Source organism: Heteronotia binoei, chromosome 9 (assembly GCF_032191835.1).
Source record: "Heteronotia binoei isolate CCM8104 ecotype False Entrance Well chromosome 9, APGP_CSIRO_Hbin_v1, whole genome shotgun sequence".
In the NCBI taxonomy this organism is placed as follows: domain Eukaryota; kingdom Metazoa; phylum Chordata; class Lepidosauria; order Squamata; family Gekkonidae; genus Heteronotia; species Heteronotia binoei.
The window spans coordinates 105243975-105316063 of NC_083231.1; the positions used below are offsets into that span (position 1 = coordinate 105243975).

At 46.7% G+C, this 72089-nt stretch overlaps 1 protein-coding gene across 1 annotated transcript; it reads left to right on the plus strand.

The window, feature by feature from the left end:
- The first annotated feature begins 4585 nt into the window (after positions 1 to 4585).
- LOC132577614 (C-type lectin domain family 4 member F-like) lies at positions 4586 to 40304 on the plus strand. Its single transcript, XM_060247403.1, has 7 exons — positions 4586 to 4640; positions 12064 to 12177; positions 25679 to 25777; positions 30637 to 30723; positions 33198 to 33349; positions 39002 to 39111; positions 40128 to 40304. Exons 1-7 carry the CDS (start codon positions 4586 to 4588, stop codon positions 40288 to 40290), a joined length of 780 nt encoding a protein of 259 aa, XP_060103386.1. The 3' UTR covers positions 40291 to 40304.
- The last annotated feature ends 31785 nt before the right edge of the window (positions 40305 to 72089 follow it).

Consider the following 72089-nt stretch of genomic DNA (forward strand, 5'->3'; position numbering starts at 1 on the left):
GTATAAAAAGCCCAGCAGGAACTGAATAGCATATTAGAACACATCCCCTAATATTTGCATATTAGGTCACACCATCTGGGATAATCAAGTGCAAATTGAACCCAGGGAGGTTGGCGCACAGTACATCTGGGCCCTGTGAACCCTGCCTGGCCCTGGGGAGGCTGCTGCACAGTGCAGCTGGGCCCCACGATCCTCGCTGGCCAGCCAGGCCCCAGGAATGCTGCCACACGGCTCGGTTCGGTCCAGCAATCCCCAAGAGCCACACCAAGTGACCTAGAGGCCCATATACAGCCCTCAAGACAAAGGTTCCCCATCTTTGCTCTAAGTCTTTGTCCGTCATTTCCCATGATTCCACTCAGGCTTTAATATACAGTTAATACGTGGTGACACTAGAATTGTATGAATCTTGGACTGACTCTTTATCCTCCAGCAGTACCTCCACTACCAAGAGAAAAGAGGAAGAGTTGAATAGCACCTTAAAGACCAACAAAATACAGCTCTCTGAAGAAGTGAGGAATGACTCAAGAAAGCTCATACCCTGCTACAAATTTTCTTAACCCTTGAAGGTGCTAGTGGACTCTTGCTCTTTTCTTCTGCTCCAGACAGACTAAAAGGACTACGCATCTAGATCTATTTCCAATACTAAGAGAGACTTTTTATGGTCTTCACACCATTATGAATTATTTTGGGTCTTTAAAAATGCAATTATTTTATTTTACATCCTTGATAAGGAGTTTGACACTGCCTTAGGTCATAATCTTGACCAAATACTTAGCGATAATCAACACTGCCCTAGACTTATGCTCTCTCTGGAAAGCTGGCCATGTGTTAGAAGTAGCCAGTGAGGGGACAGCATGCAATAAAGGCTGAAGTTCTAGAATGTGTAAAATGGGAAGGGCAGTAACTGTAGGAAAAAACAGGGACAGGAAAGCTGAGAAGCATAGTGAGGTACCAAATTTCCCAGTCAAGGAAGTCCCTGAGAGGGGATCAAGCCAAGGAACTGTAGAGTCACTGAGGAAAGAGCAGTGACTCTCAGTCTTTTGATTTGATAAATAGGCTAGAACATTATTAATTCTTAAAATCTTTGGTCGGCTAGAAATATGTCCATTAACTTCTCTGTTGCCCAACCCTAAATACAATAGCCTGTCTACAGGTTAGAGTGTATTCAAGCCTATTCCGTGTGTAGGATGCCCCAGAGATCACCCCTCCTACACTACTCCTGTCACCTGGGATGCCTCCTTCCCCATTTCGGAAGATCCATTTCTGTCTTAAGCATCAGCTTCTGCTGTGTGCATAAAGTGCCTTCAAATTGCAGGTGACATGGGACTCAAGGCAAGATCATTCAAAAGCGGTCTTCCATTGCTTGCCTTTGCCTAGCTATCCCCCCCCCCCCTTGGCTGGTCTCCCAATACTAACCACAGCTGACCCTGCTTAGCTTCCAAGATCTGACAAGAGCAGATTAGCCTGGGCCATTCAGGCCCCTGCTTCTTAGGCCATTAGGATGTTCTTTATGCAGAGAACCCAGTGGGGACTGCTCTTTAAAAGTGATGTTCCTCTGAAGGTCTATTATTTGAACAGTGTTTGCTGTGGTCCCACAGAAAGAATACAGGAGACTGTGAGTTACTGATCTGACCAAAGAAAGAGAATGCCAGCCAAAGCAGGTGGTAAGTGACTTCCATTTGATTTCTCTTGACAGGAATACGACATCCCACCCTCTGTCTCTCCCTCACCTCTTGCATCTGTTAAAGAAGAGTTTCAGAACTGACTTGCTTCTAAATTAAACAAGTGTTTAAAAAAAGAGAGAGGATTTTGCCAGCAAAAGAGCATTTTGTCACCTCAATTCAGAAGGTTTTTGCATCTGGTTAGAGAAGAGGTTCAGGACTGGCTTGCTCCATATACATTTTAAAAAGTGACACAGAGATAATGCGAATTTTGAAGGAAATAAAGAGGTTGCAGGGAGCATTTTGCCAGCTTGGATGAGAATATAATCAAGTAGTCTTAGCTGATGTCAAATGGATGTATAGCAGATTGGCTCTATGAGAAAGCATTTCATGCAAAACGTGATCCAAAAGTCGACAGGCACGTAAGAAAAATTACCCTTGGAGCCTGATCTTTTAGGGAAATTACAGAGAATTACATTTTAAGGAAATACTACCGAGAATTGAACAAAAGGATAAAAGGACTAAGAACTGAGGACTTTGTATCTTCAGTTCCAGGTAGATCCTGTTCCTGTGTGATTTTTTTTTTTGTATGCTGTGTATTTGGTATCGACTTTACACTTACTGAAATAACAAAGAGAGACATTATATTATTGATTTGTATTGGGTGTTTTGTACACAGTGTTGGTTGTTTTTCTGCTGTTATATACTGTGTTGCCACTTTAATTAGGATCTCTCAATCGCACAACAGAGCTACTGAGCCAAGCCTCTCTTCCTTTCCCCTCCTGGTCCCCTGGGGAAGAAGGATGGAAGGATGGAAAGAAGGAGCCAGAGCTTCCTTTGCCCAGTTCCCTGGATCCCATGGGAGAGATACAAAGAAAGCACCTTTAATACCAACAAGTGCTAATGTTTTAAGCATGCGTTAAGGGTTTGTTTGTTTTTGGTTTTTTGAAAAAAATTATTTTTGTTTGTGTCCTTTATAAAGTTTATCTCTCTGCTACCTAAGCTTAAATAGGTATACACATGGCCTGGCCTGATAAAACTCAGTACCACAGCAGATACCAGAGCAAGTTCAAAAGCAATCAGTATGGATCTTGAAGACAACTCAGTGGTTCGTACAAGCAACGATGGGTTTGTCAATTCATGATTCCGATTAATGTTCGTCATGATAATATATTGATTTTTTTTTAATTTTGCAGATAAACTGAAAAATCGCAAGAAGCCTGAAGAACCAGGGAAGAGTGATAAAGACAAGCCAAAAAATGGTGAGAATTGGAAAGGTCTGTTCACTGAGCCATGCCTAGATATGTATCACACACAGGAATACATCCCCTCCATACCATGACCAAGGCGCTGGCTCAGTGAACACACCAACCAAGTGCTGCTGCCGGACGGTATAGTCTAATATTTGGCACTGCCAAACCTCTTCTCTTTTTCTCATCTTGCATTATTTTAAACCTTACTCTTGGCTTTTTTCCATTCCATATGAAGTTATGTATAGTTCTCCGCCATTTTTTTTTTTTAAAAAAAACCTTCCCTTCTATATCAATTGGCAGCATTTGAAACAAAAAAGTCAGTTTTGGTAAGGTATTTATTTTGACGTCACAGATTCTGCCCAGCCACAAGATTTTCATTTTATCCCAACTGAAACTGTAATTACTCATTGAGTGAATTCTGGCTCTGGGCGAGTGCCCCTCGACCCCTGGTGTCTTCCCTCCCACCATCCACCCAAGTGAAGTTATTTACTCCCTCCTCCCGCCCTTGGTGTCTTCCCAGTCTCCAGCTTCCCACTCACCTCCAACTACCACCCATACCGAATCACCTCTTCCTCTCAACTACCCCCACACCAATGATATTCACTCATTCCCCCACCTTTCTGTCTCCTCCCACAACTCTTGGCCTTCATTCACCCCCCCCCTTCCTATCTTTCTACCTACCCAGCAGCTGAAATAGATTCCACTGCCCCTTTACATGTGTGTGTGCCCCTGTGTCTGTGATAGCTTAAAGCCCTAAAGGAGGTCCAGAATGGAAATAAGGAAGAATAATTATGGGGGGGGGGGGGTGCATAATGATAGTCATACAGAGACTGTGGGGACCAAAGCAGCTTACATCATTCTTCTCTCCCCCTTTTGATCTGCACAACAACCCTGTGAGGTAGGTTAGGCCGAAAGTCTGTGAATGACCCAAAATCACCAAGTCAGCTCCCACAGCAAGAATCTGGGTCTGGCAGACCCTGCTCTGAAGTGCTAACTGTTATGTCACAGTGGCTGTCATGGGATGCTGCTGCTCCCTCAAACGCCAAAACAGGCCTGGAAAGGGCTGTCTCCCCCCACCTTTTACTGACAGAACTAAGCTTGGAATACTATGGCTGCCTAGCAACAGCCACTGAGGGAAAATGGAGGACTCAGAGGGACGGGGCCAGTAGAACGTGAAGGCAGCTTCCCCAGACCAATTGCCCAGGTGGCAACAGTAACCTCTTTGTGCTGCCCAGACCTCCTCCAAATGGCTGCTGCTTATTGTAGACTTGCCACCACCTGAGGAGAGACAGGTGTTTTTTTCCAGCCAGGGATGACGTGGCTGAGCTGGCAGCGGGTGGAGGAGAGGAGTGGACCCAGCCAATGCAACATAAATACAGTTGAGTGGTGGTTAATGGTCCAATGGGGGAGGAGATGAGCATCATGGGCCAATAGGGGAATCGGAAAGCACCAATATGCCTGGGCTTTTATGTATATAGGATTTCCAACAACTCTATCAGAGATAATACAGGAGTGGGAGAAAAAGCTATCTTCTTTCTCTATGCATCATTTATGTGCTTCTATCATGCCCTTTCTTTGGCCATCTATTTTCTGTACCAAAAAGTTCCAGTTTTTCCATTCACAAAGCCAAAAGCAGGTCCTTGGTACAGCACAATGAAAAATATTCCTGGGATGGCCTTAAAGATTGTGGAGCCCTTAGACAAAGTTGAGGATGAGGCCTTAGAGGGTGAGGTCAGATGTTCAGAAAATCCCACTACAGGCATGAGTGGAGTCCGGAAGCATGTCAGATTTTAAACGGTTGTCCAAATGTCAGCATCCGCGAATGGTGGTTAGCTCGTTCGAGTCCCGCGTTTAGACGACTGGGGCGCGGACTTATTTGATACTGCTTTAAATCCGGAACAAAATTCTTCTGACGGTTCTTGAGCAGAATTTATCTGTTTGAACACTCCATCGTTGGGAACTCATTGGAAGCGAACCATCGCTTCCCTCCCAAAGCCCCCTGCAAGTGATATAACTGTGCCAGTGAATGAGCAAACGAATGTTGGCTCGATAAATTGTTTTCCCGCCCCTATGTCCAGAAACAAAACTCACTTTTGAAACTAGATGTGAACTAGATGTGAACTGATTTGAATTCCTGGGTTTTTTTCTGCACGCGTAGTGCTGGTGCTGGAAAAGTAGTGCCAACGGACTAGCAAAACTGTTAGTGATCCGACCCATTAAAAAGCGACGCACATCCCCGCCCTCGAGAACGAGGTCATGGTGGGTGTGCGAGGTCTCTCAAGGAGAAGGGAGGAGATGATGGATCTGCTCGACAGTGCAGATAGTGGGCATCACTGCACCTGCGCTAATACAGATTGACGTCTCATGAAACGAGGTCCGGTAGAGCACTCTGATCGACTAGCGACGGGACCCACGTGGGATAGAATGGGAGCCTGGCTGTTGTCTGATCGAAAAATTGGTTGTGTGGATTATAATAGAGGCGTGTTGCAGATGGATTTAATGGTGAGTGTGACCTCACCCAGAATCAGGTCCAAGGAAGCCGTGCCTCTCACTCTGTGTAAGGTGCGTAGGAGTACGGTTGCCAGCCCTGAGTTGGGAAATTCCAGGAGATTTTGTGGGTGGAGCCAGGGGAGGGCAGGGTTTGAGGAGACAGGTTTCAACAAGATATATAGCGCCAAAGATTCCACCCTCCAAAGCGCCATAGCTTCCACCCTCCAGGGGACCTGATCTCTGCGGACTGGAGATGAGTTGTAATTCCTTACCTGGAGGCTGGCAGCATTATTGGGATGCACAGTTGCTACCAGAACTCAGCTGACCAAGCCCCAGAAGGCGGAGGTGTAAGCGGTGTCAGAAGCTTTCTATTCTTCTTTCCCCCCTCCTTAGGGTGAGGCAGTGGGCAGTCACATCCCCCCTCAATGGGGCCTGGCGTAACAGCCCCTGTTGCCCACCCTGAGTCTTCACATGAGCATATGAAGATGCCTTATACTGAGTCAGACCGTATGTCCATCAAGATCACCTTTGTCTACTCAGACTCCACTCTCCAGGGTCTCAGGTGGAGGTCACCTATTGCGTGACAGTTTTTAATAGGATTCTGGGGACTGAACCAGGGACCTTCTGCATGCCAAGCAGATATTCTACCACTAAGCCATGGTTCCTCTGTGAGTCAGTGTAAGGAAGTTATGCTTCCTGGAAGGAAAAAGGGAGCAGTCCCCTTGGCTTGTACTAAGGAAAGGATGCAGAGTGAGGAAACTCCATAAAACCTATGCTTAACTGGTTTCCATAACACTAAAAAACATGATAAGCCATGATGGATCAGGCAGCAGGCCAGTGCCCCCATCCAGTTCAACACTCTGTTTCATACAGTAGCCAAATCCCAAGTGATAACAGGAAGTCCCCCAGCAGGACTAGAACCCCAGATGTCCTCCCACAGTTGCCCTCCAAGCGCCATGATACAGAGCATCACTGCCCCAGACTGAGTGTTTCATGTATACCTTGTGACTAATAGCCACTGATGGGCCTCTACTCCATCTCCAGGGTCATCTTGAAACTGTCTGTGCTTGTAGCCACCACCACTTCCTGCAGTAGTGAATTGAATTAATGGACCTTTTGGTAAAGAAGTACTTCCTTTTATCTGTTCTAAGCCTACTGCTCATTAATTTCATTGAGTGCCCATGAGTTTTAGTATTGTGAGAAAAGTAGACAAGTACTTCTTTCTTTAACTTCTCTATCCCATACATAATTTTGTAAATCTCTTTTATGTCGCCTCCAACCATTGTTTCTCCAGCCTAAAGAGCCTTAACCTCTTTAACCTTTCTTTGTAGAAAAAGTATTCCATTCCCTTAATCATTTGAGTTGCCCTTTCCTGCACCTTTTCCAATGCTATAATACCTTTTTTTGAGGTGCAGTGGCTAGAATTGTATTCCAAAAGATGCTGCACCATAGATTTCTATAGGGGTATTATGAGAGTAAATGTGTTGGTGTAACCATAAAATGTACGGAATGGAGTCCAGCTCTGGGAAGTTACTGCATTTGCCGGTAGTCCTGAAGTTTGACAAGGAGTGACTGGTAAACACTATAGTGCTAGGCAGGGGTTGTTTTGTAAAAAATAGGTGGTGGCGCTAGGCTTCCCAACCCTCTCGCCCTGGCGGGGGACCCCACGATTTCCACCCTTTTCCCCCGCTCCCCAAAAAAACGGAAGCGGGGGGAGGGGGAAACGGCGCCGGGGAGCATGGCGAGCTGCCCCATTCCGGAGCGGGCGAGGCTGCCGCACCGCTGCCGCCCCCTCCCCACCCATGGCAGCTGCTCCTCCGAGATGGGCCCAGGCTGAGCCCATCTCGAAGGAGCAGCCAAGAGGCGGCAGCAGCGCAGGCAAAACCAGAGAAGGGGAGGGTAGAGGCAGGCCAGGAGCATGGTGAGCCGCGAATCCGGGCCCTTCTAGGACCCGGACTCGCGGCTCCCCACGCCCCCGGCCCGCCTCCACCCCCCTCCTATTCCACCCCAGAGGCGGAACGGAGCCGGCGAGGCCGCCGCATCGTTGCCGCCCTCCCTGCCCCACCTCAGCTGCTCCTCCGAGATGGGCTCAGCCTGAGCCCATCTCGGAGGAGCAGCCACGGCGAGCGGAGAAGAGGTGGCAGCTGCGCAGCGGCATCGCCCGCTCCGAGACGGGGCGGCTCACCACGCTCCCTGGCGCCATTTCCCCCCCTCCCCCCTAGCTCCACCCCAGTGTCTCCTGGCTCCACCCCCAAAGTCTCCTGGCTCCACCTCCAAAGTCCCCAGATATTTCTAGGATTGGACTTGGCAACCCTAGGTGGCGCTCATCCAGGGATTGTTATGCAGCTGCAATACTATTCAATGGACAAGGAGATGGAACACTCAGGAGGAGGAGGAGGAACTCTCAGAAAGGTTCAAGAGCTGTGCTCCTGTGAGCTCCCACTGAATCTGAGGCCTGGTGCTAGGAAAAGTTGAAGGCAGCAGGAAAAGAGGAAGACCAAACATGAGATGGGTTGACTCAGTCAAGGAAGCCATGGTCTTTAGTTCGCAAGACCCGAGCAAGGCTGTCATTGATAGGATGTTTCAGAGGTCATTCATTCATAAGGACGCCATAAATGACTTGACAGCACTTCACACACACACACACACACACACACAAACCTATTTGATCCAGAAGGCCAGGCCAAAACTCCAGAAGGTAATGTAAGACAGGGAACAGTGGCAATTGAGTGCCTTGAATCTGTTATCCATTTTTATTAATCCCCTCGCTTCTGAAGGCCCTGAGCAGTTGGCAACGGACAGATCAGGAAGCTGGCAATTGTTGGCCTCAGTACGTTTTTGGGCAGAGCAGATGACAGTGGAACCTTTGCAAGTTTAGATCTCTTTCTCAATGGAGCCTGGCTCCTGGAAATCCAGGCAGCAGCTGTGGGCAGGTGTATCTTTGAACAGCTGATTGGGCTGCCAGGTCGCTCTGGGCAGCCCGTGAGGGATGGCGGGTGTTCTAAGTGGGAATAAGGAGTTTCATCCCATGTTTCAGCAACATGGCCACATGACTTTCAATGTGACCCAGAAATTGTTTAGGCAAAACAAGGATGTTGGGAGATGTCTGGGTTTTGGGGAAAAAAACTCTATGATAGAATTAGCTTCTACTATTTGAGTTTTTTGTCCCAAAACTCGAACTTTGCCCCAGTGTCCCCATCATGCCTACATATGATGGGTCAGCCAAGGCCCAGTGATATTGAGGTCTCCTCGTAAGAAGAGGAGTCCAGTGTAGTCAGCTCTTAATGAGCAGAAGTCAGCAAGTTGGAAGATGAGTTGAAGGCTTGGCAGAGTTCACAGCCAATTGCTGGTGCATAACCCCTGACAGTCTTTAGCCCCAATTCAACAGGTGAAACTCAGGTGACCACTTCCAGCCCTCCAGTATCACCTACACCCTTAGAGCACCTGCAACAGAGGCTAAGAATGCAGCTACAGGAGAGAAGACAAAGTACACGCCTCCCGGTTCGACGGCAGAAGCTTGCTGATAGCGATGAGTAGCCGCAGGATTACTCTCAAGAAGCTGGCTGCAAACCTGACCTTTCAGCATACACCTATAAAAACCAACCAAGAGAAGCTGTTAGGCATGGAAGCAACAGGTCACAATACCTCTGACCACTGCATTGGACTCTGCCTTATTCCTGTGACCTTTGGACTGGCTCTTGACTTTGATTTTTGGACTTGCCTTGACCTTATTCGTGAATTTATTTATTTTATTTATTTATTACTTTACATTTATATCCCGCCCTCTCCGCAAGCGGACTCAGGGCGGCTTTGGACTGCTAGATCTTTGGACTGCTAGATCTTGCTTCTCGGACAACCCTTTCAGCTTTTTGCCATTCTGGAAACCAACATCTGGACAGAACTCTAAATTTTGATGTTCTGACTAGTGCCTCTGTTCTCAGATTACATGGAAGTCATGTAGAAATATAGCTCAAATGTAAGGTATTCCTTGTTTGGGGGGGGGTTGGGGCCTGGCAGCGGGGGATTTCCACTCCCCTATCATTTCAGCTTTAAACCAATTTCAGTAGCTTCCAGTTTGTTGCTGGGTCCAATTCAAAACCCCGAATTGCACTTTGGGGCCTGCTGTCTTCAGGTGTTTGGATGGCCAATATGCATGGTGGGGTCTCTTCAGTGGTGGCGCCAAGGGCTTTGAAAAATTCTTCCATGTCTGGCCTTTTCGTTTCTCAGCTCCATCAAGGTAGGGGAGGGGGAGGAAGAGCAGAAATAACCCTCTTCTATTGGGAAATTGGACAAGATTTATTTTATTTTTATTTTATTTATTTAATTTATATCCCGCCCTCCCCGCCAAGGCAGGCTCAGGGCGGCTGACAACACGAGGGTCAGCAACAGCATGCCCAGCCATTTAACAGTAAATACAAACAACATTAAATATAAAAACGTTAAAACATTTAAATGGTACCTGGTACCTGGATTTTCTTCTTAATTTCAGATTGTTTACTGTGGATCCTGACCGTGGCTACTGTTTTTAAACTTTGCCTTTCCTGATTGTTGGCTTGTTGTCACTCTTATTTTATTTGATGGCTTTATTCAAGGCTTTCTTTGTAGCAGGAACTCCTTTGCATGTTATGCCTTACTCCTCTGATATAGCCAATCCTTGTAGAGCTTACAGGAGGCCCTGTAAAAAGAGCCCTGTAAGCTCTTGGAGGATTGGCTACATCAGGGGTGTGTGGCCTAATATGCAAAGGAATTCCTGCTACAAAAAAGCCCTGACTTTATTAGATATGATTGATGGTGGGAAGTACCATCAAGGAATAACCCCTCATGGGTTTTGAAGGCAAGAAACGAAGAGAGATGGTTTGCCATTGCCTGCCTCTGCGTTTCAACCCTGCACTTCCTTGGTGGTTTCCCATCCAGGTACCAACCAGGGGCAACCCTGCTTAGCTTCTGAGATCTGATGAGATCAGATTAGCTTGGACCATCCCAGTCAGGCATCACTGGATATAGAGTGATATACAGAGAGAGGTATATAGATTGATAGAGAGACAGATAACTATAGATAATATACAGATGATATAATCATGCAAAGAGCCCTGTGTGGTCAGACTAACAGTCCATCTACTCCAGCATCTTATCATAAGGTGGTTGACCAGTTCATTTGGAGGGCCAACAACAGGGTATAGAGGCTGAGGCCTTCCCCTCATGTCACCTCCTGGCTCGGATCCAGAAGATTAGTGCCTCTGAATGTGGGGTCCCCCTCAGTCACCATGACTAGTAGCCATTGATGGACCTCCCCTCCATGAATCTATCTCATTCCCTTCTCAAGCTGTTTATTTCTATCTCCATCAGGACATCCTTTGGCAGCAAATTCCACTCTCTATGTAGGGTTGCCAGGTCTGGGTTGGGAAATACCAGGAAACTTTGTGGAGTTTATCCAGGAGAGGGTGGGGTTTGCGGAAAGGAGGAGAAGGGCCTCAGTATGGTACAATGCCATAGAGTTCACCCTTCAAAAGCAGCCATTTTCTCCAGGGGTATAACAAATAAATGACTAAACAGTGTTTTTAAAAGGTAGTCTGCTGTGCAAGCACCAGTTGTTTTCGATTCTAGGGTGATGTTGCTTTCACAACGTTTTCACGGCAGACTTTTTACGGGGTGGTTTGCCATTGCCTTCCCCAGTCATCTACACTTTCCCCCCAGCAAGCTGGGTACTCATTTTACTGACCTCGGAAGGATGGAAGGCTGAATCCTGAAGGCTGAGACCTGAACCAACTTCCGCTGGGATCGAACTCAGGTCATGAGCAGAGGGCTCCGACTGCTGTACTGCAGCTTTACTATTCTGTGCCATGGGGCTCTTAACAAACAGTGTTAACTGCTATGTAAATTCTGAAAAGCACTGTAGTAATGGAATGTACACACACACACACAAAAGATCCACTAATAATTACAAAGAACCTTGCTGTTATTAATTATTCTTAAAGGGTGCAGTGCATGCATATACAATGTTGAATCACAGAATTTAGATTTACACACACAGCAATAACTACGGCAACAGATGTCCCAGGTAAATCTCCGTTTTGACCCTTCCTCGGGCCGTAATTCTATGGTAAAGCTGCAACAAAAATTATAAGAAATTGAGCATTTTCCACACATACATTAAATACAATTATTCAAATTCTTTAGGGAAGCTGATCTTTGCCAGCTGGAGATCAGTTGTAAAAGTGGGAGATCTCCAGGTCCCACCTGGAGACTGGCAATCCAATCTGTATGTGAAGTACTAGTTCTTTTTGTCCATCCTGAATCTACCACCCATCAGCTTCATTGGATGCCATCGACTTTGAGTCTTCTGGGAGAGAGAGAAAAATTTCTCTTTGTCAACTCTCTTTCCCCCTCATGAATAATTTCATAAATTTCTATCATGTCCCCCCTTTAATCATATCTTTTCTAAACTGAAAAGTACCAGACTCTATAGAGATATATACAGAAAGTGATATAAAGATAGCTGGACATAAATATATATATGTGTGTGTGTGTGTGTTTAATGTACAGTATTTCTACTTTATTGGAAGCTCATATGGAAAGGGAAATGTGCATTCTTATACTAAATAAATAAGATCAAAATGTGATGATTACTGCAGATTTTTCTTCTCTCTTTTTCTTTCAAGGGGATGATATTTGGGAGAAAATAAAAGTGAAGTTAGCAAATCCCTACATTGAAAAGGCTATCTATTGTGCAGTCTTGCTTCTGGTTATCATCGCTGTGCTGCTTATCATTCTGTGTAAGTTATTAGTAAGATTTTAGTTTTCTCTAAATCTTGGAAGCAACAATTATGGTCAGTCTAGGGAAACCCTATTGAACAGGTCAAAACTACCAAATATTGGTTATTGCCCGTTTTTTTTATCTGAAAGGGAACCGATATGTCCCTATGGCCCTAAGAGCTTTCAATGCGAAATCTAGCCCCCAACTCTTATATGGTGCCCCCATATGGATCAGTTCCTTCGACTACACCACTGAAGGCCTACAATCCTTCTTTTTGAGGAAAATACTGGGATTACCCAACTGTGTTCCTTATGCTGCAATTTGCATGGAAACTGGACTGTTGCTGCTGGAAACTCGCGCCTGGCTTTTGACCTTTAAGTTTTGGCTGTGCCTTTTATTTAACTCTGATCAGAATTCTTTCACTTTTTGATGCTGATGGACCATCATGCATCCAAATGGTTGACCCTGATCCAAGAGAAAATCACATCCATAGGAATTTCCTTGGATGCATTTTATCTTTCCTCTGCTCCTGCGGTATTTCAATCCATCAAATGCAGACTACTAGATATCCAGTTGCAACGTCTAACTGAGGCAGCTCAGAAAACTTGCTCCCCAAGCTATCTGGGTTTATCCCAAACTCCTGGGCTTTTAGCTCCCTATTTCCTCTTTTTAACTGATCCTCACCAAAGAAGAGCACTTATGCTGGCTAGATTTAATGCATTACCATCGGCCATCCTCTCCGGAAGATACCACAGAATCCCCCGCAATCTTAGACAATGCCCTTGTAGCCAAGGAGTCATCGAAACGGTCCCTCATGTTCTTCTGGATTGCCCTTTCTATAGCAGTCCACGAGCAAGATACCTAGATGCTCTGCTCTCTGACCATCAAGGCCTTTCTGACAATGCCAAGGTTCACTTTTTACTCCACGGGAAACACAACTTTGTCACTACTCACGTTGCTTGCTTTTTACAGGTTGCGATCCAAATCAGAGAGGCTTTTACTCATGCAGAGCCCACAGCTATTTTATGACATTTAACTTTTGCTGGGTTTTTTTAAGGTTTTATTATATTCTATAGTGTTACTGTTGGTTTTAAAGTATACTGTATTCTTATATCAATGCCAATAAAGGTCTATGGTATGACTATGAGTTATTTATTATTAGATTTGAACTGTTCCAGCAAAGCAAAGGCTTTGGGGTAGCGCTAGTTGGCTTTACCGCAATGTGTACCCAAAAGGACTTAGCAGAGAATAAGGCTGTGATTACATACACACAACAATGCACTTTCAAACCACTTTCCAAATAGATTTTGGCAGTTCCCATAGGAAAATCCAGCTGGAAAGTGTACTGAAAGTAGATTGAAAGTGCATTATTTAATATGTCTGATCACAGCCCATGTCCCATTTGTTGGAATTATGTATCTGTTCTGTATGTCCTTTGCAATGTTCTTTTTCCCCAAAAAAGGTTTTATTGAACTTAATAAAAGCATATACAAGGCAATCAATAACTGTATCTCCATTCATTCTTCGTGAATAAGCAAAAACAATAAAATGATAATATACACAAAACAAAACAAACAAGAACAAAAAACCCCAAACACATAATTGGCAGCTAAATTAATGAATAACTATTGACCATATCTAGGTTACATCAGATTGATAATATCATAGTATCTACAGGGAATGTATGAACGCACTTGATCCACAGGACCAAAAGAGAATTCAAGAAATGGAAGCCACTTGTACATTGGAGATTTGTTGCCCTCTGAATCGCTTATATGACTCAAGCTATCTGCTATCTTGTTCATTGCATAAACCTTCCAGATTTTTGCATACCAGATTTTAACCGAAGGAATATTGGGAGATTTCCAAAATTGAGCCAACACCATTTTAGCGGCTGCAAGTAAAAAGGATATCATGGATTTGTTGAGTGATGTGATAGGTATATCTTTCCAACAGTCCAGCAGTATGAGTTCCAATCTTAAGGGTAAACTATAGCCCGTGATATCCTTGATTTTTGCCACCGGGCATGACCACCAACAGTGTATAATTGTGCCCTCTTTTCTGCAATCTTTGCAACATTTGGAGGGTTGATTTAATACCATATGAGTCAGTCTCTTAGGTGTCAAATACCACCTAAACAAAATTTTTGGGGTTTGCAATTGAATATTCAGTGAATTTGATGTACACGAAGGGGAGGACCAGATTTGTTGTCAAACCTCCTTCTTAAGATTGATAGAGCCATCCCGTTGACAAATTTCCAGGGAAGATAATGGTTCTCTGGTATCTATGTCCAGCAGTCCTTTATAAATAAATGAAATCAGTCCCTTCCACTTTAAAGAAGGTGAATATAGCAAATGTTCAAAAAAAGTAAGAGAATTATTGAAGTTATATTTCTTTGAAGGTGATGTCAGCAAGTTATCCGTTTCAACAACATGTTGGATTGTTTCCAGATTGGAAAAGACTTGTATAAAAACCCAGGTTGAAACCATGAAATATCGAGAAAATGAGAAAGGGGAGACATTGGAGGGGCCGAATGGAGGCAACGTTTGTCCCAAATCTGAAAAATATCTTTAAGAAAAAAATTGGATGAGATATTTGGTGGTCTGTTCTTCGGAGATTCCCATATTGTGGAATGAAATGATTTATTGCCTAGATAAAAGTCTTCCAGAACCTTCCAATCCGGATCAAAGGCTGAATCATAATATCTGATAAGCCCACCTAAAATAGCAGCTTCATAAAATTTGTGCAGCTCTAGAAGAGCCAGCCCACCTAAAGATTTAGAACGAATGAGGGTTGAATACCCTATTCTAGATAAACCTTTATCCCAAATATAGCTTAAAAATGAGCGTCTCCATCCTATAAATAAATCCTCAGGAATAAGGAGAGGAATGGCTCGAAATAAAACAGAAATTTAAGGAATATAAAAGTTTTAATAATCTGGATTTTTTTTGTTCCAGGGAATGAAGACTTCTTATTCTTTTGCAAGTTAAGGATTTCATTATTCAAGAGATGGTGATTAACCTTAAAAATATCTCCCAATTTTAAAGTAATATTAATCCCCAGATATGTCCAAAACCTATCAATTTTTTTTAAAGTGATACTTAGAACAGATGGAATCTTGGAGAGCATCTGAGATTGTGATAGGATAAAGAATAGTTTTGTATGGATTGGCTCGAAGACCAGAAATAGAAGAAAAAGTAGATATTAAATCAAAGATAGCAGGTCAGGTCATCAGCAAACAAAGACAATTTACTTGATTGCTTTTTAATAGGGATGCCTGCAATTGTAGTAGCATTACAGATAGCATTTGCAAGAGGTTCAATAGCAATTGCAAAAAGCAGAGGAGACAAGGGGCAACCTTGCCTAGTCCCTCTGGAAAGATGGAATTCTTCAGAATCCAAATTATTGATATTTAGAATAGCAGAAGGCGAATCACATAGAGAATGGATAATCTTAAGAAAATTCAGGCCAAATTCCATTTTCTCCAATAAGGTGGTAAGGTAAGGGACTTCAACTGAGTCAAAGGCTTTTTCAAAATCTGTGGATAAAATGGAAGAAGACTCAATATTAAATTTCTTGCAGTATTGAATGATATTAAGGACCTTTCTAGTGTTGTTCGTCAACTCATGATGTGGGATAAATCCCAATTGGTCGGGGTGGATATATTTCCACATGAAGGTATTAAGCCTGGACACCAAAGCTGCCATGAAAATCTTATAGTCACATTTAAGGAGCGATATTGGTCTGTAAAAACTAGGTTCCAACAAGTCTTTACATTTCTTTGGAAGGACTATAATCTTTGCCTGTGAGCAAGTGTCTGGAAAAAAACCAGACTGTACAAATTGATTACATGAGTCAGCCAAAATGGGAGCTAGTAAAACATTTAAAAAATTATAAAATTCTGCGATAAAACCATCTCGGCCTGGGAACTTGTTAGATTTCAAAGACTTAATAGTCTCCTGCATTTCAAGTGCTGTAAATGGCTGGTGCAAAAAGGATTTAACCATAGGGGAGATAGGTTTAAAATTTGAGTGGGAATCTAAGAAAGATGATATAAAGTCTGATGATGGATGCTGAGAAGTATAAAAAGTTGAATACTACTTTTTAAAGACTCCTACTATATCCTTAGTAGAGTATTTCAATGAACCATATTTGGAATGAATAGAAGATAGAGCCATTGAGGATAGTCTTTTTTTAACCTTCCACGAGAGGAGTTTAAGAGATTGAGGAGTTCGAAACCAGTACTTTTGCTTGACAAATGCCATTTGCTTTTGAATATTGGAGACTTCAATGGAATCGAATTTTTTCCTTTCTGTAAGGAGTTTTGAGTATATTTTTTTACTACCGAATTTCTTAAATTTTTCTTCCATCGTAGCAATATTGGCAACCAGATCAGATCTAATTCGTTCCTTTTCTTTTTTATACGAAGAGGCAATAGCCAAAAATCTGCCACAAATGACAGCCTTAAAAGAGTTCCAAACTATGTGTTGGGGAACTCCACACTCCGAATTGAATTGAAAAAATTCTTTAATGTCTTTTTCAATAGCGTCAGTAACTGACTTCATAGAAACAAGTTTACTATCCAGTCTCCAATTAAAGGAAAATGTCCTGTCAATATTCTCTGTCATATAACCTTCCATCCATGCATGATCAGACCAAATCATTGGGCCAATTTCTACTTTAGAAAAAAGATTAGAGATGGAATCCAAAACTAAAAGAAAGTCAATTCTGGAATAGGTTTGATGATGAGACAAAAAAAAGTGTAGTCCCTTTCAGTTGGGTGCCTGATTCTCCAGATGTCTAACAAATTGAAAGGATGAAAAACTTGAGATAAGTCCTTATGAACATTCAAACCTTTTAGTTGAGAACCTTTTTTGGCAAAGAGGGGTAAAAGACTTGTTTGAGACCTGTCTAAAGAAGGATTGACAACATAACTAAGATCCCCTCCCAAAATAATGGGACCTGTGTGAAAAGTTTGAAGTTTTGACAGCCTATCTTCGAGAAATGCAATTTGCCCTTCATTCGGTGCATACACCAATGCCAGAGTATAAGAACTGCCGTTAAAGACCCCATTAATAAAAATATACCGACCACTAGGGTTGATTGAAGAACTTTCCAAAGTGAAACGGACTGATTTACTTATTAAAATGGCCACTCCTCTTGCTTTGAAGGACCCATAAGCCTGAAATTGATAAGCAAAGAATTTTGATTGGAAGACCTTGGGCTGCTTACCCTTAAGATGGGTTTCCTGCAGAAAAATTATATCTGGTTTCTGACGAGAAATAGCAGAGGCGACCCGTTTTTTCTTAATTTAATTATTTAGCCCATTACAATTTAAAGATAAGAATTTCAGATGACACTCTGCCATATTTGAAAGGGGGAAAAAACAGGATTCTCAGAATTCTTACAATCCATAGCTTTTATCGAAAATGCCAAAGAGTTAGCTGGAGACAAACCCTGTAGGTCATACTTCGAAGTCATAAGGGCAAGTTTCATTTCAAAGAGTTTAAACAACACCCAATAAAAAAGCAAAATAACATCGAACAATTACGCTGCCCAAAACAAAAACAAAACCCAACCATAACCAACTCCAGTGGTCTCTCATTTACAGTCCATATAATTATCTAACCCCCTCTTGAAGATGGCCATGCTTGTGGCCGCCACCACCTCTTGTGGCAGTGAATTCCACATGTTAATCACCCTTTGGGTGAAGAAGTACTTCCTTTTATCCGTTTTAACCTGTCTGCTCAGCGATTTCAAAGAATGCCCACGAGTTATAAACATTTCCCCCTTACTTGTAGCATTATGATCCCCCCCCCCCCCCAAAAAAAATCACGTTCTCACATAAGCATACTAAATATCAAACGTGAGACAGGCGACAGCATGTTTCTAAGGCATAACAAGATTACACTCAGGCAAGTTTTGTATATCAGCAGTTCAGCCATTGTCTGGAAAAAAGAACCAACCCGCCCCCCCCCCCCCACATAGACAGTTTTCAGCATAGCAACAGTTTCAACCGCTTAACTTCTAGGGGATACAGGGCTGTCGGGACGATTCATCAGCACATAACGCCATCTAGTGTCAGAAGATAATGAGTGGACTTGGGAGGCTGCTTCCAAAAGATTGTTGGGAATAGGAGGGTTCAAGTCTCGTAGCATGAATATTCCTGAGTCTAGATCCCCAGCCAAAAATGACTGATCTTGCGCTGTAACTTGCAGCTTGTACGAAGCAAACCATCGATATCTGACGTTTTCCTTGTTCAGAATTTCTATGATTGGTTTCAGATTATTCCACCTTTGTAAGGTTTCGGATGACAAATCTTGTAAAATTTGCACATTGTGGTCCCCCAGCATAAGTGGATTTACAGCCCGGGCTTTCTGTAAAAATCTAGCTTTAACAGAACTGGACGAAAAGCGAACTAGAATGTCCCTAGGCACTGACGATTTCTGTCTGCGCACGGGACCAATTCTATATGCGTCCTCCAAAGCACAAAGTTCAGTTTCAGAAAAACCCATTACTTTTGATAGCCAGGGGGATAGAAGGGTTTTTCTGTTTTGGATAATTTTATTGATAACAATGGTAATAATTTCCATTAATAACTTATTTTCATGTATCCCATATGCTTTTTTCTAATCACCCCTCCCCCCGTTACTTGACCCTTGCCAGTGTTATTTACTCAAAATACTAACATTAAAAGGTACCCTTAATTCCTAAGAACTAAAATTAATATTCTTCTTTCTTCTAAAGTTTAATCATTATCAAAAAATGTCCAATGTCCTTTTACTTTCCACTTGTCTTCTACATAACTTCTAAATTTTTTCCACTCCCTTTTAAAATCTTCTAAATCATAGTCTCTTAAAGTTCTTGTTAGTTTGTCCATCTCACTCCATGTCATAACTTTTATGATCCAATCCCATTTTTCTGATATTTTTTCTTGCTTCCATAACTGCACATATAGTGTCCTAGCAGCTGAAAGCAAGTACCAAATTATAGTTCTATCTTCTTTTGGAAATTTTTCCATTTGTAATCCCAACAGAAAAGTCTCTGCAGCTTTCTTGAATTTATATCCCAAGATCCTAGAATTTTTTTGTTGGATCATCTGCCAATACTTTTTCACTCTTTCACAAGTCCACCACATATGGTAGAAAGAACCTTCATGTTTTTTACATTTCCAACATCTATCTGGCATCTTGTTATTCATCTTTGCCAATTTTTAGGAGTCATATACCATCTATACAACATTTTAAAACAGTTCTCATTAATACTCTGACTTGAAAGTAGGGTGGCCAGACTGTCCCGGGCACCCGGGAAAGTCCCGGTTCTGGCCCCCAATTCCCGGCTCCCGGGCTAGCTATACTGGGACCATGAGAGGTCCCGGTTTAGCCAGCCAGAGAGCCGGTGGGCCGCGCGCGCGGGTGGGGAAGGCGGCGAAGGAGGGAGCGTCCCTGCGCGTGCGCAGGGAAATTGTGGCGGGCTCTGCGCATGCGCGGGGACGCTCCCTCCCTCACTCGCCGCCCTCCCCGCGCGCGGGGCCCGGCAGCAGTGGCGGAGGCCGGGGAGGCGGCGGAGAGGCTGGCGCTGGTCGCTGGAGGGCCTCCAGCGACCAGCGCCGGCCTCTCTGCCGCCTCCCCGGCCTCCGCCACCGCCGCCGGGCCCCGTGCGCGGGCCCTACACTGCAGAAGGAGGCCGGGGAGGCGGCGGTGAGGCCGGCGCTGGTCGCTGGAGGCCCTCCAGCGACCAGCGCCGGCCTCTCCGCCGCCTCCCCGGCCTCCGCCACCGCCGCCGGGCCCCGTGCGCGGGCCTCCACTGCAGGCGGAGGCCGGGGAGGCAGCGGAGAGGCCAGCGCTGGTCGCTGGAGGGCCTCCAGCGACCAGCGCCGGCCTCTCTGCCGCTTCCCCGGCCTCCGCCACTGCCGCCGGGCCCCGTGCGCGGGCCCTACACTGCAGGAGGAGGAGGCGGAGAGGCCGGCGCTGGTCGCTGGAGGCATCGGTCCCATCATTGTAGGGCCCAGGGGGCCGGCGCAGCGGCCCGCTGAAGCAGCCTGTCGGTCACTTCTGGGTTCCTGTCCTGCATCTCGACCTGTGTTATTAGTGACAGGCTGCTTCGGCGTGCCGCTGCGCCAGCCCCCTGGGTCCCACAATGATGGGACCGATGCCACAGGGACGGGCTCGAAACACTCTATAACCCCTCAAAAGAACAGCAGTCTAGCTCACTTCCCCCGAGCCCTGCCGCCATAAGCCTCAAGGGGGCTCATTTTGCGGCATCTCCCGGCGGGAGGGTGGCACCCGCACGGGACACATATCAAATGAAAGAGGGGGTGCAGGGCTATCAGAAACAGCTGGCGGAGGGAGTCGGGAGCCCACCCCACTGGGGGATCCACACCCCGAAAGTGATGAAGGTGGCGCAGATAGAGCCAACAGAGCAAACAGGACAAAATAAATAGGCTGCATTATGCAGCACAGTTGAGAAAGTGCCTTATCCCATATACTGATGAAGTATATACAGGATTTGAGAACAAAATTGTTTCCGGCGGTGATATTTGGGGGATTTTTGGGGACGTCACAGGAAGTGCTGTGAAGTCACTTCCTGTTTCCGGCAGTGGCATTTGGGGGAAATGATGTCATTTGGGGGAAATGATGTCACAGGAAGTGATGTCACTTCCTGCTTCCGGCAGGTGGCATGGGGAAATGATGTCACAGGAAGTGATGTCACTTCCCGGTTCCGGCAGGTGGCGCGGGGGAAATGATGTCACAGGAAGTGATGTCACTTCCTGTTTCTGGCGGTGGCATGACGTCACCGGAAGTGACGTCACTTCCTGTTTCTGGCGGCAGGCACGCTTCGCGCGCACGCACCCCTACCTTCCCCCCCAAAAAAAGGTGTCCCTGGCTGGCCTTCAGACATTATGGCCACTCTACTTGAAAGTTTCATAGAGTTCTTCCATAAATATTCCCATGTATCCATCTGTATTTCTTTATTTACATTTATTGCCCATTTAATCATTTGAGATTTCACTACTTCATCTTCTGTAGACCATTTTCACTACTTCATCTTCTGTAGACCTGTCTTTTTCTTCAGTTGCCAGGCCAAATACTTTCCAGGTTTATTCGCTCCCTCAAAGGACTTCTGTTGTAATTTTTTTTTAAATTCCATTCCAAGTCCATATTTAAAAATGTCTCATTTGTGCTTGTAATATTGTAATCTCCCTTATAATTTTCTTTTTTCCCCTGGCCTTTTCCTCAGTTCCCCTTCTTTTTTCTTTATTTCATTTTGAATGTCCAACATCTTTTTTTTCTTTTGCCCTTTTGTCCTTATTGTTTAATGTAATCAATATTCCTCTCATTACGGATTTATAAGCATCCCACACCATCTGAAATCCTATATCATCTTTATCATTTATACTCATATTCTTTGAAGCAGAAAAGGGAAAACATGTGATGTACATGCAAGATGCCACCCAGGATGTGACAAGCAGGTGTCTTGGGGAGCGAAGCAATGAAAAAGGGTAGTTTGGGAGCGGGAAAGAAGACGTGTTTCTCATCACGTGCAGAGAGAACCAGGGAAAGTGGTTCCCTCTAAGCTGCAGCAAAAATTTGTGAGCAAAAATTCTACCTTGTGAGCTTGTGGCATTAAAGTTGTGAGCTACTGCATAAATTACTGTCCTCTCGAGTCATCCTTCCTGAGCTAAGACAAAAATGTGTGAGCTGGAGGTTAAAAATCTGTGAGCTAGCTCATGCTAACTCAGCTTAGAGGGAACACTGGAAGTGGTTTAGTTAGTCATCCTAAACCCAAATCCTTGCATGGTGGAAGGCTTTCAAAGCCTACCTCAGGAATCTGAGCTAGTTTGCAGAGCAAGTATGCTAGTTAAAGGCTTCCCCCTCCCACCAAATATTGCTCTTTTCTCTTGTTTGTTTTGTAAAAGTAATAGAAGGCTGCCCTGCTAGAGGTCGGGGGGGGGGGGAACCAGTCTCAACATGTCCTGTGGGAATGGGGGTTATGCCTCTGTACCAAGGCACAAGTACTTCTTTTCTCCTTGAGTCTTTTATGGGATGGTCTCACAAAGTTATACTTAGTTACAACTAACCGGAAAAGGAGTATTGTCCAGAAAAGGGCAACTTGCCCAGCAAAAGCCATTCAACTTCCTGTGCCCATCCCTGCATAATTTTTTTTTTTTAAAAAATAGGTTTAAGTTCTTTGAGACACATTATGCATTTGCTAAAGAGCTCAGCCACTTTATCACAAACTCTGTTGGCTGTGTTTTGGGGGGTTTTTTTTGCATTGTCTTACTTTATTAAAGGAAGAATTTAAAAATGAACAACTCCAACCAAATCTTTTACACTATACAAACTTAATATCACTTAAACATTATATCTTCATGTTTTCTTCATCTTCATCTTCTTCCTTCATTCTTCTCTGAAAGATTAAATAATAAGATTTATAAAATTCATTAATTAATCTTAGCTCATTATATTAGCTTTACATTATATATTTTAAATCAAGTTTGAGCTAAGTTATTCTACAAATAATATAATATAGTCCAACCCTGGGAGACCATAAAAATTAAGGACTGGAGGAGAACAAAACTCCACCTTCCATGGGCTGATTATACCTTGGGGGAACATACCCAGACACTTACAACAGTCCCACCACTATCTAATATCAGAGAGTTATGCTTCCAGTATAAATTGTACCCAAAACCTCATTTTTTAAAAGGAGTCAACACTCTCCTCAAAATCTCCATGTTCTTCAGAAGTGCATACACGACCTGCTTTAACTGGAGTAGGAGGAGAGCGCTCCTTCCTCTTGTTTGCTCTCGATGCAGGGGGAAGGGTTTCAAAGCAGCCAGCAATAATTCACCAGAGTTAGAGTCATGGGCAGTATAATAAATTGAACCTTGTTGCACACAAAGTTTGCCTGTTTGGAGCCAACAATATCTTATTCCTAAATCCTGCAGTATAGCTATCATGCCTTTAAGATCTCTTCTGATCTTTAAGAACTCAGGAGGGAGATGAGGATACACCTGGATCTTTAACCACGGTAGTCCAAACCGCACCTCTCTCTGGCCTCTGCAAGAATCTTGTGTTGTGTTCGAAAATCCTTGAATTCTGCAAATATATCTCTGGGATATGATGATGAAGTGGATTCTTCACATACCTTGCCAATGTGATAAGCTCACTGTAATTCCAGCTTCAAGATATAGTGTAGCTGCAAGCCAGTTTGCCATAAATTAGGGTCGTTTTCGCACTTACCTTTTCCCGGAGCGACGTCACTCTTCACCGCGCAGTGTCTGCGTGGATTTCGCACTACTTGCTCCGCAGAACCCGGAAGTCCCATGGCTTTTGTGTCGCAAATCTATACCGCCAAAAACCAGTTTACATTTGCGACGCAAAAGCCGTGGGAGTTCCGGGTTCTGCGGAGCAAGTAGTGCGAAATCCGCGCAGACGCTGCGCGGTGAAGAGGGACGTCACTCCGGAATAAGGTAAGTGCGAAAACAACCATGGTCAGCTCTGTTCGAGCTTCAGTGTTTGATGTGAACCTTCTGAACTTTAGGCACAATTCACGGCTTTGATAGTCCAAAGTCAGAATATGTTGCCTCGCCCAAGTATCTGAAGTCTCAGATATTTTTTTCTTGAGCTCAGTAACTTTCTGAAAAGCTGTCTCTGCTTTTTGGCATGTCTATTTATGAAGCTCTTCTAATTCATCCAGACATTGGGTCACTAGCTGTAGCATTTCTATTATATCATTTCTCAGTTCTTGTCTCTATTTGGCTAGTGCCTGCATTAAAAAAATTGCCATGAGAGGAGTCTCTTCAGCCGTTGACTCACCCCTCCCCAGCATCGTGGGGGAGGTGGATGGTATGTCTGGTGCTGGAAAAAAGTCTGCATTCTTTCTTCTTTATATTTGCCTTTCTTTTCCCCCCTTTGGAGCCATCTTTTAAACTTTAAATTTTGATGTTGTAGGATAAAAAAATATTTACTTTTTAAGCAGGCTGAGTAAGAGCTGGGCAAAAGCTTCCAACCTGGAAATGGGACAAAGCCACTCCCTCCTGTTGGCTGTGTTTGTGGGGGAATAAGCATTCTGTAGCTGCTGAAGAAGAAGACATTGGATTTGTATTCCGCCCTCCACTGTGAATCAGAGACTCATAGCGGCTCACAATCTCCTTTAACTTCCTCCCCCAAAACAAACACCCTGTGAGGTGGGTAGGGCTGAGAGAGCTTTCCCAGAAGCTGCCCTTTCAAGGACAGTTCTGAGGTAGCTATGGCTGACCCAAGGCCATTCTAGCAGGTGCAAGTGGAGGAGTGGGGAATCAAACCTGGTTCTCCCAGATAAGAGTCAGCACAGTTAACCACTACATCAAATTGCCTCAAGGACGTCCAACAGACACACTCTCATTTCATGCCATAATCACAAATGAATTTATTGCTGTAAGGGTTTTGCGCAGAGAAAATATGAATTTTTGATAGTAAATGTGTTGGCTGTGAAGACCTTCCAAGGATCCTCTTCCCACAGACTCCAAAGAAACCTCTCTTCCTGAGCAATAAGAGTTTCCTGCTTTAGAGCGATTTATCTTGGACACCCAGGTTTGAATGCCCACTTGGACCAGTTATTCTCTCTGACCCTACCCTACCCTACCCTACCCTACCCTACCCTACCCTACAGAGATGTTGTTATGATAAAATAGAAGAGAAAGACTAATACTGTAACCTGCTTTGCGACCCTGTTGGGCAGAAACAAGGGAAACCAAAAATAAAGAGATGCAAGATCTTTGATCTAAACTCAGGTTTTTATGCTGTTAGAGGAGGTTTTTGGTCTAGAAAATTGATTTTTTTATATTTTACTATTTGTAAATTGTGTGCTACACATCCTTTATATCACCACAATTTAAAATGAAGTTATATGTGTGTGTGTGTATCTGTCCTAAGCTCAAATGTAATGATCTGTGTCTGTGCATCTGTCTGTTCATCCTGTGCTCAGATCTTTCTGTATGTATGCCCTATGCTATCTTAGGAGAGATTGGATTTATAACCCTGCCTTTCCTAGTCAAAGGAGCCTCAGAGCAGCCAACAATCTCTTTCCCCTCCCCACAACAGACACCCTGTGGGGTAGGTGGAGCTGAAAGAGCTCTCCCAGAACAGCTCTTGAGCAGAACAGCCTTGAGAGAACTTGTGGCTGACCCAAGGTCACATCAGCAGGTGTATATGGAGGAGTGGGGAATCAAACCCAGTTCTCCCAGATAAAAGTCTGTGCACTTAACCACTGCACCAAACTACACTACTCTGTCTGTCTCTGTCTATCCTATGCTTCTTTCTGTCCAATCTGTCTATCATTTACCTATGTATCTATCAGTCATCTGTTCCTCAGTTCTATCTCTCCATCCATATATATATTCTTTGAAAAGAAGCTCCAGAATAGACCTAGCGAGTCCTCATTCAAATGTAGCCCCAGCACCATTCCCACAACCCCACCTGACAAAGGAACACTATTGCTGAACCATTTTGCTTTTCTTCCTCTCTGATATTTAGATATGAAGAAAATGGAAGGCATCACGGAAAAATATAGAGCAGCAACAAGAATTCATCAATTTATGCAAGATTACAATGCCACCTTCAAAGGGAAGACCCGTAAGTTGGCTTGTTACAATGTCTGAAGACCCCCTTCCCCAACCCATGGTTTCTCTTTTGTCCACTGTTGTCAAAGACAAGTCAACACCCAAGAAACGTGTTTATTTGATTTATAAAGTTTTCATGTCACTATTCCCCTCCCAATAGAGACCCCAAGGCAGAAGACATAAAAACAGCATTGGAAATAAGTACATATAAAATATTTAAACAATTCAATAGGAGCATATAGGCATACAGAAACTTATAACACTACAACCAGAGAATAGATTCAGGTGGGTAGCTGTATTGGTCTGAAGCAACAGAACAAAGTTTAGTCCAGTGACACCTTTAAGACCAACAAAGTTTAATTCTGGGTAGAAGGTTTTAAATTTGCATCTGAAGAAGTGTGCATGCACATGAAACTTATACCCAGAATTAAACTTTGTTGGTCTTAAAGGTGCCACTGGACTCAAACTTTGTTCTACAACCAGAGAAGAAAGCTAACAGTTATTGGGCAGGGGGCAGGGGGGGGGCGGCAGAAGACCATGATAGATGAGTCTCCCTGAGGAAAGAGTACCCAAGTTGCAGCACCACGATCAAAAAAGGCCCTTTCTCAAATTTCCATCCATCTACCCTCACATGGCCATGACACCCTGAAGGTGACTGGAGCACACAGGTAGGTTTATATGGGAAAAGATGGTCCTTCAGATACACAGTGGTTGCCCTTTTACTACCTCGCTCAGTTCCAGTGACCAGTTCCCAAGGTGAACAGTCATCCTATCGGCCTGGCTGTTTTGCTTTTTATCACTTCCACTTGCCTTCACCCAGGTTCTAGGTCTGCTTTCTCATCTAAGGTTCTGTGCTTAGTTTTTGGTAACTCCTAGCTCTAACAACCACTCAGGAATCTGCCTTGTACTGAATCAGACCCTCGGCCCATCAAAGTCAGTATGATCTACTCAGACTGACAGTGGCTTTCCAGGGTCTCAGGCGGAGGTCTTTCACATCACGTCTTGCTGGTCGTTTTTAACTGGAGATGCTGGGAATTGAACCTGGGACCTTCTGCATGCCACACAGATGCTCTACCACTGAGCCACAGTCCCACTACCCTTTCTTCCAGGGTTAGCACATGAAGTAGCTCAGCCACTCAGACCTGGGGTAGTGCTACCTCAATGCCAGGAATGCCATCTTTCTGGTCTGGTGGAGTTCTGCACCTCTACCAACAGCAGACAACTCCAGCCTGGCACCTCCAGCCTGCTCCTCTCTCACCCCAACCCACTGCTTCTTCTCCACCTCCTTTAGCTGGGACCTTTTTATCCTCTCTCTCCTGCAGGATTCCCACAGTATTCCCCCTTATTATATATGGGTGTGAAAGCTGGATAAAGTAGAAAGCTGATTTCTTTGTAATGTGGTGTTGGAGGAGAGTATTATGGATACCGTGGACCACCAAAGAGACAAGTAAGGGGGTTCTAGACCAAATCAAGGCAGAACTCTTCCTAGAAGCTAGAACGACTAAACAGAGGCAGTTGTACTTTGGTCACAACTGCCAAGACAAGTCTCCCTCATCCTATAACCATGCATGGGATTTTTTCTGCCTAAATGCAGAACTTTACATTAATCTCTGTTAAAATTCATTTTATTGGTTTCAGCCCAGTTTTCCAGCCTGTCAAAATCATCCTGTTTCCTATTTCTGTCTTCTATTGTATTTGCGACCCCTCCCAATTTAGTATCATCTGCAAATTTAATAAGCATTCCCTCTATTTCTTCATCCAAATCATTTATAAAGATGTTGAACAAAACAGGTCCAGGACAGCTCCTTCAGGCACTCCACTTGTCACTCCTCTCCAAGAGGATAAAGAACCATTCTCAAAAACAATTTGGGTGAAACCTTTGAACTAGTTATAGATCCACCTCACAGTAACAGGATACAAACCACATTTAACCAACTTGTCAACAAGAGTAATATGTGGAACGTTATCAAAAGCCTTACTGAAATCAAGATAAGCTATGTTTACAGCATTCCCCTAATCCAGCAAGGTAATAACTTTCTTTATAAAAAAGAGAGATAAGGTGTGTCTGACATGACTTGTTCTTGAGAAACCCATGATGGCTTTTAGTAATCACAGGCATCCTTTCTAAATGTTCCAGGACTGACTGATGATTTGTTCTAAAACTTTTCCAGGCATAGACGTCAAACTGACAGACCGATAGTTACCTGGATCATCCTTTTTTCCCCTTCTTGAGAATGGGGACAACATTTGTCCACCTCCAATCTTCCAGCACATCACCTGTTCTCCAAATATTTTTTTTAAATACTGACGAGAGACTCGGAAATTACATCCGCTAGCTCATTTAGAACCCTCAGATGCAGTTCATCTGGCCCTGAGGACTTTGTTTCATTTAAAGAAACTAGGTGCTTATGTACTACCCCTATGTTGATCCTAGGTTGGAACTCCATACCCTCATTTTATGTTCTGTTTATGCCATATTTACCACAGTTTCCCTTGGAAGAGAAGACTGAGGAAAGGTAGTAATTGAGCAGTTCTGCGCTCTCTTTATCACCTGTTACAGTTTCACTTTCTTGCCCTCACAATGGACCTACCACGTCCTTGCTCTTTTTCTTTCTCTGAACATAAGAAAATAACCCTTTGTGTTTGTTGTTTTTAGCATCTTTGGCTAGCCTAAGCTCATATTGAACTTTAGCTTTCCTAACACTTTCTCTACAAGCACTGCTTATTTGTTTATATTCATCCTTGGTTGTAAGACCCTCTTTCCAGTTCCTAAATGAGTCTTTTTTATTTCTCAAATCGTTATGGAGCCACCTCGACTACTTTAGGCTTCTCCCATTTTTCCTTCTCATAGGAATCATCTGTGATTATGTTTTCAATATTTCACTTTTAAGAAACTCTCACTCCTTTTGAACCCTCTTCTTCTTAAGTATTCCTGACCATGGGATTTTACCCAGCATAGTTCTAAGTTTGTCAAAGTTTGCCTTTCTGAAGTCTAATCTATACATCTGACTATGTACAGCTTTCCCCTTCCCTAAAACTGTAAATTCCAAAATCATATGGTCACTACTGCCCATAGTGCCCACTATTTCCACCTCATCAATCAATTCTTCCTTGTTGGTGAGAATCAAGTCCAAGATAGCAGATCCCCTTGTTTCCTCCTCCACTTTCGGGAAAAGGACGTTGTCAGCAAGACAGGTCAGGAATTTATTTGACATTTCGTTTTTAGCTGCTGAGCCATCCAACAGTAGCTCAGCAGCAAGATCAACAGTAGAAGGCAGGGCCAACAACTACTCCCAGGCAAACAGGCCCTCCTCTCAGAGCAGGCACAGAGAAACAATCAGAAACTCCAACAGGCTCCAACCACTCACAAAGTTCTCTCACACAGCAACCCTAGGTAATGATCCCAAGCGGTTTTGGAAAAGCAAAATTAACACTCACGTCACCAGCATTTCTATCCCAGCTCCAAGCACCTTCCTCTAACTCAGCTGAGTCACTTCTTTTAGCTATTGTTGAGTATACAACACATTGCTTAAGGGATTTCATTTCGAAAGGATAGATGGAGGGCTTTTTAAAAAAAGAATAAGCCCAGCAGGAACTCATTTCCATATTAGGCCACACACCTTTGACACCAAGCCAGCTGGAACTGCATTCCTGTGCATTCCTGCTCAAAAAAAGCCCTGGATAGATGTTGTTCTCTGATCACCCATAAAAAGCACAGGGATTCTCCTAGGAACACCCACTGGGTGAGAACTTAGCATCTTTCCTCTCACTTGGATTCAAAGCCCTAAACTGAAGACTGTGACTTTCTGTGTAGCCCTCTGATGAGTTTCAATGCATGGTCACAATACAAGAGTAAGAGAAGCCCTTTACAGATGACATGTCAATGAGAATAAAGCAAGTCATATCAAAGGAAAACCTGCGATTCATGAAGCGCTATTGAATAACCACTACTATTAGTGCAATTGAATGGGGACAGTCCTCCAGAATGATATGAATTCCAACAATGTAATAAAATGTGCAATATCTACACATATTCCGGATATCAGACGTGTTCCGGAACAATATTCTCGAGGACTGTCTTCATTCAATTGTACTAATAGTAGTGGTTGTTCAATAGTGCTTCATTTTTTTTTGCATTTTCTTTCTTTATTAAAGGAAGAATTTAAAAATTAACAACTCCAACAACATCTTTTACACTATACAAGCTTAATATCACTTAAACATTATATCTTCATGTTTTCTTCATCTTCATCTTCTTCCTTCGTTCTTCTCTCAAAGATTAAATAATAGGATTTATAAAACTCGCTAGTTAATTTTAGCTCATTATATTAGCTTTACATTATACATTTCAAATCAAATTAGAGCTAAGTTATTCTGCAAATAATATAATATAGCTCAGCCCTTGGAGACCTTAAAAATTAAGGACTGGAGGAGAGCAAGACTCCACCTTCCATGGGCTGATTATACCTTGGAGGAACATACCCAGACACTTACAACAGTCCCACTACTATCTAATAGCAGATCGTTATGCTTCCATTATAAATTGGAATCATTCTGGAGAACTGTCTTCATTCAATTGTATTAATAATAGTGGTTGTTCAATAGTGCTTCATGATCACAGGTTTTGCTATGATATTACTGATTTTTTACTGTGATTATTCTCTGTCGTATTTGGCATTGTAATGGGAAAAAACCAACATGCATAGAAGGGAAATTGCACCACCACCTGCTTATAGTCTCCCCCAGCCCCCCATGCATGTTCACTCATATATAGACCTAGTGCACAAACTGTCATTTGTCCCAGTTAGGAAGCTGAGAACTTTCTGTGTCTGTATGTGAATCCCCTTGACTTGGATTGTTGCAACCTTTTAGCAACTGAAACATTTAAGGGGGTTGAAGAAATCATAAAAGAGCTGAAAAATCGGTACGCAAGAATCGCTGAGGTGCAAAAGTCAATCGGTAAGTGACACAGAAAAAGCTGCTGGCAAGAAACTATGGTTGACAGCTCTGGGTTGGGAAGTAATTGGAGATCTGGTGATGGAGCCTTGGGGAGGGGAGGGTTTGGGGATGAAGGGAGATCAGCAGGGTATAATGCCATCAAGACCGCCGTCCAGAGCAGCCATTTTCTCCCAGGGAATTTGTCTCTGTTGTCTGGAGATCAGTTGTAATTCAGGAGGTCATCAGGTCCTACCTGGAGCTGGTCAGTCCTACAATAAACCCACCCTGAAATCCCACCAGCTGTGAAAATCCTTTCTCTAAATGACTCTTCTGCAACACAGAGCATCCTGTCCTGGTCTGTGGCCAACAGAAGGGGGCTGGAAGACATGGCTGTAGAGCTAGCCAAGCTGAGTGGTCACTGCAGCTGTACAAGCCAACTCTGCAGGGATCTGTCCCAGTCATCAGTGCAAAGAGTGGCATGAGCTCACCCATTGCTTCCTCCTGAAAACTCACAGCAGTGCAGGAAAAGACAAGTGGCAAACTGACACCCGTGACCATTACCAATAGCAATGAAGGTCTGAGCAATGAAGGCCTCAGAGGCTCTGGCTAGAACTTGGTTTTGCTCATTCCTGGTCACCAGGGGTCCTCTAGGGTAGTGGCCCACTGGAATAAGTGGCAACCAAGGTGGGACATGATAGAGGTTTATAAAATTATTCATCGGGTGGTGAGAGTTTACAATGAGACAATTTTCTCCCTCTCCCAGAATATTAGAATTTGAGGGCAATAAGTGAAGCTGATGGACAGTAGATTCAGGATGGACAAAAGGAAATACTTTACAAAGAGGGTGATTAAAATGTGGAATTTGTTGCCAGAGGATGTCGTGATGGCCATGGGAATAAACAGCCTGAAAGGAGGATAAGTGTACCGATGGCAACTAGCCATGGTGACTGAGGGGAACGTCCATGTTCAGAGGCACAAAGCCTCTGAATCCCAGAGCCAGGAGGCAACATCAGGGAAGGTCTTGACCTCTCTGCCTTGTCATTGGTCCTCCAGAGGAACTGGTTGGCTGCTGTATAAAACAGGATGCTGGACTACATGAACCACTAGTTTGATCCAGCAGAGCTCTTCTTATGTTCTTAACATTTCCCTGTAAGTTAAATTGCCAGTCTGCCGTTGATGGTCACCCTGTTTGAACCCTAGGTTAAGCAATGTTTGCATTTTGGGGAATAACATACTTTCAAAATATTTCATTAGTTTTCATTTCCTCGGGTTTTGCACTTGATTTCCCCGCAAAAAATTGCATTCATGTTTGTGTTTCTTTTCAGTGGCAGATATTTACATTAGGACCATAATATCTTTGTTTCCTATCCTTGTGGGGTGACATTATCACACTCATACTCGACCCCAAGGAAATCTGCTTGGCAAACTACAGGCATACAGGATAACGAGTGCTTGAAAGACCCAGGAAAACGAGCTCTATCACCCCTTCCCACTTCCAGCTGGTCTGAATCTGCACTAGATAGTGGCCCTCCCCAAACTGACACATCATCCCAGAAGCTGCACAAATTTAAGAGAAAATATACATTTTATGGGTTATCATTATTCTCACTCAGCAGTGGGAGATATCTGGCACATCAGGAAGGAAGCCAGTATGACACTGAGTTGCTCTCCCACCCAGGACAGGCAGCCAGAGGGAGGCAGACCAAACACTGACATTTTGTTTGCACCCATGAAAGGCAGGCACCAAAGCAGAGAGGGCACTGAGCCTGGCTCCTCCCCCTTTCACATACAGACCTCCTTGCCTCTTGCTTGGTGTTCACTCAAGACACTCTAAGTGAATCCAAGTCAAAATCACGAGAATAAATATAGCTGTATTTCGAGTATACCATTGTTATGGAGAATGGAACTCCTTTCCCCCCCAAGATAGATTCATGTGGGTATCCCTGGTGGTCTGAAGCAAGCAAGAGAACAGCGTTTGAGTCCAGTGGCACCTTTAAGACCAAGTTTAATTCTGGATATAAGCTTCCATGTGCAGAAGCATGTGCCTACGCACAAAAGCTTATACTCAGAATAAAACTCAGTTGGTCTTAAAGATGCCCCTGGAATCAAATTTTGTTCTTTCCCCCGAAATTCACTTTTTAGCAATAGAGCCACTGATTCCTCTTACTGTTTTTCAGTAATGGCATCCTTAAGACCAACAACATTTTATTCTAGGTTCAGGTGGCTACCCGTTTTGGTCTGAAGCAGCAGAACAAAGTTAAATTCTGGTGGCGCCTTTAAGGCCAACAAAATTTTATTCAAGGTATAAGCTTTCATCTTAAAGGTGCCACTGGACTCAAACTTTGTTCAAGCTCCAAATAAATTTGCCTTCATAACTCTTATCTAGTGAAATACTGGCAGGTAATTTCCTCAGGATTTCCCCCCTGGACATTCAAGCTGGCTTCTACTCAACCTTTTTCCGTGTTCTCTTTTCTCCCTTTCCCTTTTCCTAATAGATGATATCACTGACAAGCTTGAAGACAGTTGGATACCATTCAGAGGCTACATCTATAGGTTTTTTAAGGAAAGGGGGAATTTTTATCATGCCAAGGACTTCTGCACAAAAAACAATTGGGAGATGGTTGAAGTTCACTCTAAAGAGGAGGAGGTGAGAAGAAGAAAATGAACTCATTAAAAGACAGCGGTTTCCTCCCCCCACCCCCCCAAAAAAAACATGGCTTGCTTTTAGATGTCCTACAGGTGCCTCTTTCTGTTTTGCCTGAATTTCAAGAGTTAAATGTAAGGTTGTCCACAATGCAGTCTTACAACAACCTCCCCTCCTCTACTGCATCCTCCCAACATCTCTGTGAAGTAGGTTAGGCTGAGAAAACCAAGACTGACCCAAGATCACCCAGTAGGGAGATCTGAACCTGACTTGCTCAGGTCTGAGTCAGACAGCCTCGCCAGGACACTCATCAACATCTCCTGGAGGTGGAAATGGCTTTTTGAAACACATCTCAAGAAAAACGTTTTCGATGGATTTTAAAAAGAGAGATGTTACACTTGATATTAAAAATGGAAAAAACCTCCATGAAATAATACCATTTCAGGCCAGAAGGATATTTTGCCTGTTTTGATACCTCTGCTCTTATTTGAAACACAGAACTGGAATCCCAAGGGTCATCCAGTCCAACCACCTGCATAGTGTTCAGAGTAAGACCAAAAAGTTGAATCCAGCGAAGACAGAGGTTCTCCACGTGGGTCGTGGCACTCTGGGGAAGGAAATATCTCTCCCGGCCTTTGACGGGGCGCCACTGAAGACGGCGCAACGGGTAAAGAGCCTGGGTGTTTTACTGGAGCCTTCATTATCAATGGAGGCCCAGATAACAGCCACTGCCAAGTCAGCTTTCTTTCATCTGAGGCGGGCGAGGCAGTTGGCCCCTTTCCTAGAGCGGCAGGACCTAGCAATGGTGATCCATGCGACGGTCACCTCAAGACTGGACTACTGTAACGCTCTCTACATGGGGCTGCCTCTGTACCGGACCCGGGAGCTGCAGCTAGTGCAGAATGCGGCAGCCAGGCTGTTACTTGGTCTTCCAAGATGGGAGCATATACGGCCGGGGCTGCGCGGACTGCACTGGCTGCCGATTGTATACCGGATCCGGTACAAAGTGCTGGTCATAACCTTTAAAGCCCTATATGGCCAAGGACCGACCTACCTGAGGGACCGTCTCTCCCTATATGAGCCCCAGAGAGCACTGAGGTCAGTAGGCAAAAACAGACTGAATATCCCTGGGCCAAAAGAAGTAAAACTGCAAAGCACCCGCACTCGGGCCTTTTCCGCCACAGCCCCACAACTCTGGAACCAGCTCCCAGAGGAGGTGCGGGCCCTGCGGAACTTAGACCAGTTCCGCAGGGCCTGCAAGACCGCCCCCTTCAGACAGGCGTTTACTAATGATTGTACTAATGTTTACAGCTAGATTAATAATGCTTACCGCCACTGTTAGTTTAGGAATGTTTTAATTACTGATTGGTTTTAATGTGATTTTAATGTTTTATTATTGTATTGTTCATTTTAAATGTTGTAAGCCGCCCTGAGCCTGCTTCGGCGGGGGAGGGCGGGATATAAATAAAATTTTACATTACTACATTACATTACAAAAAAAGCCCCACAAACACAAAAACCAGCATTACAGGGCCGATCTGGTCTGCAGGAAAATTATGTCCTGTTCCAAAGTGGTGATCAGCATTGCCCTGGGCGTGCAAGAAAGGGCCATGAGAGCCAAGCACTGGCTCATCCCTTCCTGCCCTCAGGGCTGGGTTAACAAACAGGCAGAGTTGACAACTGCCTAGGGACCCCCATGCTCTTCGGGGCCACAGGTGGCCTCCCAGGGGCACTGAATTGGCCCCCACCCACAAACGCAGTCTCGCAGGCGGCTTGCTGCGGCAGATCCCTGGGACCTCGAGCGTGGATCTGGCCACTTTTCCCTCTGCTGCTCTGCCAGAGAGGGCGCTGGTAAGGAGAGGGAAGGGGGTGTGGCTGGGCTGAACTCAGGAAGAGCCCTGTGGGAGCGGAAGAGCCTTCTACTCAGCCAGCCAGCACAGACTGAACTTTCGCTGAGTGTGTGCCATGGGGATGCTTCACTGCCCATTGCAGTCTCCCCATCCAGCCATGCTCAGTTGAAAGGATGCCCTTCCCTGATTCTGCTGCAGTGCTTGCAAAGACAAACCAATAAAGGCTTCCCTGGAACCCCCCCCCCCCTTAGCCCCACCTCTGTCTTTGGCACCTGACTTGTGTAATGGGGCTTCAGTTGAAACTCCCACCACCTATTTTTTATGTTTCAGTTATAAACTGCCTATTTGCAATGAAAATTCATTGTGTTTTGACACTGGCTAGAGGATTTGGAAACAACATCTTGCCCTCAGTTTTGGCAGAGGTATAAACTTTTTAAAGGACGCAGACAAACACAAAGCTTTTTTGCAAAATAAAATAAAACATGCTTAAAACATTAGCACTTGTTGGTCTTAAATATGCTTTCTTTGTATTTCTCCCATGGAATCCAGGGAACTCGGCAAAGGAAGCTATGGCTCTTTCCCTCGCTCCCCAGGGGATCAGGAGGGGGAGAAGCCTCAACCAATGGAGAAAATCAAGCTTTTGCTCTGTAGCTCTGCTGTGCGATTGAGCAAGCCTTGCAAAGCAAGCTGAGATGCAGAAGGAAGCAGACAGAGGGAGAAGGAAGCAGATAAGAGCTAGTTGCTCAAGGGCCTGATAGCAGCCTGATTCGGCCCCTGGGTCACATGTTCGACACCCCTGCTCTGCTGGGCACACAGAGAATCTCAGTTTTTTTTCCGTGGCACCTTCCAGTTAAAAGGACAAGTCTTTGGCTTATGAGAAAGATTTCAGCCTGAGACCCTGGAGAGCCACTGGCACTCTTAGTAAACCTTGGGGGGCGGGGGAGAAGTTTGCAATGTCCCAGTTCAGAGTATTGACTATGAGAGCGGGCTGGGGAAAGGGTTTCCTCTCCACCTCAAGCAGCATGGGCGCATCAACCCAGTGATGCACTGCTTGCTCTGTGTCCTTTATAAAGTTTTTATCTCTGCTAAAATGGCCGCTTTGGAGGGTGGCATTACATTTTATGGCACACATGGTCCGGCTTGCCAAAGTCCCATTTCTGTAAGACACCCCTGTTTTAAACAATTCCCTTGGAGCTAATTTTTTTTTGTTATTAATATTTTTGGGTGCTTGTCAACTCATTCACATCCTATCTTTCTCCCCTATTGGGGCTCAAAGCAATGTTATTAATTCTCCTGTATCTTACGCTCACAACAACCTAGTGAGGTAGGTTAGTCTGAGAGCATGCGTCTAGTCCAAAGTCCCCCAAAAAGCTTCCGTGGAAAAGTGGAAAATTGAACTCTTGGTCTCTGAGATCCTAGTGTGATTCTCTGATGTTAATTCCACATCACACTGGCTCTTTACTATTTAAGTTGAATCTTCTGCTAGATAAAATCTGTTGTTTATATTACTGCATTTTGTTACCACTGATTAATTTTTAGTTGCTCTGCGGTCTGGGAAGAGGGAGAATCGGCTGGTCACAAATGAAGGCATATTAAGTCTCAAATTATAACCTTTACCTGGGGGATATAACAAAATGGCCAAGATTTTGTGAAATTATTCAATCCCATGGAGAGAATCAAGACAAGACATAACTGATGTTTCTCTGTGAATTTTGATTAATCTTCTCAGTTGCCAGATTATTCAAAGTGATTTGTGTTCTAAAATTGCTTTCTGTTTGAGAAAGAAAATGAAGGATTTTTGTATTACTTGTTCTCACGGTTATTTTAAAAAATAGCAATTTCAAGTTGGTTTCTTTGGGGTTTTTTCTTTGTTTTGTGTGTATATATGTCTGCAGACCTGGAGGTCATATCCAGCTCTGGTGACTGACCTCTACTGGGGGCCTGGAGGATATTCAGAGAGGGGGCTGAATAGAGCCTGCTCTCCCAACTTTGTTATTTCAAGGGGGTCCCCCATCCAAGTACTTCCAGAGTCAGCCCTGCTCAGTTTCCGAGATCTGACAACAACAGGCTTACCTGGGCTTACCTGGGCTATCCGGGTCAGGGAGCAATTTCAAGTTTTGTGCTTTTCATTTTACCCACAATTCATCTGTTTTTGGAAACTGAGGAAAGAATAGCTTGCTTTGCCAGGCTCTCTCAATTGCACAGCAGAGCTACTGAGCCAAGCCTCTCTTCCTTCTATTGGCTGAGGCTCCTCCCCCCAGCCAGAGCTTCCTTTGCCCAATTTCCTGGATCTAATGGGAGAAATACAAAGAAAGCATCTTTAAAATCAATGCGTGATAACGTTTTAATCATGTTTTAAGCTTTTAAAAATATGTGTGTATGTTTGCCTGTGTCCTTTATAAAGTTTATATCTCTGCTACCTAATCTTAAATAGGTACACACATGGCCCAGCCCGGCATGGCTCAGCCCAACCCAACATGGCCCGGCCCAACAAGGTCTCATGTATGTCAGATCCAGCCCTTGTAACAAATGAGTTCAACACCCCTCATCTAGGGCCACCCCCTGCCTGGGCTGGTTCGCCTCTCTCTGTCTCTCCCCCACAGCATTGTCAAAGGCTTTCGAGAAGGTGCCTGCAGGAGAGAGTAGGAGATAATTTGCGAGCCCCTCCCCCCCAGATTTTGACTGCCTAAGGGCTGAGAGTTCAACTGCCTAGGGTTCGATCCCTCCCTCTTATACACTACCTAAATTAAACAGAAATTCGTCAACATGGACCATGAGTACAGCTTGTTTGCATGCTCCCCAATTCCCCTCTTGTGTGTCGTTACTTAATAAACTTTTCACAGTTTCAGCAAACCCTAATTGTCTATTATGTCCAAATGCAGAGCCTTGGAAACTGGAGTCCATTTCATCTCTAAAGCAGAACTACAAACTGATGTAGCCAAGGTTCAGAATTCCACCTTGCACAGAGAAACACATTAAAGTTACCTGAGCTGCCTGCATTTGGATAGCATGAGAACCTGCAGCTTGATCCAACTGTGAAGTATTCACAACCTCAGTGCACAGAGAGAGGAGGGAGGGAGTAGGATGAGAAGAGCACACGATCCCAGCAAATAAGCTGTGTTTGTACCAGATGCCAAGAAACCTGTTTCAGTAGAGTTGGACATGTTTCAGTCTGCATTCAGACCAGCAACTCCATGCACACAGGAGGCATCGCAGATCCTGCCATCCAAAAATGGAGTAGACAGATCCCGATCATGAACTCTTGTGCGAGGTGCCTGAATATCACGTGGGAGACACGTCTGCACAGTCACATGACTTTTGTGTGCCATCCCCTAAGTGCAATTTGGGATGTTTTTTTCCTCTTACATTATTAGTAGCCATCCAAATATGCACATGTGCCCTTATGCACTAATCTGCTATGTGGCAGTGATTTTTTTTTTTTAAAATACCGGTTAGCTCCTAAGTGGGTTGGCAAATTCACACTGCCATCTGCCTTCCTTGCACGTTCCCGCTGTCAAGACACAAGGAAATGCAGAAGGAGTGTGGCAAAAGACTTTGCTACAACTTCTCAACTGGTAGCTATTTGATGCATCTCAGAGACATTGGAGAATGGGGTGAGTGCGAAGGCAGAACGGGCAGCAGCTGTGTGTGTGTGACCTTGACTTTTGATCTGCCTGGGGGATGTGTCTATGTCAACCCAAACTGCCTGTCAGAATCCAGCCTCAGAGCAGCCTTTATACACTATGGAAAACACTTTGAGAAGAATGTAAACCTCACCCTATGTGTGGCAATTGTGTTTCTGCAGAGCTTTGTTTTCGATGAAATCTTCAGATTTCAGCATTCCGTCTTTTTTGGAATTCAGAAAATGAATCATAAGTGGACGTGGTTGAGTGGCCGTGAACTTGGAATACAAATGTGAGTTTCTTGACAAAATTTCCTTATACCCGCATTGTAGGAATTTCTTAGAAATGTCTTTTGGTTTGATTTCCCAAAGTTAGAGTTTTGTGTTGTTTTTTAAAACTGAGAATGCTTCACATTTGTATGCAGTGAAGCCAAAATACAGATCAGGATGTGCAGGGGACATTTTGTAGAAAAAGAGGTGCCAGAGCATATAAGCACAACTCATTTGCATATGCCGCACACCCCGGACATCGTCAGAAGGTGGAACGTGCTCCTCCTTGAGAGCAGGGCACTGCCAGACCTTTTACCATTTTGCAGGGCCTGTAAAGTGGAGCTGTTCCACCCAGCCTTTGGTTGAGACTACAGGCATCTAATTAAGTTGGCCTCCCTATTGCAGCCCTCTCTGTAGGGGCCCAGTTCTTACAAGTTCTGTACTCAGTGGGAAACATCCACAGCCTCTAACGGGAATGCTTCAGCCTGTATTACCGTTTCCGCAATGGTAGCAGATCCCAGGACAAGCTACCATATTTAGATAAAATGAACAGATCTTACATTAATATTTTCTGACTTCACCATTGCGCCCCTATAACTTTCATTGTCTATTTCAGTGCCTGTTTTAGTTCATTTACTTAGATTGATCTGTTTTATCAATAATGACAATGAAAAGGGGAGGAGAGAACGAGCAGAGAAAATGATTTGTCTCTTTCTTGAAAAAAAACCCTCTAGCACTGATTTAACCCTTCCTGCCTGCCCTCTCGTGATCTGTCCAAGTTCACAGAATCAGCATTGCTGTGGTCATCTAGCCTCTACTTTAAAATCTCCAAAGGAGAGCCCACCACCTCCCAAAGAAACCTCTTCCACTGAGCAACCACTCTGCCAGGAAGTTCTTCTTAATGTTAAGCCAAAAAGGCTTTTGATTTAATTTATAGCTATGCTTGCATTGCTTTTAATCAGTGTTTGGTTTTGCTTTCACATTGAATGCTCTTTTGTTGGATGTGGTTTCACTTTACCATTCTCACTTCACTTTTCAGCAATTGGGCTAATAATTTTCAAAAGCATACCGACAATCCTGGACCAGTCTGCTTAGATGCTGAAGTATGCATTAGCAGGCCAAATTGCTGGAATGCTGTTGACTGCGATTATTATAAATCAGTTTTTTGTAGGATGAGACCTGATGCACGATGGCTTCAATAAAATTGTAAAAGTGACTTGAATTCACTGTGACTTGTAATCTCAGTCACACAACCACACCCTTGGTACTGACTGAAGGAAAGTAGAAGAAGATTTTGGATTTATATCCCGCCCTATACTCTGAATCTCAGAGTCTCAGAGCGGTCACATTCTCCTCTACCTCCCCCCCCCCCCCACAACAAACACGCTGTGAGGTTGATGGGGCTGAGAGTGCTTTCATAACAGCTGCCCTTTCAAGGACAGCTTTTATGAAAACTATGGCTGACCCAAGGCCATCTCAGCAGGTGCAAGTGGAGGAGTGGGGAATCAAACCCGGTTCTCCCAGATAAGCATCCGCGCACTTATCCACTACACCAAACTGGCCCTCAGTACAACAACAAAAAAATTGCACTTCAAGTGTGTGGTCTGCCTTCCATATCAAAATATAAGTATAGAATATGCATTGACATTTGTGTCTTGGCTTTCACTTTATGAAATGTAGTTTGTTTTACAGATAGTCTGATTAAGGAGAAGGGTTTCTCACACAGAGGTTGAACCAGAGTCTTGGGCCCTGGCGTCTCTTCTTAGGATTGAAATGCTGTGCAGATATTCCACATGATGGAGTGGAGGAGGGGAAAGTCAAATGACACTTTGGGGCTCAGGTCTGGTTTTCACAAAGAAATGCATCATGATGGTGAGGTTGAAAGAGAATGGAAGAGGAGTCAGCCAAGCATAGAGATGGAGAGAACAATCCAGCAAAAGTGTTGGGGAAGGAAAACAAAGGGGGATTCTGAGGAACATGGGGGAATGAGAAGAAAGGTTGTAACAGCACTATTCCACATCCTAAAAAATTGATCACAATATCTCTGTGAGGGACATTTGATTGAAAATATGAGAGGGAGGGATTCACACAAGTCCAACCACTTCCATTCTAGAATAATTTAAATGGGGACCAGGCTCAGAATGTTGGGCCTGACTGAAAATTTGGAAAGTGCTGTTCCATAGCTACAATCTTTGTTATGAGCAAATATTTTCAGATCTGAGGGCCTGAGTGTTGTATCTTGCATTTCAATCCCGAAATTACAACACAGTGGACTCTATGGAGGTGACCAGTGGAAGTCCACTCGTCCCTGGATGTAGCTCCACAAATATGCTCCGCCAATCAAAATCTGTGGCGGGAAGTTTAACTGGCCAGAATTGGACCTGGCAGACTGAGGGTTGTTCCAGGATATGTATATACTCGGGTCCCGGCCCACGTTGCCTTGCCTTGAGATGTACTCACTAATAAAGCATGTTGCCTTCATCACGTCTCATCACTCAGTACATTACAGTGAAGACGAGGATGAGATTCTAGCCCGGTAACTCCCCAAGCGGGACTTCGCTGACCTGGCCAGAGACGAGGAAGGCATGCATTCGAGGGAGACGGAAGCACCCGCCACCGCCATGGCTAACCCAAGTGGGATGACAGGCCACCTTGCAGAGTTCAACCCCACTACATGGAGCGAGTCGACTACTACCTACGAGTGAAAATGATTACAGACGACATCCGTAAGAGAGACGTGCTCCTGAGTGTCTGCAGGGAGGCCACATTCGAGATCGCAAAGGATCTCTCGGCCCCCGTGAAGATCACAGAGAAAATATACAAGAAGATAGTCAGACTCCTGACCGGGCACTTCTTGCCCCAGCCTTCCATCATCGCCCGCCGATTCCTCTTCCACAAGAGGGATCAAGGGGCGGGAGAGACAGCCGCCATCTACCTGGCAGCCCTCCGCCAAATTGCGGGGAACTGCAGCTTCGACAAGCTGGATGAATCCGTGAGGGATCGCTTCATCGGGGACCTCCAAGATGAAAGACTGCAGCAAAAGCTCTTCGCAAAGGAAGAGCTCACCCTCCAACTCGCCTTCAATGAAGCCACCGCGTTCGAGAGAGCAACCAAAGCTTACAACAACCCGCGAGCGGAAGCCGTCCACCAGGAAGAGATGGTACCGAGCAACCCAGAGGAGGAGGAGGCAAACCAGCTATGTCCCCAACCAGGAATGGGGCCAAGAGCACCCACTCGACCACGAGCGACAGAGAGACCAGCCAACAGCAAGTTCACTAGCTGTGGGGATCCACACGAGTGCCGGGACTGCCCCAATCGCAACGTGGACTGCAGGAACTGCGGAAGAGTGGGCCACATAGCGTGGGCTTGCCGGGCCAAGGCCACCCGCAGATGCCAATCCACCAACCATGACTCGACCGATTCCTACTCGACCGCATTGACTAGCCTGCAGGTAATGAACTTGCCCCTCACCACCCCAGATAAGGTCAGGGTGTCGGTCCTAATCGAGGGCTCTCCATGCCTAATGGAGCTGGACTTGGGCTCCTCCATCTCCATAATTTTGGAGGAGTCTCTATGAAAACTTTGTCCCCATGGCCGGCCCTGGCTGCGACGGGCAAACTTCATACTGCGGGACTTCCAAAAAAACCCGGTACAGATTTTGGGTTGGGCCACTGTAAGTGTAGAGTTTAAGAACTTTAAGGGCAAGCTGTCACAGTGCGTCCTGCAGTGGAACCAGTTCCTTAACTTGTACACATATTCCCTGGCCCACCGCCCCGGCAAAGCTATGGGATACACGGACGCCCTCAGCCGCCTGGCACTGCCCTCTATGGACCCAAATCCCGCCCCCGCCCACCATGTGATGCTTATAGAGACTCTACCAGAGAGGCCCCTCCATGCCGCTGAGGTAGCTAGGGCCAAGGTTGAGTCCGCATCCTCGCACGCATTTTAGACTGGGTGGGAGGGGGGTGGCCCGTGGGCAAACTGAATGCAGAATTCAGGGCATTACCATTATGCAGAGAAGAACAGTCCATGCACAAGGGGTGCCTTCTCTGGGGTAGCAGGGTGGTGGTTCCCCCCCCCCCTTGCGGAAGCAAGTGCTGGAAGCTCTACACGAAACACACCCGGGGATAGTACGCATGAAGGCCCTGGCACATAGCTATGTATGGTGGCCGGGGATGGACGAGGAGATAGAAAGGTGGGTTCAAAGGTGCCAACTCTTCCAAGAGTCCTGACCTGATCTGCCCACTGCCCCTGTCCACCGCTGGGAGTCCAACAGGAGGCCGTGGTCCCGGTTACACCTAGACTTTGCGGGGCCATACCAGCGCCAAATATTCTTTATCTTAGTCGATGCATACACCAAGTGGTTGGAAGTGATTCCCGTAGCTTCAACCTCCACTGCGGTGGTGGTCAGAGCCTTGCGAAGGGTCTTTTGCACTCATGGGATCCCCGAGATCCTCGTCACGGACAATGGGACCGCTTTCACCTCCCGGGAATTCCCGGAGTTCTTGAATCGGTACCTCATCCAGCACATTCGGTCCGTTCCGGAGTTCTTGAATTGGTACCTCATCCAGCACATTCGGTCCGCCCCTTTCCATCCAGCCACCAACGACCAAGCAGAGCGCATTGTGCGCACCACTAAAGAGGTCCTGGGTCGAATTGTGCAAGGAGATTGGGATCACTGCCTGGCAGCCTTCCTATTTGATAACAAAATCACCCCCAAACCTATCACCAGGTTAAGCCCTGCCGACTTACTAATGGGGAGGAAGTTGATCACGGGGAAGCCGCTAGGGGATTCTTTCCAGGGGATCCGGTATACGCAAAGAGCTTTGCAAGCGGGCTGGAGTGGTTAGCTGCTCGGGTGCTGCAGGTCACTGGGTCCCGCTCCGACGAGGGGGGGCCAGATCCTAAAGAGGCATATTGACCAGCTGCGCCGTCGCACATTGCCGGAAGAACCAACAGCGCTCAGGGGAGTGGGAAGCAGGGGAGTACTAACAGCAACACCCCCAGAAGCTGCCCAGCCTATGCCGGCTGCACCGACTATGCAGGTGGAAGAGCACCACGGTGGAGGGAGCACCCCCCCAGAGAGGAGATTCCGGAACAGCAACAGGCGACGGACAGCCCTTTTCCGGTGTCACCCCACCACGAGGAACCAGCCACCCTGCCAGCTACGGTGGCTGCTCCAACTCCTCAAATAACCCCGAGGAGGTTGACCCAGGAAAGCAGGGTGCCAGCCTACTTGAAAGACTTCATGTCTTGAACTAGGGGGGAGGCACGTTGTGTCTTGCATTTCAGTCCCGAAATTACAACATAGCGGACGCTACAGAGGTGACCAGTGGAAGTCTACTGGTCCTCGGATGTAGCTCCGCAAATACGCTCCGCCAATCAAGATCTGTGGCGGGAAGTTTAACTGGCCAGGATTGGACCTGGCCAGACTGAGGGTTGTTCCGGGGTATGTATATAATCGGGACCCGGCCCGCGTTGCCGTGCCTTGTGATGTAGTCACTAATAAAGCATGTTGCCTTCAACACGTCTCATCACTCAGTACATTACACTGAGGCTGGCCTTTCTCATATCAGAAAACTGACCACTGGTCCAAGACACAGAACGAACCCAGGCCTGTTTTTCCCCTCTTATCTTAATGAATGGGAATCTAAGGGTGGGATCACACTCAGAATTTAGTGCAACAGTATCCCAGCTTCCAACCCCTTCCAATCCTCCCAGCAATTAACACAGAACAATGGTCACATTCAACAGCCAGTTTCCTTATCACTTCCCTTCCAGGCAGCCCCACCAAACAATGGGCACATCCACAAACCAATTACCCTCTCAACACACCCCCTCCAGCCTAGAAATAGCAGCTCTCCAGCAGCCCTGGCCGCACTCAATGCACAGCAGCCAAGAAGGTCAGAGCGCCTGCTCCAGCTGCAACGCCACTGAGGATGTTCTCCGCAGCTGAGAACAAAACATCTGGAAGAAAAACTTTCTCCAGTAAAACACGGCACTAGAGCCCGAAAGATTCTACAAACCCTAATGATGTTGCCAGCCGTGAAAACCTGAAATCTTTGATAATACAGCATCATCAGAGTACAGGAACAGTGGGACATGCTTCTGACCTATTTTGGGGCAATGGCCATCAATACCGCTCATGAAAGGGGTGAAGGTATTTAAAAAAAGATTAAACAATGTAGGCGCTAAGATGCAACCTTGCTTGACTCCAATTGAGGTTAAAATCTTAGGGGATAATCACCCTGTTTAGAGCACCTCTTGGTACCGAGTCAAAAGCTCCCTTAAGGTCTAGAAGGGCAGCATATAACTTCGGCCCCTTCCCTTTAATATATTTATTTATGAGGTGCTTTAAGACGACACAGTGATCTAAAGTTGGCTTACCCTGGAAAAAACCAATCTGCTCTGATCCCAGAATTTGTTGATCTAATATCTCGGTTTTAAGTTTATTGGCCAGGTGGCTGGCAAACAGCTTCCCTATGAAAGATAAAAGGCTTATCAGATGGAAGCTGAGGATCTCCTTTTTTAAAGATGGAAACTATTATAGCATTCTTCCATTCTTCTGCAATCACACTAGTCCTGTCTATAGCTGTAAATATGGCTACTAAAAAGGGACCAGGCACTGAGGAAAGACCTTGATGGTATCTGAGGGAATAGTGTCAGGGCCAGGAGCTTTTACCCAGCGTAATTGACACAAAAACTTTTTTCAAGAATCATAGAAATCTTTTGTCACATTGTAAAGAAGTACAGCGTTATAATATTACACACAAAAAAGTGCATCCAATGAGCACTCAGATATCAGCTCATTTTGTCAAAGTCTTCCTCAGGAGTATTCTTATTTTGTTCAGCCTCTTGTTATCGTTCAGTGGGAACAAACCAGTCCTTAACCTGTTCTCTTAACAGATGCAAAAGCCTTCTGAATTTGGCTGGCAGAATGCTCTCTGCAACCTCTCTATTTTCTTCAGAATTATCATCCTGGAATAGACCACGATAATTATGACAAAATACAACACAGAGCTGAATGAAAGTGAATCATTTTTAATAGATTCTTGAATACTAGTAATAAGGCCCGTTGTGGAGGAAATATGCAACAGGTGCTAGAAATTTGCTGTGGATGAATGTTGTGGCCTGTGGGGGGATGAGCCTGGGGAGAGAAGGGAAAGATAGAGGGAGGCAAGATATGTTAAGAAGGAAGCGGTTGGAAAGGGAAATGGAGACAGTGGGGAAATATGGGGTAGATCAGGGGTGGCCAACGGTAGCTCTCCAGATGGTTTTTGCCTACAACTCCCATCAGCCCTAGGCATTGGTCATGCTGGCTGGGGCTGATGGGAGTTATAGGCAAAAAACAACTGGAGAGCTACTGTTGGCCACCCCTAGCATAGATTATCAGAGAAGGGGAGTAAATTGAGTAAGAAGGGATGAGGGACAAAAGAGATGGGGATGGATTGCTTTCTATCTCCTCCCCCCTCCCTTCGGCCTCTTTCTAGGAAAATGATAGTCTTTCTATGCAGCGGGGAACAAAAAAGCTCACACCACTTTCCTCTCCTCCTTTTGATCCACACAACAGCCTTGTGAGGTTAGGTTGAAAGTATGTGACTGTCACGTTATAGTGGCTATCACAGGGAGGCTGCTGCTGAACAGAAGCAAATGGCCAGACCTAGTTAAGTCATGTCAGTCAAGTGGCATCGTCAACCATTGTTCAGCCTAGGGTAGAAAACCTGCAGGTGTTGGCTAAAGATTTCCTGGTATCACAACTGACATTCAGACAATAGATCTCTTTGCTCCCAGAGAAAATAAGTGCTTTGGAGGGTGGACTCTATGACATTATATTCCACGGCTGACTCGCTTTGTTGATGTCCTGTCTGAAGGGGTATTAAAAGATAAAGTGACCTTAGAGGCAAACTCTGACATCCGACTTCCATGGTTTGAATACCTGCAACTCAAGCATTTACTGGATACTCACCTCTTTAGTCCTCCCTTGCGAATCCTTCTTGGTGATTTTGAAAAACTTCTATTCAGCGATTCAACCCCAATTAAAGGCTTGATATCGAGAATTTACAAATTATTACTCCGCTCCATTGACATGAAACCACACTCCTATCAAGGGGCCTGGCACCGAGATCTGGGTATTGAACTAGCCAAAGAGCAATGGCTGGCCATCTGGAACTCCACCATATATAAAACAAAAGCAATGAATGTACAACTTCAAGCCATTAAAGTTCTCACACGTTGGTATAAGACCCCGGTACAGTTATCACACTCCTGCTCAATTTCTCCCCTTTGTTTTAAGAACTGCGGTCAGAGAGGCACGTTTTTTCACTCCTGGTGGCTATGCCCCATCATAAATAATTTCTGGAGACTAATCTACCAAGAAGTACATGACCTCACCTCATTTTCTCCCCCATTCACGCCGGAATATGCTCTCCTGAATCATACAGGCACTTCGCGTATTCCTACACAAACAGAGGATTTAATTTCACATATGTTTGTGGCGGCCAAATTTGCAATCGCCTCGGTTTGGAGCAAAATCCTCCATCAAGGCAGGCATGGTGGCTAAAGCTGTGGGACTACTTTGTCTTAGATAAACTCACTCATGATTTAGATCCTCGTAACATCTCCCAATCTGCTTCTCTGGACTTTGTGTGTAAATGGCGTCCCTTTATTGACAAGGTCTCAAAGGACAGCAAAAATCCTAATGACCCATATCATGCTATACTGATGTCATGTCAACTGTTGTTGTAACCTGTATTTTAATAACTAACTTTGTTTATATCCATCTTCCCGCTGTATATGGGTACATACTACACATCTGCCGATGCATTTTCATACTTGTATCTTGAACTTTATATTAATAAAGCTTTTTATTATTTTAAATATATATATATATATATATATATATATATATATATATATATATATATATATATATATATATATATATATATATATATATATATATATATATATATATATATATATATATATATATATATATATTCCACTGCGGCCTTTCCCCTCCCCAAAGTCTTGCTTCTGTAGACTCCACCGCAAAATCTCCAGGAATTTCCCAACTTGGAGCTGACAACCTTAGTCAGGACTGGCCCTAATGGGCTCTCCCTCAAAGGCCAGAAGGCCACCTTTTACTGACAGAACCAAGCATGGTTGAAGGTCCAACTCAGAAAATACCTGGGGACTTTGAGGTGGACCTTGGAGACTTTGGAGGTGGAGCCAGGACACTTTCCCATTCCTCCCCAAAACATAAATAAAAATACAGCAGTGCACTTCCCCTGAATAGTTTTAATTTCCCCATAGACAGCTGAGTGGCGAAACCGCATACTGACCGTATGGTGACTTGCCTGCCTGGTGCGAAGGTAGCGGACATTACGCATGTAGTAGATAGGTTGATAAACAGTGCTGGGGAGGAGCCTGTGATCGTGGTGCATGTTGGCACCAACGATGTGGGGAAATGCAGTCGTGAGGTCCTGGAGGAAATATTTAGGCTGCTAGGTGGGAGACTTAAGGCCACGACCTCCAAGGTAGCCTTCTCAGAAGTGCTACCTGTTCCACATGCAGGGCAGGAGAGACAGACACAAATTAGAAGTCTCAATGTGTGGATGAGACGATGGTGTAAGGAGGAAGGGTTTAAGTTTGTTAGGCACTGGGATGCTTTCTGGAACAAGCGGGAGCTGTGCAAAAGAGACGGTCTCCACTTGTCCCCGGATGGAACCAGGCTGCTGGCGCTTAGAATAAAAAAGGTGGCAGAGCAGTTTTTAAACTAAATCTTGGGGGAAAGCCGACAGGAGATGAAATGTCTCTGGTTCGGGAGGACTCGTCTCAAAGAGATGAAGGGTTGGCTGCTATTTTTCTACCGGGTAACGGATTAGAGTTGTCCACTGTGATGGTGACAAACAGTATGGACTGTCTGCCAGAGTCTCGAGGCGGCAGGAGGAAGGTGGCGGGCCTAGCTTGCCTGGGAAATTATAGATGTTTGTATGCAAATGCAATAAGTTTTCGAAGTAAAATTGGTGAATTGGAATGTTTAGTGTTTGGAGAAAACATAGACGTTGTGGGAATTTCAGAAACTTGGTGGAATGAGGAGAATCAGTGGGACACGGTGATTCCTGGATATAAGTTATATCGGAAGGAGAGGGAGGGAAGGGTTGGAGGTGGGGTGGCTCTGTATGTCAGAGAGGATATACGGTCCAGTAAGACTGATGTCAGAGAATTAGATTCCCTTTAAGAAATGCTTTGGGTTGAAATAGAGGGCCCAAAAGGAAATTTAACTATGGGAGTTTGTTATCGCCCACCAAATCAAAAGACAGAGGACAATTATAATATGATGGAAGGCTTAAAGATAGCGGCTAAACGTAAAAACTGTGTCTTAATAGGTGATTTTAACTACCCGCAGATTGATTGGGTCAATATGTTTTCTGGTCGAGAGAAAGAGATTCAGTTTCTTGATGCTCCCAATTGTCAGGACTTGTAACTTTTGCTTTGCTTGCTTTAACCAAACTGACTCCATGTTGTAATTTAGAGTGCTTGACAACGGTCATTAACCCTGGCCCCATTGCTATGCCAAATATTTAGGGCAGCGGGGCAGGCGGCAGATAGTCTCTGCTTAACATCCACAGGTGCCCTTTGAAGACAGGCCGTTTGGCCTTCACACCAGGGGAGCATCCTCCCTTCTGATAACGAACGCTGGGAAGACAGACAACTGCTTGAGACCGTGTGAATAATTGTTTTATTGTGCTTTGCTGCTAGCATAAAATGTAACCAACTGCCAGGAGTCGCCATTACTGTTATTTCGTTACTCTGGTACTGTAGTTCTTCAATAAAGATCTTAACTTGCAACAAGTATTGGACTCGACTGAAGTTCATCCAAGTCCTGACATTATAACAGTAATCCTTTGTCTTTGGACTTATCTGTACTGGCAACCTGGCCCGATGGCGGCAAAGGCTCCAGACAACGGAGAGCCCAACATTCCACCCGACGAGGAACCCCTCGAACCGAAGGTAACAGGGGCGAGGAGGAAGCTGAAGGTCCCCGCGCCTTTTTCCGTTGACGCCTTCCCTCCCCGAACCTGGAGCCCGAGGAAGTCTACGGCCGCAATGGAGGCCGCAGAGCAACACTACCGGATCCTCGCCACAGGCGGCGGAGAGGACGAAGGGGACGAGCCCAGAGACGAGGGGCTCGGCACCTACGGCGGAGGGGACCCAATCCGAACACTGCGCAACGAATTGTTCGATTGGGTAAGGAGATCCACGACGAGGTCCACGCATCCCGAACCCTGATGGCAGAGGAAATGCAACAGAACCTGGGGGCGATATGCGACCAAATACACGCACTTCAGGGGGCAGGACCCGTGGGCCAGATCCCGGGTGGAGGAGCGCCCGCGGGCCCCCCGGCCGGTCCTCCCGCGGGCCCTCCAGCGGGCCCCCCAGGCGGAGGAGCGCCAGTGGGCCCTCCGGCCGGACCACCAGCGGGGCCCCCAGCAGGACCTCCGGCGGGTCCCCCGGCCGGCCCCCCAGCAGGCCCCCCGGCCGGACCACCCGCCGGTCCACCGGTCAGACCGCCGGTGGGCCCCCCGGCCCCGCCACCAGGCGGACCGATTGCCCCGGTGCTACCGGCCCCGATCGCCCCGGCCGGGGGCGACGGGGGGGGGGGACCAGAGAACTGAAAATCACGTTCGATGGAGACGGGGACGAAATGGAGTATTTCACAATCCAGTGCAACACGTTCTTCACGCACTGGGGAGCGGGCTACCCCACAGAAGCGAGCCGAGTCGACTACATCGCCTCCAAGCTACGAGGGCCGGCTCGGAAATAGTACGTAGGGCTCTACACAGGAAGGAAGCCCGAGCTGGCCACGGTGGCCGATTTCCTACAGGCGATGCTCCGACAGTATGGAGACCCCCTACGAGAGGAGAAAGCCATCACGGCCCTACAAAGAATAGAGCAGGGCAACCGCACCACCCGCGAGTACGCTACCGAGTTCATGGGGCTCTGCGCGGCAGCCAGGGGTTGGAACGAAGTAATGAAGTATACAGCGTTCAAGAACGGCCTGAACGCGAACATCCTAGATCGGTGTTACCATCAGGGAAGACTAGACACCCTGGTGGGCTGGATTCAGCTGGCAGGAGAGGTGGAAACTGACCTCCAGCATGTCGGAATGCGGCGTCAGCAACAAAGCAAGAAGGGGGGGAAGCCGACCCCCTCTCCCAGCAAAGCCGAGGGGAAGCGAGGCCCCATGACTTCGACCCCCTCGGCCACCGCGCGGAAGTGCTTCAGATGTGGGGACCCCAACCACCTGGCTGCCAACTGCCTGGTGAAACCGACTCCAACCCCGACGCCGCCCAAACCAGCGTCCACGGCACAGAAGAAGAAAGGTAGCCGCTCGAAGGAGCCCAGTCGGGGCGCCGTCGCCACCTCCTTGGCGATTGACGAGGATATTACCACCATAGAAGAATCCAGCGAGGAGTCCTGGGAGCAGGAGTCGGCGGGAAACGACAGCGACCTGCTTTAATCGGTGCCGCAAAGCAGGTCGACCAAACGCCGGCACTACTAACGGTGAGAGTTACCGGGGGGTTATTGTTTATGGCAGTCACCCTCTTGAACCCCAATCTCAAAAGATTTATGCACGCCAGGGCCATGATCGATTCCGGGTGCACCCGAGACATCATCACCCCGCGCCTGGTGGAGGCGCTGGGGCTGGCCACAACCCCCCTTCCCCACCCCATCCAATTCGAACAAATGGATGGATCAATTATGAGGGGGGAGCCTTGCACCCTAGAGACTCAGGCCACCCCTATGGGAACGGAGGAGCACTGGGGAGTAGAAACTTTTGTCATAGCCCCATCCTCCTCCTTCGACGTAGTGATGGGGGCAGGGTGGCTGGCTAGACATCAACCGGACATTCGATGGGCCGAGCAAATTGTGCGATTCCCGGACTGGCGGTGTGAGCACCACCACTGGAAGACCGAGTGGGGCCCGAAAGCACCCCCCCAGAACGAGAGACTTTGCCTCACACTTGAGGAAGTCAGTTCGATCCCCAAAGAGTACAGGGACTTGAAGAAAGCCTTTAGCGAACGGGAGGCAGACGAGTTCCCCCTGCACCGCCCGACGGACTGTGCTATCGAACTAATCCCAGGGCAGACGCTACCAAAGGCAAAGTTGTACTCGATGGGGTGGGCAGAGAAGGCGGAACTGAGAAAATTCATTGACAAAAACTTGAAGCGAGGGTTCATCCGACCGGCTACGGCCCCCCATGCGGCCCCGGTCCTGTTCCGCAAGAAAAAGGATGGGGGGCTTAGACTTTGCACAGATTTTCGTGGGATAAACGGGATTTCAATGTCCAATGCTTACCCGATCCCGCTGATAAGGGACCTATTGAACACTGTGGCCGAGGGAAAGATCTTCACCAAACTCGATCTCCGAGACGTGTACTTCCGCGTGAGGATTAAAGAGGGAGACGAGTGGAAAACAGCATTCAACACTCCCATGGGACAGTTTGAATACTTAGTGATGCCCTTCGGGCTTTAAGGGGCGCCAGGGGTTTTCATGAACTTCATAAATGAGGTGTTGAGGGAGTTTCTGTACAAGGGGGTGGTGGTGTACCTTGATGACATTATTATCTATTCGAAAGATCTCGAATCGCATGTACCCTTGGTGAGGAAAGTGTTGACTACCTTATGTAAAAACAAACTGTATGCTAAATTGTCTAAATGTGAGTTCCACAAGACGGAACTAGACTACTTGGGTTTCCGGGTGTCGGGGGAAGGGCTAGCCATGGACCCCGCCAAAATTCAAGCGGTTCTAGATTGGGAACCTCCCAGAACCCGACGGCAGCTACAATCTTTCCTCGGGTTCGCAAATTTCTACCGCGGGTTCATTAAGGGGTTCGCCCGGGTGATGCTCCCCCTTACGGAGCTTCTCAAAACGAAGGGAAAAGGGGATGAAGCGAAAAAGCCCGGCGCGCGCCTAACATGGACACCAGAATGCCACCGTGCCTTCCAAGAGCTCAAACAACTCTTCACCTCTGAACCAATATTGGCTCACCCCAATGAATTGAAACCCTTTGTGGTGCAATGTGACGCTTCCAACGTCGCCGTGGGAGCCATATTGATGCAGAGGAACGAAGAGGGGGAACTACGCCCCTGTGCATATATCTCCCACAAATTTTCCAATGAGCAAAGGAACTGGTCGGTCTGGGACAAGGAGGCCTTTGCAGTAATGTTTGCCTTAAAAACCTGGAGATCTTGGCTGGAGGGAGCCCGAGTCCCCTTCGAAATCTGGACCGATCACAAAAATCTGGAGGCCCTCACCGGCCGCCGTAAATTGACGGCCAAGCAAATCCGATGGGTGGGGTTCTTTGCTAAATTTGACTTCGTGTTAAAATATATCCCCGGCACCAAAAACTTTTTGGCCGATGCGCTATCACGCCTGCCTCAGCACGAAAGTCAGAGAGAGGAGGTAGTCGATTCTCTCATCCCCCCCTCAGCAGTCGCAGGAGGGGTCACCATCCGCTCAGGGAAACAAACTGGGGCTCCTGAATTACCACAAAAAGAGCGTTTCGCCACGGAAGCAGAGTTGGAAGGAGACGAACGCCCGGAAGGGCTCGAGAAGGGCGAGGGGGGGGTCTGGCTTCACAAGGGGAAAATCTACGTGCCGAAGTCTTTGAGAAAGGAGGACTTGGAACAATGCCACTCTAACCGCCTAGCGGGCCACTTCGGGTATGTGAAAACCCTTAATCTAATCATCCGACAATTCTGGTGGCCCCGACTAAAGAAAGATGTCTCTGAATTCGTGCTCACATGCCCCACTTGCATTATGTCCAAACGGCGGGGAGGGAAGCCACCGGGCCACCTCGTCCCTCTCCCCACGGCCAGTCGCCCATGGGCAGTGGTGTCAATGGACTTTATAGTAGAGCTACCCCCTTCTCAAGGGAAGACAGTGATACTGGTGGTGGTTGACACCTTTTCCAAACAAGCCCACTTCATCCCCTGCAAAAAACTCCCCACAGCCAAGAAGTTGGCCCGGTTATTCTTTAATCACGTGGTCCGACTACACTCATTCCCCGAAAAGGTCATTAGTGACCGCGGGCCACAGTTCGTTGCCAACTTCTGGCGGGAGTTTTGCAAATTGGCAGGCATCGAACAGGGACTTAGCTCCGCGTACCACCCGCAAACGGACGGACAGACGGAGAGGGTGAACGGGCTTCTTGAGCAGTATTTGAGGTGCTACATCAACTACCAGCAAACAAATTGGGTGGAACTCTTGCCCTTCGTGGAGTATGGGTACAACAACAGCCTCCATAGCTCCACCAAAACCTCCCCCTTCCAAATTGTCAATGGGTATGAAGGGAAGCCTTTCCCCAACCTCCCCTTACCATCCGAATCTCAAGAGCCCACTTCATGCCAACAATGGTGGGAGGGACTAAGGGAGAGGTGGAAAGTGATTCAGGAAAATCTGGAGGAGGCAAAGAAGGAGTATAAACGGCACTTTGACAAAAAGCATGCCCTCCAGTGGGAACTGAAAGAGGGAGAGACAGTGTTCCTATCCACCAAAAACCTGCCTCTCCCGCAAGGGTGTCGTAAGCTTGCGCTGAAATATCTGGGTCCATTCAAAATAAAAAAGGTGATCAACAAGGTGACTGTGGAATTAGAGCTGCCCAAATCATTGAGTAAGATCCACCCTGTTTTTCATTGCAGCCTTCTTCGCAAGGACCCTGGAGCTACACAATTTCATCCTCGCCCCCCGGAACCGCCTCCGATCCTAGTGAAGGGTCAGAGTCACCATGAGGTGCTAGAAATCCTGGACTCCAAAGTCCAGAGGGGGGTGCTGTACTACCTTATCAGGTGGAAATACTTTCCCCCTAGCTGTGACGAGTGGGTGAAAGCTAGCGATGTATCCGCCCTGCAACTGCTTAAAAAGTTTCACCTACTGTACCCACACAAGCCCAAGGCGAAGAGCTTAGGGGGGGCAGTATGTCAGGACTTGTAACTTTTGCTTTGCTTGCTTTAACCAAACTGACTCCATGTTGTAATTTAGAGTGCTTGACAACGGTCATTAACCCTGGCCCCATTGCTATGCCAAATATTTAGGGCAGCGTGGCAGGCGGCAGATAGTCTCTGCTTAACATCCACAGGTGCCCTTTGAAGACAGGCCGTTTGGCCTTCACACCAGGGGAGCATCCTCCCTTCTGATAACGAACGCTGGGAAGACAGACAACTGCTTGAGACCGTGTGAATAATTGTTTTATTGTGCTTTGCTGCTAGCATAAAATGTAACCAACTGCCAGGAGTCGCCATTACTGTTATTTCGTTACTCTGGTACTGTAGTTCTTCAATAAAGATCTTAACTTGCAACAAGTATTGGACTCGACTGAAGTTCATCCAAGTCCTGACACCAATGACTGTGTTATGGAGCAGATGGTCTCAGAACCTACCAGGGGTGGGGCAATCCTGGATTTGGTCCTTAGTAATGCCCAAGACTTGGTGAGAGATAAAAGTGATTGAGCCCCTTGGGAGCAGTGACCATAATGTTATTGATTTCACCATTTGTAGAAATAGGGAGTTGCCCAAAAAAGACCGCCACAACCACGTTTAACTTTAAAAGGGGTAAATTCTGTGAGACGAGGAGGCATGTGAGGAGGAAACTGAAAGGAAAGGTAAATACGGTCAAAACCCTTGGGGAAGCTTGGAGACTATTTAAAACTATAATCCTAGAAGCTCAGATAAAATACATACCACAAGTTAGGAAAGGCACAAACGGGCATAAGAAAAGGCCTGCATGGTTAACAAACAATGTAATGGAAGCTGTAAAAGGTAAGGACTTCTTTAAGCAGTGGGAAACCAGTCCAAGTGAGATTAATAAAAGGGAACACAGGCTCTCAAATGCAAGACTGTGATCAGGCAGGCAAAAAGGGACTATGAGGAGCATATTGCAAAAAACATAAAGACCAACAAAAAAATTTCTTCAAATATATTAGAAGCAGGAAACCCCACTGCCTCAGCCAGGGAGGCAGTGGGGCCCTTGGATGACCATGGGGTAAAAGGATTACTGCAAGAGGATAGGGAAATGGCTGAGAAGCTGAATGCATTTTTTGCCTCCACCTTCACTGTGGAAGATGAGAACTTTTTGCCTGCCCAGAACCACTAATTTTGGAAGGGATGTTGAAAGACCTGAGTCAGATTGAGGTGACAAATGAGGAGGTCCTACAACAGATAGACGAATTAAAAACTAATAAGTCACCGGGTCCAGATGGCATACATCCGAGAGTTCTGAAAGAACTCAAAGTTGAACTTGTGGATCTTCTAACAAAGGGTGTTTTCGCACTGACCTTACTCGGAAGCGACGTCCCTTTTCGGCTGCGCGGATTTCGCACCAATTGCTCCGCAGAACCCGGAAGACCCGCAAAGTCCCGCAGCTTTTGCGTCACAAATGTAAACCGCCAAAAACCAGTTTACATTCGCGACACAAAAGCCGTGGGACTTTGCGGCTCTTCCGGGTTCTGCGGAGCAATTGGTGCGAAATCCGCGCAGACGATGCGCGGTGAAGAGGGACGTCGCTCCGGAGTAAGGTCAGCGCGAAAACGCTAAAAAATTTGTAATCTTTCATTGAAATTCTGCCTCCATTCCTGAGGACTGGAAGGTAGCAAATGTCACCCCCGTCTTTAAAAAGGGTTCTAGAGGAGATCCAGGAAATTACAGGCCAGTCAGTCTGACTTCAATACCGGGAAAGTTGGTAGAAACCATTATCAAGGGCAGAATGAGTAGGCACATTGATGAACACGGGTTATTGAGGAAGACTCAGCATGGGTTCTGTAAGGGAAGATCCTGCCTCACTAACCTGTTACATTTCTTTGAGGGGGTGAACAAACATGTGGACAAAGGAGACCCGATAGATGTTGTTTACCTTGACTTCCAGAAAGCTTTTGATAAAGTTCCTCATCAAAGGCTCCTTAGAAAGCTTGAGAGTCATGGAGTAAAAGGACAGATCCTCTTGTGCATCAAAAACTGGCTGAGTAATAGGAAGCAGAGAGTGAGTATAAATGGGCAGTCTTCGCAGTGGAGGACGGTAAGCAGTGGGGTGCCGCAGGGCTCGGTACTGGGTCCCATGCTCTTTAACTTGTTCATAAATGATTTAGAGTTGGGAGTGAGCAGTGAAGTGGCCAAGTTTGCGGATGACACTAAATTGTTCAGGGTGGTGAGAACCAGAGAGGATTGTGAGAAACTCCAAAAGGATCCGTTGAGGCTGGGTGAGTGGGCGTCAACGTGGCAGATGCAGTTCAATGTGGCCAAGTGCAAAGTAATGCACATTGGGGCCAAGAATCCCAGCTACAAATACAAGTTGATGGGGTGTGAACTGGCAGAGACCGACCAAGAGAGAGATCTTGGGGTCGTGGTAGATAACTCACTGCAAATGTCAGGACAGTGTGCGTTTGCAATAAAAAAGGCCAACACCATGCTGGGAATTATTAGGAAGGAAACTGAAAACAAATCAGCCAGTATTATAATGCTCCTGTATAAATCGATGGTGCGGTCTCATTTGGAGTACTGTGTGCAGTTCTGGTCGCCGCACCTCAAAAAGGATATTATAACATTGGAGAAAGTCCAGAAAAGGGCAACTAGAATGATTAAAGGGCTGGAACACTTCCCCTATGAAGAAAGGTTGAAACGCTTGAGACTCTTTAGCTTGGAGAAATGTTGACTGCGGGGTGACATGATAGAGGTTTAAAGGATAATGCATGAGATGGAGAAAGTAGAGAAAGTAGTACTTTTCTCCCTTTCTCACAAAACAAGAACTTGTGGGAGTTCGATGAAATTGCTGAGCAGACAGGTTAAAACAGATAAAAGGAAGTACTTCTTCACCCAAAGGGTGATTAACATGTGGAATTCACTGCCACAGGAGGTGGTGGCGGCCACAAGCATAGCCACCTTCAAGAGGGGGTTAGATAAAAATATGGAGCAGAGGTCCATCAGTGGCTATTAGCCACAGTGTGTGTGTGTGTGTTTGTGTGTATATAATTTCTTTTTGGCCACTGTGTGACACAGAGTGTTGGACTGGATGGGCCATTCGCCTGCTCTAACATGGCTTCTCTTATGTTCTTATGTTCTTACCGCAGATGATGGCTGCATTTACACTAAATGAAACTGAACACACACACACACACACAAAGCAGCCAAATTAGCATACACACTCTCTTGTGAGCTCACTGAGGCAATTGACTCACTGGAGCTCCTAAATGTAACCATTTGGGGCATTTCAAACCAGGAAAACAAAAGTAGAGCAGCCTAAGGGGTGGAGTTTCCCCCCCAAACAAACAGACTCTGCTGCTTCTCTTCCTTTTACACACCAGGAAGGCCCAGGCAGCTCTATTTATTCACCCCACCCATTCAGCTTTCCTCTTGGTCTTACATCCAAGCTGGCTGCTCTTCCATGAAACGAAACTGAGCACACACACACATACACACTCACAAAGCAGTCAAATAAACACAATTAGCACGGATACACTTTTGTGATCTCACTGGGGCAACTGACTTACTGGAGCTGCTATATGTAACCATCTAGTATATTTAAACCACCTTCAGACTAACAGGAAAACATAAGTAGAGCAGCCTAAGGTGTGGAGGCTTCCTCCAAAAAACCAAAGGGACTCTAAGAACATAAGACAAGCCATGTTGGATCAGGCCAATGGCCCATCCAATCCAATCCAACACTCTGTGTCACACAATGGCAAAAAAGCAGGTGCCATCAGGAGGTCCATCAGTGGGGCCAGGACACTGGAAGCCCTCCCACTGTTGCCCCTCACAAGCACCAAGAATACAGAGCATTGCTACCCCAGACTGAGAGTTCCATCAAAACTCTGTGACTAATAGCCACTGATGGAACTCTGTTCCATATGTTTATCCAATCCCCTCTTGAAGCTGTCTATGCTTATAACTGCCTGTGGAAGTGAATTCCAAGTGTTAACCACCCTTGGCGTGAAGAAATACTTCCTTTTATCTATTCTAATATGACTGCTCAGCAATTTAATTGAGTGCCCACACGAGTTCTTGTATTGTGAGAAAAGGGCTTCTTTCTTTACCTTCTCTATCCCATGCATAATTGTTGTAAACAAGGGGGCCCAATTCTATGAGCCTCCAAAGAAGGTGCCCCTATAATACATTATTTCCTATGGAAGGAAGGATGGTAGAGGCAAGACAGGCATCTCTTGGGCTGGGGACTGTTAAAAGTTCTTGGGAGGCCGAACGAAGCAACCTCTGGGGCATATATGGGAAGAGACAGTCCCGTAGGTATGCTCGTCCCAGACTGTGAAAGGCTTTGAAAGTCAATTCTAAACCTTGAATCGGACCCGGTACTCTATAGCAGCCAGTGCAGACCGCGGAGTGCCAGCCATATGCTCACCCATACAGGCGATGCAGTCAGCAGGCTTCCTGCCACATTCTGCACCCGCTGCAGTTTCCGGATCAGTTTCAAGGGCAAGCCAGTGTAGAGCGAGTTACAGTAGTCCTGTCAAGTCTGCTGTAGTTTTATAAAATGCATCTTTGGTTCAGGAAAAGGATCCTGGGTAAAAACCATACTGTACACTGATGCTGCTAGCTTGATCCCTCCTTTCTGCCCTCCCTCCCTTTGTTATGTAATACTGCTTTGAAATGGGAATATGGGAACAAGATAGTAGTGCCTTCTCAGGAGAGCGTTGGGAGGGAAATGGTGCCAAGAAGACAGCCAATGCCGGCCAGGCCTGAGAACGAAATAGTAACATCAATGTGTGAATATGCCCTGCATAGAGTACCCCTCCCTCAAGAATCCCTTTGATGTATACCTTAAATGCTTGCCTTGATTGTGTACTCACCAGTCTTTCAATTTTAACTCTGTAGTCTAACAACATGTTACAATAAACTAGAAACTTTTATCAAAAAGGTCTCATTATTGAAACATCAGACTTGACATTTTGAAAGACTCCTTTTTTGGAGTTCAACCTTTCCGGCAACTTGAAAAGCCCGATGGCCGACCAGATTCCGGACAACGGAGAACTCCCACCCAATACGGGACTGGAGGGAGCTGCTACCCCTTGGCACGTCTTAGACCCGAGAATGGCAGCGGAGTCTCCCCCCGAGTTCCAACTGGTGTTATCGCCCCGGCAGTATCAACCGAGGACCTCGACCAACATCATGGATCAGGCCCCACTACGCCGCGAGGCCATCCTGAACCGCCACATCAGGCCGATCCAGGTGGCCGGAATGGAAGCCGCGAACCCGGGCTCTGGGGAGATGGGCGATGTGGACAGCATCATCGTCGTCCAGGTCGGAGAGGACGATGGCGACGGGGCTGGGCGCAAGGGAGCCGAGAGTGGGGACCCGAAGCCCAAGGACCCGTACGAGGAGGACTATCAGATGTTCCATTCGATGGTCCGCAGAGAGATCGACGGAGCACTCGGGGGTCTGCGGGACGAGGTCCGTGACCTGACGATTCAACTGGGGAGAGCCCTGGGGGGGACGACATCCTGGAGACCAGTGGCTGCCCAAGCGGGGACTCGGAGCCGCTCGAGCCAACCAACGCCGGCCCCAGCGAGAGCCAGCGCCGCACCAGCACCGGCTCCCCCACCCCCGGCCCCACTAGCTGCGCCATGGAACGTGGGAAGGGAACTAGATGCCACCTTCGATGGAGACCCGGAGGAGGTGAACTACTTCGGGATCCAGGCAAACAGCTACATGCATTACTGGAGTCACTCGTTCCCTGACGAGTTCAGCCAGGTCGACTACCTGGGTTCGAAACTGAGAGGGGCGGCCAAGAGGTGGTATGTGAGCCTGTGCGAGACCAGGAGCCCAATCCTGGACGACGTGCACACCTTCCTGCAAGCCCTGCTGACCCAATATGAGGACCCGCTGCAGGAGTCCCGGGCGCTGGCGGCCCTGCAGGACATGCAACGGGGGGCCCGACCCATACGCGAGTATGCGGCCAACTTTCAAGCCAACGTCGCCCGAGTCCGGGGGTGGAACGAGGTGATGAAGATTGAGCAGTTCACTAATGGACTGAATGCGAGCATTCTGGATCGGGCCCTCACCCAAGCCCGACCGACCACGTTGGTGGGGTGGATCCAGCTGGCGGGGGAAGTAGAGAATAACCTCAAGCGCGTGGCCATGCTGCGTCAACACCAGTTGGGGAAGGCCCAGGCGAGAGGGGGGCCCGCGAAAGCTGAGCCGCCCAAAGGGAAGAAACCAACCGCGGCGGTGCCGGTTGGTCCCTGCTGGTGCTTCAGGTGCGGGGACCCGAACCACCTGGCCTCCAACTGCCCACACCCTCCGCCGTTGCGGGCCCTACCGGCGCCCCCCAAGCCGGTCACCCCCACCCCTAAGAAGACCCCCAGCCGCCCTAAGGATGCTGCGAAGAGCACCGCAGTGGCGGTGCAAGAAGAGCTGCAGGAGGAAGAGGTGCTCCTATCTGCAGAACTGGCCGATCTCGCCTGGGTGGAGGAGCCGGCGGGAAACGAGCCCGACCTGCTGCACTGAAGGGTGCCCACCAGCAGGTCGATCAAGACAAGGCGCCGCTGACGGTGAGAGTGACGGGGAGGTTGTATTTTGTGACTGTAAAATTGCTGAACCCCAAGTTACGGAGGTTCTTACAAATACGAGCCCTCATAGACTCGGGGTGTAACAGAGAACTGATCTCCCCTAAAGTGGTGAAGGCATTGGGACTAGAAAGCTCGCAGCTGCTCCACCCCATGCTGTTTGAGCAAATGGATGGGTCCGTGATGTGCGGAGAGCCCTGCACGCGCGAGACGCAACCCTGCCCCATGGGGATCGAAGAGCACTGGGACCAGGAGTTTTTTGTGATTGCCCCTTCATGCTCATACCCGGTGGTACTGGGGGTGGGATGGCTAGAAAAGCATGAACATCTAATCCGATGGAGGGCACAGACCATCAGGTTCCTGGACCCCGGGTGCAAAGGACACTTGTGGAATACAGCGTGGGGGCCCAGGGCTCCCGTCGCTAGGGAGAGAGCGTGTGTGACTGTGGAGGAGGTCCACCCAATCCCAAAGGCTTACCGCGACCTGATGGAGGTGTTTAGCGAGAAGGAAGCCAACCAATTGCCCCCCCACCGGAACACGGATTGTGCCATAGAACTGATCCCGGGGGAAACCTTGCCCAGAGCCAAATTGTACCAGATGGGGTGGGCTGAGAAAAAGGAACTCCGCAAGTTCTTAGACCAGAACTTGGCGAGGGGGTTTATCCGACCCGCCACGGCCCCCCACGCCGCCCCCGTACTTTTCCGGAAGAAGAAGGATGGCTCGCTTAGACTTTGCACAGATTTTTGCGGGATTAACGCGATCTCTATGTCGAACGCTTACCCCATCCCCCTCATCCGGGACCTATTGAGCACGGTGGCAAATTTTTACAGGCAATTCATAGAGGGGTTCGCCCAAATCGCCCTGCCCCTGACCGACCTGTTAACAACCAAAGGCAAGAGTCCAGAGGCCAAACGGCCGGGGGCCGGGTTGAATTGGACGCCCGAATGCCAGAGAGCATTCGACCAACTGAAGCGCCTGTTCACAAGTGAACCCGTCCTAAGCCACCCAGATGAACAAAGGGCCTTCGTGGTCCAGTGCGACGCTTCCGATGTCGCCATAGGAGCCATTCTCATGCAGCGGGATGGGGAAGGGAAACTGTGACCCTGCGCCTACATCTCCAGGAAATTCTCAGACGAACAGCGCAATTGGTCGGTCTGGGATAAAGAGGCGTTCGCTGTCATGTTTGCTCTGAAAACCTGGAGATCGTGGCTGGAGGGGGCTAAGGTGCCATTTGAAGTGTGGACCGACCACAAGAACCTAGAGGCGCTGACAGGGAAGCGCAAACTGAGCGAAAAACAAATCAGATGGGCAGGGTTCTTCTCCAAATTCGATATCACCCTGAGGCACATCCCCGGAACAAAGAATTTTTTGGCCGATGCGCTCTCGCTGCTCCCGCAGCACGAGAGTCAGAAAGAGGAAGTGGTGGACTCGCTAATTTTGCCATCCCAAGTGGCGGCCATGGTCACCACCCGCTCCCAAAAGAAAAGAGAGTTGGAGGGGATCAGTCGAGAGCGCATTGCTCTGGAAACCGAGAGGGAGGGGGGTGAACGACCCGAGGGGGTGCTGAAGGGAAAAGATGGACTGTGGTACAAAGGTGATAAACTGTACATTCCAGAGTGTCTGAGGAGGGAGGTATTGCAATTTTGTCATTGTTCAAAACTAGCAGGGCATTTTGGCTATGTAAAAACCCTGCACCTGGCAAACCGTCAATTCTGGTGGCCCTCGCTCCGGAAGGATGTTTCAGGATTCGTAACAAGCTGCCTGGTGTGCATAATGGCCAAGCGGAGGGGGGGGGAACCTCCCGGGCTCTTACAACCACTCGAAACCGCCAAACGACCCTGGGCTGTGGTGTCCATGGACTTTATAGTAGAACTACCCCCCTCGCGAGGGAAAACAGTAATCCTGGTGGTCGTAGACACTTTTTCCAAACAAGCCCACTTCATCCCCTGCCCCCAATTACCCACCGCAAAGAAACTGGCGGCCCTCTTTTTCGATCACGTGATAAAACTACACTCGTTCTCAGATAAGGTCATTAGCGACTGCGGGCCACAGTTCGTTGCCACCTTCTGGCGGGAGTTCTGTAAATTAGTAGGAATGGAACAGGGACTGAGCTCAGCCTACCACCCCCAGACTGACGGACAGACGGAGAGGGTTAACGGGGTGCTAGAACAATACCTAAGGTGCTTTGTGAACCAGCGCCAGTCCGACTGGGTGGATCTGCTCCCCTTTGCTGTATTGCTATAACAACAGCATGCAGAGTTCCACTAGAGCTTCCCCCTTCTCTACGGTGTTTGGTTATGAAGGGAAGCCGATCCCTCTGTTGCCAGGGGGAAGTAACCAGGAGAACCCCTCTGCATTTGAGCAATGGTGGCAAGGGCCGAGTAACAACTGGCCGACTATCAAAGAAAACCTCGAGGTGGCCAAAGAGACTTATAAAAAACAATACGATAAATCTCATGCCCCGACGGGGGAGTTCAAAGTAGGGGACTCTGTGTTTCTGTCGACCAAAAATCTACCCCTCACTCAGCCCTCCCGGAAATTAGCCTAAAAGTTCCTGGGGCCCTTCCGAGTTAAACGGGTGATCAACCCAGTGACTGTGGAACTCGATCTGCCACCCGACCTGGGTAAAATCCACCCTGTGTTTCATTGCAGCTTGCTTCGTCGGAACCCCGGGCCGTCCAGTTGGCACCCCCCCCCTGCGGGGGGCCTCGCCAAATTGCCGGTCGGCTGCTGCCTCATCACTCAAGAAGCCCGGGACTGTGATCCGACCAAGTCTCTTCTGCAGCCCCGAGCGGTGGAGGGGGCTTGGGGGGGCAGTATGTCAAGTCTGCTGTAGTTTTATAAAATGCATCTTTGGTTCAGGAAAAGGATCCTGGGTAAAAACCATACTGTACACTGATGCTGCTAGCTTGATCCCTCCTTTCCGCCCTCCCTCCCTTTGTTATGTAGTACTGCTTAGAAATGGGAATATGGGAACAAGATAGTAGTGCCTTCTCAGGAGAGTGTGGGGAGGGAAGTGGTGCCAAGAAGATGGCCAAGGCCGGCCAGGTCTGAGAACGAAATAGTAACATCAATGTGTGAATGTGCCCTGAATAGAGTACCCCTCCCTCAAGAATCCCTTTGATGTATACCTTAAATGCTTGCCTTGATTGTGTACTCACCAGTCTTTCAATTTTAACTCTATAGTCTAACAACATGTTACAATAAACTAGAAACGTTTATCAAAAAGGTCTCGTTATTGAAACATCAGACTTGACAGTCCAGCCTGGAAGTAACCATTGCACGGGTCACTTTAGCCGGGTCTTGGGGGGATAGATACTGTGCTAGCTGCCTGATCTGCCGTCGATGATAAAAGGCAGACCCAGCAGCTGCTGTGACCTAGGCCTCCATAGAAAGGGAGGCGTCCAGAATCACTCCCAGACTCTTCAACTGTTGGGCCAGCACCAAAACGGCACCACCCAAGGCTGGGAGCTGGATGCACAAACCTACCCACCCCTCAACTCAGGTACAGGACTTTCATCTTGCTTGGATTTAACTTCAGTCGACTCTGCTGTAACCATCCAGCCAAGGGGGCGCATATAGATGTTGGGCAAGGGGGCTCATATAGCTGTTGAATAATATGGGCGAGAGAATAGCTTCCTGTGGCACTTCACATATAAGTGGGTGTCTCAGGGAGGTCTGCTTGCCAAGCATCACCCTTTGTCCCCGTCCCTGGAGGAAGGAGGAAAGCCACTGCAAGGCCACTCCCCGTACCCTGGCGACGGTGAGGTGGTGGGTCAGTAGGTCATAAATGACCGTGTCAAATGCTGCTGATAGGTCAAGAAGAATCAGCAGCGCTGACCCATCTTGGCCCAGATGCCTTCTTAGGTCTTCTGTGAGGGTGACTAATATAGGGTTGCCAACCCCCAGGTGGGGGCAGGGGATCCCCTGGTTTGGAGGCCCTCCCTCCACTTCAGGGTCATCAGAAAGCGGGGGGAGGGAAAGGAAATGTCTGCTGGGAACCCCATTATTCCCTATGGAGATTTATTCCCATAGAGAATAATAGAGAATTGAGCCGCAGTATCTGGGGCTCTGGGAGAGCTGTTTTTTGAGGTAGATGCACCAGATTTTCAGTATAGCATCTAGTGCCTCTCCCCAAAGTACCCACCAAGTTTCAGAGAGATTGGACCAGGGGGTCCAATTCTATGAGCCCCCAAAGAAGGCGCCCCTATCCTTCATGATTTCCTATGGAAGGCAGGCATTTCAAAGGTGCACGGTCCCTTTCAATGTGATGGCCCGCACTCCCTTTGGAGTTCAATTGTCACATCCTTGCTCCTGGCTCCACCCCCAAAGCCCCCAGATATTTCTTGAATTGGACTTGGCAACCCTGGACTAATACCATCTCTGTCCCATGGCCTGGGCGGAAACCTGACTGTAATGGGTCAGGGCGGATGTTTCATCCAGGAAAACCTGCAGCTTCTCTGCCACCGCTTTCTCAACTACCTTTCCCAGGAATGGCAAATTCGAAACTGGGCAGTTATAAGCTAGTACCCTAGGGTCCAGCGATAGGACATTCCTTTAACTTCTCTGGGAATGTCCCTCTTATCAGGGACAGGTTAACAATATCACCCAGAGAGTCCCTGATGTCATCCTGGCAAGCCTTCACAAGCCAGGATGGGCAGGGATCCAGGGGGCAGGTAGTAGGCTTCACTGCAGCCAGGATCCTGTCTACATCCTCCAATGTGAGTCGACTGAAGAGGTCCGCTATTGGACCATGTGACAGCCAAGGGTCTTCCAGTTCACATACTGTATCAACCATGGCTGGAAGGTCCTAGTGGAGAGTCAAGATTTTATCTGCAAAATACGTTGCATAATCCTCGGAGCCAATATCCAATTCCCTATCTTTTTGGTTGCTCGATGGCAAAGCTGTCAAGGACCGAATCACTCTAAATAATTGAGCTGGGCACAACTTTGCAGACTGTATAGAGGCTGCATAGAAATTTTTCTTAGCGGACTTCATAGGCTTTCATAAGCGTTCTATAAGAAGTTCTGGACTCTTCATCATGAGCACGCTGCCAGGCTCATTCTAGCCATCGTTTCATCCTTAGAAGGTCCAGGGAATACCAGGGAGCTGCCTTGGTACTGCAGCGAAGAGGGCGGCAGGGGGATGATGTCGTTGATGGCAGTGGAGAGCCGGGAGTACCAGTCCTCCACACTCTCATCTAACAACCCACCAGGGGACACTGGATCCCACAGGGCCTCCTGAAACTGCTCTGGGGCCATTTTGCTCTGTGGGTGAGGATAAATCTGCTCGTCGCCTAAACAGGGTGGAAGTTGCGGGTCCAGCCAGACTTTCCAAGGCATAGTGGTCTGACCATGGGACAGCATTTGCTGCCATCAGGCCCACTGATATCCCTGCCCCAAAAATCAGATCCAGCATGTGCCCAGTCTGGTGTGTGGGAACCGATACAAATTGGTTGAGACCCAGTGTCTCCATGGACGACACCAGGCCCTGTGCCTGCGAGGATGCCACGTCATCAACATGGAAACTGAAATCCCCCAGAACTGAGTCTAGGGAAGTCCAATGCCCAAGCGGACACTGCGTGCAGCAGGGCAGGTGGGCTCTCTGGAGGTGCACTAAGCAGTCAGTACACCACCCAGATCACCACACTCTCCTCAGTTTCCCACACCAGGCCAGTACACTCTATGCCAGTGATGTTCGGGTTAGGGAGTGCCCTGAAAGAAAAAGAGTCTTGGATGAGCACAGCAACACACACACCCCCAACTTGTCCAAGACTGGTGGAGGACGGCAAACCCAGGCAGGGTAACAGTTTCAAGGCAACAGTTTCGCCATCCCGCACCCAGGTCTCCGTCATACAGGCCAGGTCCGCTTGCTGCTCCACAATGAAATCCCACAGCGTAGCGGTCTTATTATTAATGGACCTGGCATTGATCAACACTAGTGAAGGAGATGGGGAGTTTGTCCTAGCCCCACAACCAACATGCCTTGGGATTGGGACATAGGCGGAAGGGAGTCCGAGCATTTCCATATCTCCGGCTCCCTCCCTGCCTTCGCAACCTATTCCCACCGTCATACCTTCCCTGCCCTATTATAACTGAAATCCCCAACCCTGACATGGCCTCCCCCATGAGTGCTCTTTAGATATAATCATGACATTGGGAAGCTGTGAAGGAAAATAACTTCAGCAGTGGAATAAGTAGTTCATTGGAATGCGGGCAGAACATATGTGAGAGAGCTTGCAAACGGAAAACCTGGGAGGGACAGTGGCTCAGTGGTAGAGCATCTGCTTGGTAAGCAGAAGGTCCCACGTTCAATCCCTGGCATCTCCAACTAAAAAGGGTCCAGGCAAATAGGTGTGAAAAACCTCAGCTTGAGACCCTGGAGAGCCGCTGCCAGTCTGAGTAGACAATACTGACTTCGATGGACCCAAGGGTCTGATTCAGTACAAGGCAGCTTCATATGTTCATATGCAGTGCTATTTGGCCAGGAGAGGCCTTGCTAACATCTGCTGGCAAACTCTGTTGAGTGGGTCTCATACATTAACCTACACCCCCCCAATGGCCCACTCCCTTCCCATGCATGATGCTCCTACTCTTAACTTAATAATAATAATAAATAGATCAGTTGTAATAGCAAGAGATTTACAGTGGGGAGGAACTTCAGCAGGGTATAATGCCATAGCATTCATTTTCCAAAGCAACCATTTTCTGCAGAGGAACTAGGGTTGGTTGCTGGAGATAAAGTAGTGGAAGATCATCAGGTGCCACCTGAAGGTTGGCAACCCCACTGGTGGTCTCCCATCCAACTACTAACCAAGTACTAAGCAGGGCCAATTCTGGTTAACTTCTGACATCTGACGAGATCCATCTAGTCTGGGCCATCCAGGTAAGAGTCAGGGCAGAGTTCTTTGGTGCACTGCTGTGCTATTCTACTGAAGGAGAAATGCTCTAAGTCAGGGGCAGGGAACCTTTTTTCTGCCAAGGGTCATATTTATTTATTTATTTATTACGATCAATTTATATCCCGCCCTCTCCACAAGCGGACTCAGGGCGGCTCACAACATTATACAATACAATCAATTCCAATAAAACATATAAAACCATAATTTACTTATTTCAATTTTAAAACCATTCTATGGCGCTGCTTCAGCACAATATAAGCGGTATTGAATTCTCGACTGTGATCACCAGAATTCTATATGATGTCCGGTGGCAGCCCTTTTTCAATTAAACAGCAAAAGCCTGCTTAAACAATTCGGTCTTACAGGCCCTGCGAAACCTTGGGAATTCTGACACAGCATGGTGGGCACAGCTATAAAATGGCTGATGCAGGAGGGGGAGCTAGCTACAAAATGGCTGCCATGCCTTACTTTCAGTCACACAGTGAAGATCTTCATGCTGTGGTGGCAAGTGCTGAATAGCCAATCAAATCTTCAGTAATCACTCAAAAGCCTTGCTTGGCAAAAGCCCCACCTGGCCCCACCCACTTTCTAAAAACACTTGGTGAATGCCAGGAAAGATGTTGGCGGGTGCCATGGATATTTATAACATCATTCGTGGGCCATAAAAAATTATCAACTTGAAAAACAGTGCTCCGCCAAGGGAGAATGATTCAGGCCAGCAAAATTAATGCAAATAATTGTTTTTCTATTTGAAGTCATGTGGGGAGAGCCTAATCTGGCACGCGCACACACACACACGGCCTGCCGCCCTTGGCAAATGCATAGGTCCAGGGCTTTTTTGTAGAAAAAGCCCAGCAGGAACTGAATAGCATATTAGACCACATCCCCTAATATTTGCATGTTAGGTCACACCATCTGGGATAATCAAGTGCAAATTGAACCCAGGGAGGTTGGCGCACAGTACATCTGGGCCCTGTGATCCCTGCCTGGCTCTAGGGAGGCTGCTGCACAGTTGAAAAGTGCCTTAAAGACCAACAAATTACAGCTCTCTGAAGAAGTGAAAAATGACTCAAGAAAGCTCATACCCTGCTGCAAATTTTCTTAAGCCTTTAAGGTGCTACTGGACTCTTGCTCTTTTCTTCTGCTCCAGACAGACAAAAAGGAGCATGCATCTAGATCTATTTCCAATACCAAGAGAGACTTTTTATGCTCTTCACACCATTATGAATTATTTTTGGTCTTTAAAAATGCAATTATTTTGTTTTACATCCTTGATAAGGAGTTTGAGACTGCCTTAGGTCATAATCTTGACCAAATACTCAGCGATAAATCAACACTGCCCTAGACTTATGCTCTCTCTGGAATGCTGGCCGTGTGTTAGAAGTAGCCAGTGAGGGGACAGCATGCAATAAAGGCTGAAGTTCTAGAATGTGCAAAATGGAAATGGCAGTAACTGTAGGAAGAAATATAGACAGGAAAGCTGAGAAGCAGAGTGAGGTACCAAATTTCCCAGTCAAGGAAGTCCCTGAGAGGGGATCAAGCCAAGGAACTGTAGAGTCACTGAGGAAAGAGCAGTGACTCTCAGTCTTTTGATATGATAAATAGGCTGGAACATTATTAATTCTTAAAATCTTTGGTCGGCTAGAAATATGTCCATTAACTTCTCTGTTGCCGAACCCTAAATACAATAGCCTGTCTACAGGTTAGAGTGTATTCAAGCCTATTCCGTGTGTAGGATGCCCCAGAGATCACCCCTCCTACACTACTCCTGTCACCTGGGATGCCTCCTTCCCCATTTCAGAAGATCCATTTCTGTCTTAAGCATCAGCTTCTGCTGTGTGCATAAAGTGCCTTCAAATTGCAGGTGACATGGGACTCAAGGCAAGATCATTCAAAAGCGGTCTTCCATTGCTTGCCTTTGCCTAGCTACCCCCCCCCCCCCCTTGGCTGGTCTCCCAATACTAACCACAGCTGACCCTGCTTAGCTTCCAAGATCTGACAAGAGCAGATTAGCCTGGGCCATTCAGGCCCCTGCTTCTTAGGCCATTAGGATGTTCTTTATGCAGAGAACCCAATGGGGACTGCTCTTTAAAAGTGATGTTCCTCTGAAGGTCTATTATTTGAACAGTGTTTGCTGTGGTCCCACAGAAAGAATACAGGAGACTGTGAGTTACTGATCTGACCAAAGAAAGAGAATGCCAGCCAAAGCAGGTGGTAAGTGACTTCCATTTGATTTCTCTTGACAGGAATACGACATCCCACCCTCTGTCTCTCCCTCACCTCTTGCATCTGTTAAAGAAGAGTTTCAGAACTGACTTGCTTCTAAATTAAACAAGCGTTTTAAAAAAGAGAGAGGATTTTGCCAGCAAAAGAGCATTTTGTCACCTCAATTCAGAAGGTTTTTGCATCTGGTTAGAGCAGAGGTTCAGGACTGGCCTGCTCCATATACATTTTAAAAAGTGACACAGAGATAATGCGAATTTTGAAGGAAATAAAGAGGTTGCAGGGAGCATTTTGCCAGCTTGGATGAGAATGTAATCAAGTAGTCTTAGTTGATGTCAAATGGATGTATAGCAGATTGGCTCTATGAGAAAGCATTTCATGAGAAACGTGATCCAAAAGTCGACAGGCACGTAAAGAAAATTACCCTTGGAGCCTGATCTTTTAGGGAAATTACAGAGAATTACATTTTAAGGAAATACTACCGAGAATTGAACAAAAGGATTGAAGGAATAAGTACTGCGGACATTGTATTTTCAGTTCCAGGTAGATCCTGTTCCTGTGTGATTTTTTTTTTTTTGTATGCTGTGTATTTGGTATCGACTTTACACTTACTGAAATAACAAAGAGAGACATTATATTATTGATTTGTATTGGATGTTTTGTACACAGTGTTGGTTGTTTTTCTGCTGTTATATACTGTGTTGCCACTTTAATTAGGATCTTTCAATCGCACAACAGAGCTACTGAGCCAAGCCTCTCTTCCTTTCCCCTCCTGGTCCCCTGGGGAAGAAGGATGGAAGGATGGAAAGAAGGAGCCAGAGTTTCCTTTGCCCAGTTCCCTGGATCCCATGGGAGAGATACAAAGAAAGCACCTTTAATACCAACAAGTGCTAATGTTTTAAGCATGTGTTAAGGGTTTGTTTGTTTTGGGTTTTTTGAAAAAAAATGTGTTTTTTTGTGTCCTTTATAAAGTTTATCTCTCTGCTACCTAAGCTTAAATAGGTATACACATGGCCTGGCCTGATAAAGCTCAGTACCACAGCAGATACCAGAGCAAGTTCAAAAGCAATCAGTATGGATCTTGAAGACAACTCAGTGGTTCATACAAGCAACGATGGGTTTGTCAATTCATGATTCCGATTAATGTTCGTCATAATAATATATTGATTTTTTTTTTAATTTTGCAGATAAACTGAAAAATCGCAAGAAGCCTGAACAACCAGGGAAGAGTGATAAAGACAAGCCAAAAAATGGTGAGAATTGGAAGGGTCTGTTCACTGAGCCATGCCTAGATATGTATCAC

Coding starts and splice junctions, on each gene's coding strand:
- LOC132577614 (XM_060247403.1), top strand. CDS start 4,586: ATGGCCTTAAAGATTGTGGAGCCCTTAGACAAAGTTGAGGATGAGGCC. Junction 4,641..12,063: donor TGAGGATGAGGCCTTAGAGG/GTGAGGTCAGAT, acceptor TTTTCTTTCAAG/GGGATGATATTTGGGAGAAA. Junction 12,178..25,678: donor TGTGCTGCTTATCATTCTGT/GTAAGTTATTAG, acceptor TCTGATATTTAG/ATATGAAGAAAATGGAAGGC.